Source organism: Danio rerio, chromosome 24 (assembly GCF_049306965.1).
Source record: "Danio rerio strain Tuebingen ecotype United States chromosome 24, GRCz12tu, whole genome shotgun sequence".
In the NCBI taxonomy this organism is placed as follows: Eukaryota; Metazoa; Chordata; class Actinopteri; order Cypriniformes; family Danionidae; genus Danio; species Danio rerio.
In genome coordinates, this window is record NC_133199.1 from 13,808,714 (window position 1) to 13,880,802 (window position 72,089).

Below are 72,089 nucleotides of genomic sequence, written 5' to 3' on the forward strand. Positions count from 1 at the left end.
AATGCTTTTTAGTGGCTGGATCTGGTTTTATCACATTCTGAATTGAACGTTGAAAATGAGCTTTTCAGAGCCAGCAGAGGTCAAAATAAGCAGTAATGCAGACTCAGTCATAGACATAGATTTTCACTTGCAACTTGCTTTAACATGTTTAACAGTGCATGAAATGTTGTCTAAAACAAAAAGAATGATGCATTTTTGTGGCTGGATCTGGTTTTATCACATTCCGAATTGAACGTTGAAAATGAGCTTTTCAGAGCCAGCAGAGGTCAAAATAAGCAGTAATGCAAACTCAGTCATAGACATAGATTTTCACTTGCAACTTGCTTTAACATGTTTAACAGTGCATGAAATGTTGTCTAAAACAAAAAGAATGATGCATTTTAGTAGCTTGATCTGGTTTTATCACATTCTGAATTGAACGTTGAAAATGAGCTGTTCAGAGCCAGCAGAGGTCAAAATAAGTGTAGTGGGATCACCTGGTGTTATCACAAGTGATTTTTCTATTAGACAATCGTATAACTCTTGGGTGTGTATATAAGAGAGGATTTGGGTGTGTGTTGTGTACTGAAGCACCGCTTGTGCGTCACTACCGGAGTCCCGCTGGTCCCGCCTCTGCCCCTTCCGTTCCTGCAGCATCTGCGGATCAGATTGGCTGTAGCCTGTATTGCTGTCACCCCAGCTGGATCGCTTTTGTAATTCCTGGGCTGTGTTTTAATCTACAACTGCGTCCGTGAGTGCGGGTTGCTAAGTGACTTGCATACTAGAGGAAGAATAACTGCGTGTGGGCACGCCGAGGGAGCAACATTAGTGATATTGCTGCTTTTTACGGACCGCTGTCTTTTTACGGACCGCTGTCTTTTTACGGACCGCTGCTTTTTACGGACCGCTGTCTTTTTACGGACCGCTGTCTTTTTACAGACCGCTGCTTTACAGACCACTGCTTTCTTTTTAACCACTATTGATCGCTGATTTGACACGTACGGCTGCATATTGCTGCTTTGAGTCCGTTTGCTGTGTGCTTCTCATTTTCTGATGCCGGATTAATGTGCGAGCCTCAACATAAAAGATGCCTACTATAGTGCTGTGAATAACAGACTCAAATTGCCTTCACGTGGAGTACTTGCACACGAGTAGTAGCCGATACATTTTTAGTGCGTGGATTCATTTTGTGCTTTTTGGGTTTCATTATTTTTCTTTTTGTACCTAATTCATTGTGTGATTTGTGCTTCCTGTGGGAAGTTTATTCTTTTTGAGTTAATTGATTTATTATTAATATTACCGTTTTTTTTAGTTTCTATTGCAAGGAGATTTTTATGAATCTCTCTTGGGGAATTTCTGTGTTCTTTTGTGTAAGATTGTGACTTTACAATTGTTAATTGTCATTTTTGTTTTGTAGGAGCTGAGGCTTCCAGGCAGGCCGTTAGTTGTCCATCGTGCGGTGGTGGGATACGACACTGAGTGCAGTGTGTGTGTTGTGTGCTCACGTATGCTTGTGTGCGTGTGTGTGGTGCACTTGCGGTAAGACCATTTGTAATTTTGTAGAGTGTGGTGCTACGTAACTAGCTTACCTGCCACTGGTAAGCCTCTACTCCTCCTCCTGTTGTTATTGTGTGTTATTTATGTGATTGTGCGGCTACTATCAGCTATCAAGCTTTTTTAAAAGTGATTTATATTGGATAATTAAGGAAAATAAAGTATTTTTGTATTCTTGGTATTCACGTCTCATGCCTTTTCTTCACACAAAGAACCTGTGTTAATTTCCCTGTGATCAGGGTGGCGTAGTCAGCTTTAATTTAGTATTTTTCTCCCAACTTACCGCTCCGCTACATTCTGGCGTAGTCGGCAGGGTGTGTGTGTATGATAATTGGTCTGAGACGTGGATCCATTTTAGATACATTGTGTGTTTTCCAGTGTAATTATCGTATTTGTGGATTAGTAGTGGTTTTTGTATTTGTCTGTATTTTAGTGCAGGTGACAAAGCAGCAGTATCACTTGAGCATTCCAGCACTGAGTTTTATTTAAATAGCTAAACAAAATGGAGGAGGAATTGCGCCAGTTGCGTGACCTCGTTTCACAACTGCAGTCAGAAAATGAGCAGTTGCGCCAAGAGCAAGGTAGTGTTCCACCGAGTCCAACAGCTGGTTCTTCCAGAGAAAATGTGGCACAGTTAAGTGATCAGTCTGCAAATGCTCCGGTAACTGAGCGATTTGTGTTTATTCCTAGGGATAGAAAGTGCCCAATTTTCGATGGTAGGCCAGGTGTTAACATAAACGAGTGGATCGATGAAGCAAAAGCTTGCATTCGAATTCGGCATTTGTCTGTTGCTGATCAGGCATTTTTCTTATTCGATCACTTGGCTGGGGAGGCGCGTGAGGAGATCCGCCATCGCTCTGTTTCAGAGCGGGGGGATCCAGAAAAAATTTATTCCATTTTGCGTGAGCTATATGGATGCTCTCAATCTTATGTTGCCCTACAGGAAGCGTTCTTCTCTAGGAGGCAGCAAGAAGGAGAGACCTTGTTGGAGTTCTCTTTGTCGCTGATGGGCCTCCTAGAGAAGGTAAAGGAAAAATCCCCCACTGTTATGCCCAACACTGATATTTTGTTGAGGGATCAATTTGTTGAATATGTTTGTGACTCTTCTCTTCGACGTGAATTAAAGCAGTTAGTACGCCGCCAGCCCAGTTCCACTTTTTTAGAAGTGCGGAGCGAGGCCATCCGGTGGGAACGGGAGGGCACACCAGGCGGGGCAAGGGGACGCAGTTTATCTCTCCCTCTGGCACGGGGGTTTCAATACAAGGTATCGGGGGGTGTTCTGTCGGGTAGTAATTGTCCACCCGAACAATCTGAAATGGGGCAGCTTAAAGAAATGTTGAAGTTACAACAGGAACAGTTAAACCAGCTTACACAGAGTGTTGCTATGTTACAGGGTGCAAGTTCACGATCCCGTCCCCCCTCTTTCCGTAATGGTCCGGTTATTTGTAGACGTTGCCGGAAATCAGGCCATTTTGCACGAGATTGTGAGGACGAACGAATTCCGTCACAGATACCTATGCGTTCTGGGGCTGAGTCAGGGGCCCGTGCAGGTAGGCAGTTGCCTTCTACACATGCTTCGGAAAACTAGCTCCCGTCGTGCTGAAGAGCCGCAGCTCGGCTGGGGAAAATGTTGGCTCCAACAGATTTCAGTCTAATTCAGTCTCAAATTTAATGTCGTCATGTCTACATTTGGATGTGTTAATTGGTGGAGTGTCTGTCCCGTGCTTAATTGACACTGGTTCGATGGTGTCAACCATTACAGAAAGTTGTTTTGCCCAACATTTTGAGCCATGGGGTCAGGATCGGTTGAGGTCGTGCTCATGGTTGCAGCTAAGGGCTGCAAATGGCCTTTCTATTCCCTACATTGGCTATGTTGAGCTGGATGTTGAGCTTTGTGGTAAACTGGTACCTCAATGTGGGGTTCTGGTGGTCAGAGACCCTCCTGGGGGCCTGCGCCTTCGAGCCCCAGGTGTTTTGGGCATGAATGTTCTCAGGCGCTGCTACCAGGAGCTCTTTGGCCAGCATGGCCCTGCAATGTTTGACTGTCCCCCTGTTTCTAGTGCTCCATCATCGGTTTTCCAAGCCTTGCAGTACTGCCATGAGGGTGGTGTGGAGTGTTCCTTGGAACATGAGGTAAGGGTGAAAGTGCGTGGTCCTCGGGCATGCCGGGTTCCAGGTGGAGCTCTAAAATTTGTTGCAGCAACTTGCGCTGAGCAGTTAGCTGGTACAACAGTGCTATTTGAACCGACAGAGTCAGGGCTGCCAGAAGGGTTATTGGTCTCCCCTTCCCTAGTACAAGTCATTGGCAGTTCAGTGTATGTGCCGGTGGTAAATGTAGGCTCATCTGATGTGTTGCTTTTCCCACGTAGAGTTCTAGGGGCACTGAGTGGAGTGCATGTAGTAAGCCTACCGGCAGGTGTGACCGAAGTTAGACCCCCGGTGGTAGATGCGTATTCCCAGGCTACCGAAGTGGCGAGTGCCACTGTCTCTGCACAAATTCAGGCCTTGGATTTGACTGCTTTGCCGGTATCAGAGCAAGCTGAGGTTCGGGCTTTGTTAACGAAGTACCAGGGAGTATTTTCTGAACACGAGGGTGACTTGGGATGTACTAACCTTATTTCTCATGATATCCCCTTGTTAGACGACGTTCCGGTGAGGCAGCGACATCGCCGGGTACCCCCTTCGGAGTATGAGGTGGTTAGAGCTCACATCAACCAGCTGTTAGAGTCTCAGGTAATTCGTGAAAGTTCTAGTCCCTATGCATCCCCAATAGTCTTGGTTAAAAAGAAGGACGGTAGTCTGCGTATGTGCGTAGACTACCGTCAGCTAAATGCCAAGACTAGGAGGGATTCATTCCCCTTGCCGAGAATTGAGGAGTCACTGGACGCTCTGACAGGGGCTTGCTGGTTTTCCACTATGGATCTGGCAAGCGGGTATAACCAAGTCCCTGTCAGCGAGGGAGATAGACCTAAGACCGCTTTCTGTACCCCGTTTGGGCTGTTCGAGTGGAATCGGATGCCCTTCGGGTTGTGCAATGCCCCCTCCACGTTCCAGCGGCTTATGGAGCGACTGTTTGGAGACCAGCAGTGTCTGTCGCTATTGTTATATCTAGACGACATTGTTGTGTTCTCCACTTCAGTTTCTCAGCATGTGGACAGGCTGGAGCTTGTCCTGGGCCGTTTGGAACGTGAAGGACTGAAGGCTAAATTGGAGAAATGTGCCTTTTTAAAACCAGAAGTAAAATACTTGGGGCATGTAATTTCGTCGCAGGGGGTAGCCACCGATCCCAGCAAAATTGAGGCGGTAGTCAATTGGCCATGTCCCTCTAGCGTCACCGAGCTGAGATCCTTCCTTGGGTTCGCCAGCTACTACAGAAGGTTCGTAGAGGGATTTGCCAAGCTGGCTGCTCCTCTGCATAAATTGGTTGGTGAATTTGCTGGGTTAAAGGGCAAGCAGATGGCGAAACGGTTTGCTAGTGCTTGGACAGAGGGCTGTAATGAGAGTTTTGCAAGGTTGAAGGAAAAATTAACCACCACTCCTGTGCTCGCCTATGCAGATTTTTCCAAGCCATTTATTTTGGAAGTGGACGCTAGCTATCAGGGGCTGGGGGCTGTTCTCTCTCAAGACTTTGAAGGAAAGGTGAGGCCGGTCGCGTACGCCAGCCGCAGTTTAAGGCCCACGGAGCGCAACATGTCTAATTACAGCTCAATGAAGTTGGAATTTGTTGCGCTTAAATGGGCCATGACGGAGAAATTCCGTGAGTATTTGTTGGGTAATAAGTGTCTGGTATTCACAGATAATAACCCTCTTAGCCACTTGACCACTGCAAAGCTTGGTGCTGCAGAGCAGCGCTGGGCTGCACAGTTGGCGGCATTTGATTTTGAGATCAAGTATCGTTCCGGTAAGGCTAACCGAAATGCTGATGCACTTTCACGAAGAGACCCTGTTGTGCCGGGTACTTTGGAAGGGGTGGCCCCAGGCACGATTATCCCGAAGTCATTGCGGCGGCTAACTGAATTGGGGTCTAGTGGGGTGGCCACTCAGTGTGTGATTTCGACACTACCTGGTTATTCTGCTGTTGAATTGAGCTTGTTGCAGGCAGCGGACCCCGTGATCCAGGAAGTCTTGCCGTTTTTGAAACGACGTACTCGTCCAAGCTATGAGGAACGTCAGCATCTAACAAAGTCAGCCCTGATTCTACTTCGACAGTGGGATCGGTTGATCGATAGAGAGGGAGTGCTTTATCGGCGGGTTTATTACCCTAATGGTAAGGAGGAAGCTTTTCAACTAGTTTTGCCTGAAACCCTGAGATCCGAGGTCTTAGAACAGCTACATCATCAACAAGGCCACCAGGGCATAGAGCGCACCACAGAACTGGTACGACAGAGGTGCTACTGGCCAGGACTAACGTCTGATGTGGCTCGTTGGTGTCAGGAGTGCGAGCGTTGCCAGGCCGCTAAGGATACACGGCCTCTAGCTAAAGGTTTCATGGGGCGGTTGTTGTCCTCCAGGCCAAATGACATCCTTGCGGTCGATTTTACTGTATTAGAACCAACTAGTACAGGTATTGAAAACGTCCTAGTAATGACGGATGTTTTTAGTAAGTACACTCTTGCTATCCCCACAAGAGATCAGCGTGCAGAGACTGTGGCTCGTGTACTGGTTAATGAGTGGTTTTACCGGTTTGGGGTCCCCGGGCGCATCCACTCTGACCAGGGGCGAAACTTCGAGTCACGCCTAATACGTCAGCTGTGTGATTTGTATGGTGTAGAAAAGTCTCGGACTACACCGACCCATCCAGCTGGCAATGGCCAATGTGAACGTTTTAACCGCACCTTACATAACCTGTTGCGCACTCTGCCTTTTTCTAGGAAGCGAGACTGGGTGGCTTGCCTTCCCCAGGTAGTGTTTAGCTATAACAGCGCCCCTCATCAGGCTACTGGGGAATCGCCTCACTTCTTAATGTTTGGCCAGGAGCCGAGGTTGCCTGTCGACTTTCTGTTAGGCCGGATACCAGAGCCACAGGAGGGCAGTGTGCATGAATGGGTTATAGAGCACCAGACCCGACTACAGGTAGCCTTTGCAGGAGCACGAGAACGGTTACGAGACATGGCTGATAAGCGGAAGGCCCAACACGATCGCACTGTTCGTGATGAGCCACTGAGGGAGGGTCAGCTAGTGTACCTCCGTGATTTAGGGATAAGAGGTCGCCACAAGATTCAGGACCTGTGGAGCCCAGTGGTTTATCAGATCACCAGGGCGCCACTAGAGGATGGTGTGGTGTACACCATTGCACCAGTAAATGACCTATCCAGGACTAAGAACGTCCATCGCTCCCTCTTAAAACGCAGAATAGCCCACTGTACTGGTGAGCTTGACCACCCTAATCCTCTGCTAGATCCAGTTAGAGATGTCCCGTCATTGGTTGAGGAGGAAGTAGATTTGGTGGTGGTAGTACCTGGTCAAGGCCCAGTTGTACCTAGGCCAGAACCTGCAGAACTGCCCTATACTCCACCTCGTGCACAGCAAGAAGAGGTAAGTCCCGGGGAACAGGGATCTATTGTGGGGCCTGAATCAGAGGTTCCTTTAGGTGGGTCAGATCAGGCTAGTGGGGAGGTTTTGCGTCGAACGGGGCGTGTTACTGCAGGCTGTCACCCGAATCCCCATCACCTTCCACGTTCAGTGGGGCAGACTCGTGGAGCCTCTCTTCAGCAAATTCATGTCAGTAGGCTGGACCTCTTTAGACCTTGGGATTAGCAAAATTGCCTTGGCGGCGAGCTCGTCGGGGCGACGATCCAAAAGTGGGGGGTGGATTGTAGTGGGATCACCTGGTGTTATCACAAGTGATTTTTCTATTAGCCAATCGTACAACTCTTGGGTGTGTATATAAGAGAGGATTTGGGTGTGTGTTGTGTACTGAAGCACCGCTTGTGCGTCACTACCGGAGTCCCGCTGGTCCCGCCTCTGCCCCTTCCGTTCCTGCAGCATCTGCGGATCAGATTGGCTGTAGCCTGTATTGCTGTCACCCCAGCTGGATCGCTTTTGTAATTCCTGGGCTGTGTTTTAATCTACAACTGCGTCCGTGAGTGCGGGTTGCTAAGTGACTTGCATACTAGAGGAAGAATAACTGCGTGTGGGCACGCCGAGGGAGCAACATTAGTGATATTGCTGCTTTTTACGGACCGCTGTCTTTTTACGGACCGCTGTCTTTTTACGGACCGCTGCTTTTTACGGACCGCTGTCTTTTTACGGACCGCTGTCTTTTTACAGACCGCTGCTTTACAGACCACTGCTTTCTTTTTAACCACTATTGATCGCTGATTTGACACGTACGGCTGCATATTGCTGCTTTGAGTCCGTTTGCTGTGTGCTTCTCATTTTCTGATGCCGGATTAATGTGTGAGCCTCAACATAAAAGATGCCTACTATAGTGCTGTGAATAACAGACTCAAATTGCCTTCACGTGGAGTACTTGCACACGAGTAGTAGCCGATACATTTTTAGTGCGTGGATTCATTTTGTGCTTTTTGGGTTTCATTATTTTTCTTTTTGTACCTAATTCATTGTGTGATTTGTGCTTCCTGTGGGAAGTTTATTCTTTTTGAGTTAATTGATTTATTATTAATATTACCGTTTTTTTTAGTTTCTATTGCAAGGAGATTTTTATGAATCTCTCTTGGGGAATTTCTGTGTTCTTTTGTGTAAGATTGTGACTTTACAATTGTTAATTGTCATTTTTGTTTTGTAGGAGCTGAGGCTTCCAGGCAGGCCGTTAGTTGTCCATCGTGCGGTGGTGGGATACGACACTGAGTGCAGTGTGTGTGTTGTGTGCTCACGTATGCTTGTGTGCGTGTGTGTGGTGCACTTGCGGTAAGACCATTTGTAATTTTGTAGAGTGTGGTGCTACGTAACTAGCTTACCTGCCACTGGTAAGCCTCTACTCCTCCTCCTGTTGTTATTGTGTGTTATTTATGTGATTGTGCGGCTACTATCAGCTATCAAGCTTTTTAAAAGTGATTTATATTGGATAATTAAGGAAAATAAAGTATTTTTGTATTCTTGGTATTCACGTCTCATGCCTTTTCTTCACACAAAGAACCTGTGTTAATTTCCCTGTGATCAGGGTGGCGTAGTCAGCTTTAATTTAGTATTTTTCTCCCAACTTACCGCTCCGCTACATAAGCAGTAATGCAAACTCAGTCATAAACATAGATTTTCATTTGCAACTTGCTTTAACATGTTTAACAGTGCATGAAATGTTGTCTAAAACAAAAAGAAAATGCTTTTTAGTGGCTGGATCTGGTTTTATCACATTCTGAATTGAACGTTGAAAATGAGCTTTTCAGAGCCAGCAGAGGTCAAAATAAGCAGTAATGCAAACTCAGTCATAGACATATATTTTCACTTGCAACTTTCTTAAACATATTTAACAGTGCATGAAATGTTGTCTAAAACAAAAAGAAAATGCTTTTTAGTGGCTGGATCTGGTTTTATCACATTCTGAATTGAACGTTGAAAATGAGCTTTTCAGAGCCAGCAGAGGTCAAAATAAGCAGTAATGCAAACTCAGTCATAGACATAGATTTTCACTTGCAACTTGCTTTAACATGTTTAACAGTGCATGAAATGTTGTCTAAAACAAAAAGAATGATGCATTTTAGTAGCTGGATCTGGTTTTATCACAATCTGATTTGAACGTTGAAAATGAGCTTTTCAGAGCCAGCAGAGGTCAAAATAAGCAGTAATGCAAACTCAGTCATAGACATAGATTTTCACTTGCAACTTGCTTTAACATGTTTAACAGTGCATGAAATGTTGTCTAAAACAAAAAGAAAATGCTTTTTAGTGGCTGGATCTGGTTTTATCACATTCTGAATTGAACGTTGAAAATGAGCTTTTCAGAGCCAGCAGAGGTCAAAATAAGCAGTAATGCAAACTCAGTCATAGGCATAGATTTTAACTTGCAACTTTCTTAAACATATTTAACAGTGCATGAAATGTTGTCTAAAACAAAAAGAAAATGCTTTTTAGTGGCTGGATCTGGTTTTATCACATTCTGAATTGAACGTTGAAAATGAGCTTTTCAGAGCCAGCAGAGGTCAAAATAAGCAGTAATGCAAACTCAGTCATAGACATAGATTTTCACTTGCAACTTGCTTTAACATGTTTAACAGTGCATGAAATGTTGTCTAAAACAAAAAGAATGATGCATTTTAGTAGCTGGATCTGGTTTTATCTCAATCTGATTTGAACGTTGAAAATGAGCTTTTCAGAGCCAGCAGAGGTCAAAATAAGCAGTGATGCAAACTCAGTCATAGACATAGATTTTCACTTGCAACTTGCTTTAACATGTTTAACAGTGCATGAAATGTTGTCTAAAACAAAAAGAAAATGCTTTTTAGTGGCTGGATCTGGTTTTATCACATTCTGAATTGAACGTTGAAAATGAGCTTTTCAGAGCCAGCAGAGGTCAAAATAAGCAGTAATGCAAACTCAGTCATAGACATAGATTTTCACTTGCAACTTGCTTTAACATGTTTAACAGTGCATGAAATGTTGTCTAAAACAAAAAGAATGATGCATTTTTGTGGCTGGATCTGGTTTTATCACATTCTGAATTGAACGTTGAAAATGAGCTTTTCAGAGCCAGCAGAGGTCAAAATAAGCAGTAATGCAAACTCAGTCATAGACATAGATTTTCACTTGCAACTTTCTTAAACATATTTAACAGTGCATGAAATGTTGTCTAAAACAAAAAGAAAATGCTTTTTAGTGGCTGGATCTGGTTTTATCACATTCTGAATTGAACGTTGAAAATGAACTTTTCAGAGCCAGCAGAGGTCAAAATAAGCAGTAATGCAAACTCAGTCATAGACATAGATTTTCACTTGCAACTTGCTTTAACATGTTTAACAGTGCATGAAATGTTGTCTAAAACAAAAAGAATGATGCATTTTAGTAGCTGGATCTGGTTTTATCACAATCTGAATTGAATGTTGAAAATGAGCTTTTCAGAGCCAGCAGAGGTCAGAATAATCAGTAATGCAAACTCAGTCATAGACATAGATTTTCACTTGCAACTTGCTTTAACATGTTTAACAGTGCATGAAATGTTGTCTAAAACAAAAAGAAAATGCTTTTTAGTAGCTGGATCTGGTTTTATCACAATCTGATTTGAACGTTGAAAATGAGCTTTTCAGAGCCAGCAGAGGTCAAAATAAGCAGTAATGCAAACTCAGTCATAGACATAGATTTTCACTTGCAACTTGCTTTAACATGTTTAACAGTGCATGAAATGTTGTCTAAAACAAAAAGAAAATGCTTTTTAGTGGCTGGATCTGGTTTTATCACATTCTGAATTGAACGTTGAAAATGAGCTTTTCAGAGCCAGCAGAGGTCAAAATAAGCAGTAATGCAAACTCAGTCATAGGCATAGATTTTAACTTGCAACTTTCTTAAACATATTTAACAGTGCATGAAATGTTGTCTAAAACAAAAAGAAAATGCTTTTTAGTGGCTGGATCTGGTTTTATCACATTCTGAATTGAACGTTGAAAATGAGCTTTTCAGAGCCAGCAGAGGTCAAAATAAGCAGTAATGCAAACTCAGTCATAGACATAGATTTTCACTTGCAACTTGCTTTAACATGTTTAACAGTGCATGAAATGTTGTCTAAAACAAAAAGAATGATGCTTTTTAGTAGCTGGATCTGGTTTTATCACATTCTGAATTGAACGTTGAAAATGAGCTTTTCAGAGCCAGCAGAGGTCAAAATAAGCAGTAATGCAAACTCAGTCATAGACATAGATTTTCACTTGCAACTTGCTTTAACATGTTTAACAGTGCATGAAATGTTGTCTAAAACAAAAAGAATGATGCATTTTAGTAGCTGGATCTGGTTTTATCACATTCTGAATTGAACGTTGAAAATGAGTTGTTCTCAGCCAGCAGAGGTCAAAATAAGCAGTAATGCAAACTCAGTCAGAGACATAGATTTTCACTTGCAACTTGCTTTAACATGTTTACCAGTGTATGAAATGTTGTCTAAAACAAAAAGAAAATGCTTTTTATTGGCTGGATCTGGTTTTATCACATTCTGAATTGAACGTTGAAAATGAGCTTTTCAGAGCCAGCAGAGGTCAAAATAAGCAGTAATGCAAACTCAGTCATAGACATAGATTTTCACTTGCAACTTGCTTTAACATGTTTAACAGTGCATGAAATGTTGTCTAAAACAAAAAGAATGATGCATTTTAGTAGCTGGATCTGGTTTTATCACAATCTGATTTGAACGTTGAAAATGAGCTTTTCAGAGCCAGCAGAGGTCAAAATAAGCAGTAATGCAAACTCAGTCATAGACATAGATTTTCACTTGCAACTTGCTTTAACATGTTTAACAGTGCATGAAATGTTGTCTAAAACAAAAAGAAAATGCTTTTTAGTGGCTGGATCTGGTTTTATCACATTCTGAATTGAACGTTGAAAATGAGCTTTTCAGAGCCAGCAGAGGTCAAAATAAGCAGTAATGCAGACTCAGTCATAGACATAGATTTTCACTTGCAACTTGCTTTAACATGTTTAACAGTGCATGAAATGTTGTCTAAAACAAAAAGAAATATGCATTTTTGTGGCTGGATCTGGTTTTATCACATTCCGAATTGAACGTTGAAAATGAGCTTTTCAGAGCCAGCAGAGGTCAAAATAAGCAGTAATGCAAACTCAGTCATAGACATAGATTTTCACTTGCAACGTGCTTTAACATGTTTAACAGTGCATGAAATGTTGTCTAAAACAAAAAGAATGATGCTTTTTAGTGGCTGGATCTGGTTTTATCACATTCTGAATTGAACGTTGAAAATGAGCTTTTCAGAGCCAGCAGAGGTCAAAATAAGCAATAATGCAAACTCAGTCAGAGACATAGATTTTCACTTGCAACTGGCTTTAACATGTTTAACAGTGCATGAAATGTTGTCTAAAACAAAAAGAATGATGCATTTTAGTAGCTGGATCTGGTTTTATCACAATCTGATTTGAACGTTGAAAATGAGCTTTTCAGAGCCAGCAGAGGTCAAAATAAGCAGTAATGCAAACTCAGTCATAGACATAGATTTTCACTTGCAACTTGCTTTAACATGTTTAACAGTGCATGAAATGTTGTCTAAAACAAAAAGAATGATGCATTTTAGTAGCTGGATCTGGTTTTATCACATTCTGAATTAAACGTTGAAAATGAGTTGTTCTCAGCCAGCAGAGGTCAAAATAAGCAGTAATGCAAACTCAGTCATAGACATAGATTTTCACTTGCAACTTGCTTTAACATGTTTAACAGTGCATGAAATGTTGTCTAAAACAAAAAGAATGATGCATTTTAGTAGCTGGATCTGGTTTTATCACATTCTGAATTGAACGTTGAAAATGAGCTTTTCAGAGCCAGCAGAGGTCAAAATAAGCAGTAATGCAAACTCAGTCATAGACATAGATTTTCAATTGCAACTTGCTTTAACATGTTTAACAGTGCATGAAATGTTGTCTAAAACAAAAAGAATGATGCATTTTAGTAGCTGGATCTGGTTTTATCACAATCTGATTTGAACGTTGAAAATGAGCTTTTCAGAGCCAGCAGAGGTCAAAATAAGCAGTAATGCAAACTCAGTCATAGACATAGATTTTCACTTGCAACTTGCTTTAACATGTTTAAAAGTGCATGAAATGTTGTCTAAAACAAAAAGAAAATGCTTTTTAGTGGCTGGATCTGGTTTTATCACATTCTGAATTGAACGTTGAAAATGAGCTTTTCAGAGCCAGCAGAGGTCAAAATAAGCAGTAATGCAAACTCAGTCATAGACATAGATTTTCACTTGCAACTTGCTTTAACATGTTTAACAGTGCATGAAATGTTGTCTAAAACAAAAAGAATGATGCATTTTAGTAGCTTGATCTGGTTTTATCACATTCTGAATTGAACGTTGAAAATGAGCTATTCAGAGCCAGCAGAGGTCAAAATAAGCAGTAATGCAAACTCAGTCATAAACATAGATTTTCACTTGCAACTTGCTTTAACATGTTTAACAGTGCATGAAATGTTGTCTAAAACAAAAAGAAAATGCTTTTTAGTGGCTGGATCTGGTTTTATCACATTCTGAATTGAACGTTGAAAATGAGCTTTTCAGAGCCAGCAGAGGTCAAAATAAGCAGTAATGCAAACTCAGTCATAGACATAGATTTTCACTTGCAACTTTCTTAAACATATTTAACAGTGCATGAAATGTTGTCTAAAACAAAAAGAAAATGCTTTTTAGTGGCTGGATCTGGTTTTATCACATTCTGAATTGAACGTTGAAAATGAGCTTTTCAGAGCCAGCAGAGGTCAAAATAAGCAGTAATGCAAACTCAGTCATAGACATAGATTTTCACTTGCAACTTGCTTTAACATGTTTAACAGTGCAAGAAATGTTGTCTAAAACAAAAAGAATGATGCATTTTAGTAGCTGGATCTGGTTTTATCACAATCTGATTTGAACGTTGAAAATGAGCTTTTCAGAGCCAGCAGAGGTCAAAATAAGCAGTAATGCAAACTCAGTCATAGACATAGATTTTCACTTGCAACTTGCTTTAACATGTTTAACAGTGCATGAAATGTTGTCTAAAACAAAAAGAAAATGCTTTTTAGTGGCTGGATCTGGTTTTATCACATTCTGAATTGAACGTTGAAAATGAGCTTTTCAGAGCCAGCAGAGGTCAAAATAAGCAGTAATGCAAACTCAGTCATAGACATAGATTTTCACTTGCAACTTGCTTTAACATGTTTAACAGTGCATGAAATGTTGTCTAAAACAAAAAGAATGATGCATTTTTGTGGCTGGATCTGGTTTTATCACATTCTGAATTGAACGTTGAAAATGAGCTTTTCAGTGCCAGCAGAGGTCAAAATAAGCAGTAATGCAAACTCAGTCATAGGCATAGATTTTAACTTGCAACTTTCTTAAACATATTTAACAGTGCATGAAATGTTGTCTAAAACAAAAAGAAAATGCTTTTTAGTGGCTGGATCTGGTTTTATCACATTCTGAATTGAACGTTGAAAATGAGCTTTTCAGAGCCAGCAGAGGTCAAAATAAGCAGTAATGCAAACTCAGTCATAGACATAGATTTTCACTTGCAACTTGCTTTAACATGTTTAACAGTGCATGAAATGTTGTCTAAAACAAAAAGAAAATGCTTTTTAGTGGCTGGATCTGGTTTTATCACATTCTGAATTGAACGTTGAAAATGAGCTTTTCAGAGCCAGCAGAGGTCAAAATAAGCAGTAATGCAAACTCAGTCATAGACATAGATTTTCACTTGCAACTTGCTTTAACATGTTTAACAGTGCATGAAATGTTGTCTAAAACAAAAAGAATGATGCATTTTTGTGGCTGGATCTGGTTTTATCACATTCTGAATTGAACGTTGAAAATGAGCTTTTCAGAGCCAGCAGAGGTCAAAATCAGCAGTAATGCAAACTCAGTCATAGACATAGATTTTAACTTGCAACTTTCTTAAACATATTTAACAGTGCATGAAATGTTGTCTAAAACAAAAAGAAAATGCTTTTTAGTGGCTGGATCTGGTTTTATCACATTCTGAATTGAACGTTGAAAATGAACTTTTCAGAGCCAGCAGAGGTCAAAATAAGCAGTAATGCAAACTCAGTCATAGACATAGATTTTCACTTGCAACTTGCTTTAACATGTTTAACAGTGCATGAAATGTTGTCTAAAACAAAAAGAATGATGCATTTTAGTAGCTGGATCTGGTTTTATCACAATCTGAATTGAACGTTGAAAATGAGCTTTTCAGAGCCAGCAGAGGTCAGAATAAGCAGTAATGCAAACTCAGTCATAGACATAGATTTTCACTTGCAACTTGCTTTAACATGTTTAACAGTGCATGAAATGTTGTCTAAAACAAAAAGAATGATGCATTTTAGTAGCTGGATCTGGTTTTATCACATTCTGAATTGAACGTTGAAAATGAGCTATTCAGAGCCAGCAGAGGTCAAAATAAGCAGTAATGCAAACTCAGTCATAGACATAGATTTTCACTTGCAACTTGCTTTAACATGTTTAACAGTGCATGAAATGTTGTCTAAAACAAAAAGAAAATGCTTTTTAGTGGCTGGATCTGGTTTTATCACATTCTGAATTGAACGTTGAAAATGAGTTGTTCTCAGCCAGCAGAGGTCAAAATAAGCAGTAATGCAAACTCAGTCAGAGACATAGATTTTCACTTGCAACTTGCTTTAACATGTTTAACAGTGCATGAAATGTTGTCTAAAACAAAAAGAAAATGCTTTTTAGTGGCTGGATCTGGTTTTATCACATTCTGAATTGAACGTTGAAAATGAGCTTTTCAGAGCCAGCAGAGGTCAAAATAAGCAGTAATGCAAACTCAGTCATAGACATAGATTTTCACTTGCAACTTTCTTAAACATATTTAACAGTGCATGAAATGTTGTCTAAAACAAAAAGAAAATGCTTTTTAGTGGCTGGATCTGGTTTTATCACATTCTGAATTGAACGTTGAAAATGAGCTTTTCAGAGCCAGCAGAGGTCAAAATAAGCAGTAATGCAAACTCAGTCATAGACATAGATTTTCACTTGCAACTTGCTTTAACATGTTTAACAGTGCATGAAATGTTGTCTAAAACAAAAAGAATGATGCATTTTAGTAGCTGGATCTGGTTTTATCACAATCTGATTTGAACGTTGAAAATGAGCTTTTCAGAGCCAGCAGAGGTCAAAATAAGCAGTAATGCAAACTCAGTCATAGACATAGATTATCACTTGCAACTTGCTTTAACATGTTTAACAGTGCATGAAATGTTGTCTAAAACAAAAAGAATGATGCATTTTAGTTGCTGGATCTGGTTTTATCACATTCTGAATTGAACGTTGAAAATGAGCTTTTCAGAGCCAGCAGAGGTCAAAATAAGCAGTAATGCAAACTCAGTCATAGACATAGATTTTCACTTGCAACTTTCTTAAACATATTTAACAGTGCATGAAATGTTGTCTAAAACAAAAAGAAAATGCTTTTTAGTGGCTGGATCTGGTTTTATCACATTCTGAATTGAACGTTGAAAATGAGCTTTTCAGAGCCAGCAGAGGTCAAAATAAGCAGTAATGCAAACTCAGTCATAGACATAGATTTTCACTTGCAACTTGCTTTAACATGTTTAACAGTGCATGAAATGTTGTCTAAAACAAAAAGAATGATGCATTTTAGTTGCTGGATCTGGTTTTATCACATTCTGAATTGAACGTTGAAAATGAGCTTTTCAGAGCCAGCAGAGGTCAAAATAAGCAGTAATGCAAACTCAGTCATAGACATAGATTTTCACTTGCAACTTTCTTAAACATATTTAACAGTGCATGAAATGTTGTCTAAAACAAAAAGAAAATGCTTTTTAGTAGCTGGATCTGGTTTTATCACATTCTGAATTGAACGTTGAAAATGAGCTTTTCAGAGCCAGCAGAGGTCAAAATAAGCAGTAATGCAAACTCAGTCATAGACATAGATTTCACTTGCAACTTGCTTTAACATGTTTAACAGTGCATGAAATGTTGTCTAAAACAAAAAGAATGATGCATTTTTGTAGCTGGATCTGGTTTTATCACAATCTGATTTGAACGTTGAAAATGAGCTTTTCAGAGCCAGCAGAGGTCAAAATAAGCAGTAATGCAAACTCAGTCATAGACATAGATTTTCACTTGCAACTTGCTTTAACATGTTTAACAATGCATGAAATGTTGTCTAAAACAAAAAGAAAATGCTTTTTAGTGGCTGGATCTGGTTTTATCACATTCTGAATTGAACGTTGAAAATGAGCTTTTCAGAGCCAGCAGAGGTCAAAATAAGCAGTAATGCAGACTCAGTCATAGACATAGATTTTCACTTGCAACTTGCTTTAACATGTTTAACAGTGCATGAAATGTTGTCTAAAACAAAAAGAATGATGCATTTTTGTGGCTGGATCTGGTTTTATCACATTCCGAATTGAACGTTGAAAATGAGCTTTTCAGAGCCAGCAGAGGTCAAAATAAGCAGTAATGCAAACTCAGTCATAGTCTTGGATTTTCACTTGCAACTTGCTTTAACATGTTTAACAGTGCATGAAAGGTTGTCTAAAACAAAAAGAATGATGCATTTTTGTGGCTGGATCTGGTTTTATCACATTCCGAATTGAACGTTGAAAATGAGCTTTTCAGAGCCAGCAGAGGTCAAAATAAGCAGTAATGCAAACTCAGTCATAGACATAGATTTTCACTTGCAACTTTCTTAAACATATTTAACAGTGCATAAAATGTTGTCTAAAACAAAAAGAAAATGCTTTTTAGTGGCTGGATCTGGTTTTATCACATTCTGAATTGAACGTTGAAAATGAGCTTTTCAGAGCCAGCAGAGGTCAAAATAAGCAGTAATGCAAACTCAGTCATAGACATAGATTTTCACTTGCAACTTGCTTTAACATGTTTAACAGTGCATGAAATGTTGTCTAAAACAAAAAGAATGATGCTTTTTAGTAGCTGGATCTGGTTTTATCACATTCTGAATTGAACGTTGAAAATGAGCTTTTCAGAGCCAGCAGAGGTCAAAATAAGCAGTAATGCAAACTCAGTCATAGACATAGATTTTCACTTGCAACTTGCTTTAACATGTTTAACAGTGCATGAAATGTTGTCTAAAACAAAAAGAATGATGCATTTTAGTAGCTGGATCTGGTTTTATCACATTCTGAATTGAACGTTGAAAATGAGTTGTTCTCAGCCAGCAGAGGTCAAAATAAGCAGTAATGCAAACTCAGTCAGAGACATAGATTTTCACTTGCAACTTGCTTTAACATGTTTACCAGTGTATGAAATGTTGTCTAAAACAAAAAGAAAATGCTTTTTATTGGCTGGATCTGGTTTTATCACATTCTGAATTGAACGTTGAAAATGAGCTTTTCAGAGCCAGCAGAGGTCAAAATAAGCAGTAATGCAAACTCAGTCATAGACATAGATTTTCACTTGCAACTTGCTTTAACATGTTTAACAGTGCATGAAATGTTGTCTAAAACAAAAAGAATGATGCATTTTAGTAGCTGGATCTGGTTTTATCACAATCTGATTTGAACGTTGAAAATGAGCTTTTCAGAGCCAGCAGAGGTCAAAATAAGCAGTAATGCAAACTCAGTCATAGACATAGATTTTCACTTGCAACTTGCTTTAACATGTTTAACAGTGCATGAAATGTTGTCTAAAACAAAAAGAAAATGCTTTTTAGTGGCTGGATCTGGTTTTATCACATTCTGAATTGAACGTTGAAAATGAGCTTTTCAGAGCCAGCAGAGGTCAAAATAAGCAGTAATGCAGACTCAGTCATAGACATAGATTTTCACTTGCAACTTGCTTTAACATGTTTAACAGTGCATGAAATGTTGTCTAAAACAAAAAGAAATATGCATTTTTGTGGCTGGATCTGGTTTTATCACATTCCGAATTGAACGTTGAAAATGAGCTTTTCAGAGCCAGCAGAGGTCAAAATAAGCAGTAATGCAAACTCAGTCATAGACATAGATTTTCACTTGCAACGTGCTTTAACATGTTTAACAGTGCATGAAATGTTGTCTAAAACAAAAAGAATGATGCTTTTTAGTGGCTGGATCTGGTTTTATCACATTCTGAATTGAACGTTGAAAATGAGCTTTTCAGAGCCAGCAGAGGTCAAAATAAGCAATAATGCAAACTCAGTCAGAGACATAGATTTTCACTTGCAACTGGCTTTAACATGTTTAACAGTGCATGAAATGTTGTCTAAAACAAAAAGAATGATGCATTTTAGTAGCTGGATCTGGTTTTATCACAATCTGATTTGAACGTTGAAAATGAGCTTTTCAGAGCCAGCAGAGGTCAAAATAAGCAGTAATGCAAACTCAGTCATAGACATAGATTTTCACTTGCAACTTGCTTTAACATGTTTAACAGTGCATGAAATGTTGTCTAAAACAAAAAGAATGATGCATTTTAGTAGCTGGATCTGGTTTTATCACATTCTGAATTAAACGTTGAAAATGAGTTGTTCTCAGCCAGCAGAGGTCAAAATAAGCAGTAATGCAAACTCAGTCATAGACATAGATTTTCACTTGCAACTTGCTTTAACATGTTTAACAGTGCATGAAATGTTGTCTAAAACAAAAAGAATGATGCATTTTAGTAGCTGGATCTGGTTTTATCACATTCTGAATTGAACGTTGAAAATGAGCTTTTCAGAGCCAGCAGAGGTCAAAATAAGCAGTAATGCAAACTCAGTCATAGACATAGATTTTCAATTGCAACTTGCTTTAACATGTTTAACAGTGCATGAAATGTTGTCTAAAACAAAAAGAATGATGCATTTTAGTAGCTGGATCTGGTTTTATCACAATCTGATTTGAACGTTGAAAATGAGCTTTTCAGAGCCAGCAGAGGTCAAAATAAGCAGTAATGCAAACTCAGTCATAGACATAGATTTTCACTTGCAACTTGCTTTAACATGTTTAAAAGTGCATGAAATGTTGTCTAAAACAAAAAGAAAATGCTTTTTAGTGGCTGGATCTGGTTTTATCACATTCTGAATTGAACGTTGAAAATGAGCTTTTCAGAGCCAGCAGAGGTCAAAATAAGCAGTAATGCAAACTCAGTCATAGACATAGATTTTCACTTGCAACTTGCTTTAACATGTTTAACAGTGCATGAAATGTTGTCTAAAACAAAAAGAATGATGCATTTTAGTAGCTTGATCTGGTTTTATCACATTCTGAATTGAACGTTGAAAATGAGCTATTCAGAGCCAGCAGAGGTCAAAATAAGCAGTAATGCAAACTCAGTCATAAACATAGATTTTCACTTGCAACTTGCTTTAACATGTTTAACAGTGCATGAAATGTTGTCTAAAACAAAAAGAAAATGCTTTTTAGTGGCTGGATCTGGTTTTATCACATTCTGAATTGAACGTTGAAAATGAGCTTTTCAGAGCCAGCAGAGGTCAAAATAAGCAGTAATGCAAACTCAGTCATAGACATAGATTTTCACTTGCAACTTTCTTAAACATATTTAACAGTGCATGAAATGTTGTCTAAAACAAAAAGAAAATGCTTTTTAGTGGCTGGATCTGGTTTTATCACATTCTGAATTGAACGTTGAAAATGAGCTTTTCAGAGCCAGCAGAGGTCAAAATAAGCAGTAATGCAAACTCAGTCATAGACATAGATTTTCACTTGCAACTTGCTTTAACATGTTTAACAGTGCAAGAAATGTTGTCTAAAACAAAAAGAATGATGCATTTTAGTAGCTGGATCTGGTTTTATCACAATCTGATTTGAACGTTGAAAATGAGCTTTTCAGAGCCAGCAGAGGTCAAAATAAGCAGTAATGCAAACTCAGTCATAGACATAGATTTTCACTTGCAACTTGCTTTAACATGTTTAACAGTGCATGAAATGTTGTCTAAAACAAAAAGAAAATGCTTTTTAGTGGCTGGATCTGGTTTTATCACATTCTGAATTGAACGTTGAAAATGAGCTTTTCAGAGCCAGCAGAGGTCAAAATAAGCAGTAATGCAAACTCAGTCATAGACATAGATTTTCACTTGCAACTTGCTTTAACATGTTTAACAGTGCATGAAATGTTGTCTAAAACAAAAAGAATGATGCATTTTTGTGGCTGGATCTGGTTTTATCACATTCTGAATTGAACGTTGAAAATGAGCTTTTCAGAGCCAGCAGAGGTCAAAATCAGCAGTAATGCAAACTCAGTCATAGACATAGATTTTAACTTGCAACTTTCTTAAACATATTTAACAGTGCATGAAATGTTGTCTAAAACAAAAAGAAAATGCTTTTTAGTGGCTGGATCTGGTTTTATCACATTCTGAATTGAACGTTGAAAATGAACTTTTCAGAGCCAGCAGAGGTCAAAATAAGCAGTAATGCAAACTCAGTCATAGACATAGATTTTCACTTGCAACTTGCTTTAACATGTTTAACAGTGCATGAAATGTTGTCTAAAACAAAAAGAATGATGCATTTTAGTAGCTGGATCTGGTTTTATCACAATCTGAATTGAACGTTGAAAATGAGCTTTTCAGAGCCAGCAGAGGTCAGAATAAGCAGTAATGCAAACTCAGTCATAGACATAGATTTTCACTTGCAACTTGCTTTAACATGTTTAACAGTGCATGAAATGTTGTCTAAAACAAAAAGAATGATGCATTTTAGTAGCTGGATCTGGTTTTATCACATTCTGAATTGAACGTTGAAAATGAGCTATTCAGAGCCAGCAGAGGTCAAAATAAGCAGTAATGCAAACTCAGTCATAGACATAGATTTTCACTTGCAACTTGCTTTAACATGTTTAACAGTGCATGAAATGTTGTCTAAAACAAAAAGAAAATGCTTTTTAGTGGCTGGATCTGGTTTTATCACATTCTGAATTGAACGTTGAAAATGAGTTGTTCTCAGCCAGCAGAGGTCAAAATAAGCAGTAATGCAAACTCAGTCAGAGACATAGATTTTCACTTGCAACTTGCTTTAACATGTTTAACAGTGCATGAAATGTTGTCTAAAACAAAAAGAAAATGCTTTTTAGTGGCTGGATCTGGTTTTATCACATTCTGAATTGAACGTTGAAAATGAGCTTTTCAGAGCCAGCAGAGGTCAAAATAAGCAGTAATGCAAACTCAGTCATAGACATAGATTTTCACTTGCAACTTGCTTTAACATGTTTAACAGTGCATGAAATGTTGTCTAAAACAAAAAGAATGATGCATTTTAGTAGCTGGATCTGGTTTTATCACATTCTGAATTGAACGTTGAAAATGAGCTTTTCAGAGCCAGCAGAGGTCAAAATAAGCAGTAATGCAAACTCAGTCATAGACATAGATTTTCACTTGCAACTTTCTTAAACATATTTAACAGTGCATGAAATGTTGTCTAAAACAAAAAGAAAATGCTTTTTAGTGGCTGGATCTGGTTTTATCACATTCTGAATTGAACGTTGAAAATGAGCTTTTCAGAGCCAGCAGAGGTCAAAATAAGCAGTAATGCAAACTCAGTCATAGACATAGATTTTCACTTGCAACTTGCTTTAACATGTTTAACAGTGCATGAAATGTTGTCTAAAACAAAAAGAATGATGCATTTTAGTAGCTGGATCTGGTTTTATCACAATCTGATTTGAACGTTGAAAATGAGCTTTTCAGAGCCAGCAGAGGTCAAAATAAGCAGTAATGCAAACTCAGTCATAGACATAGATTTTTACTTGCAACTTGCTTTAACATGTTTAACAGTGCATGAAATGTTGTCTAAAATAAAAAGAAAATGCTTTTTAGTGGCTGGATCTGGTTTTATCACATTCTGAATTGAACGTTGAAAATGAGCTTTTCAGAGCCAGCAGAGGTCAAAATAAGCAGTAATGCAGACTCAGTCATAGACATAGATTTTCACTTGCAACTTGCTTTAACATGTTTAACAGTGCATGAAATGTTGTCTAAAACAAAAAGAATGATGCATTTTTGTGGCTGGATCTGGTTTTATCACATTCCGAATTGAACGTTGAAAATGAGCTTTTCAGAGCCAGCAGAGGTCAAAATAAGCAGTAATGCAAACTCAGTCATAGACATAGATTTTCACTTGCAACTTGCTTTAACATGTTTAACAGTGCATGAAATGTTGTCTAAAACAAAAAGAATGATGCATTTTAGTAGCTTGATCTGGTTTTATCACATTCTGAATTGAACGTTGAAAATGAGCTGTTCAGAGCCAGCAGAGGTCAAAATAAGTGTAGTGGGATCACCTGGTGTTATCACAAGTGATTTTTCTATTAGACAATCGTATAACTCTTGGGTGTGTATATAAGAGAGGATTTGGGTGTGTGTTGTGTACTGAAGCACCGCTTGTGCGTCACTACCGGAGTCCCGCTGGTCCCGCCTCTGCCCCTTCCGTTCCTGCAGCATCTGCGGATCAGATTGGCTGTAGCCTGTATTGCTGTCACCCCAGCTGGATCGCTTTTGTAATTCCTGGGCTGTGTTTTAATCTACAACTGCGTCCGTGAGTGCGGGTTGCTAAGTGACTTGCATACTAGAGGAAGAATAACTGCGTGTGGGCACGCCGAGGGAGCAACATTAGTGATATTGCTGCTTTTTACGGACCGCTGTCTTTTTACGGACCGCTGTCTTTTTACGGACCGCTGCTTTTTACGGACCGCTGTCTTTTTACGGACCGCTGTCTTTTTACAGACCGCTGCTTTACAGACCACTGCTTTCTTTTTAACCACTATTGATCGCTGATTTGACACGTACGGCTGCATATTGCTGCTTTGAGTCCGTTTGCTGTGTGCTTCTCATTTTCTGATGCCGGATTAATGTGCGAGCCTCAACATAAAAGATGCCTACTATAGTGCTGTGAATAACAGACTCAAATTGCCTTCACGTGGAGTACTTGCACACGAGTAGTAGCCGATACATTTTTAGTGCGTGGATTCATTTTGTGCTTTTTGGGTTTCATTATTTTTCTTTTTGTACCTAATTCATTGTGTGATTTGTGCTTCCTGTGGGAAGTTTATTCTTTTTGAGTTAATTGATTTATTATTAATATTACCGTTTTTTTTAGTTTCTATTGCAAGGAGATTTTTATGAATCTCTCTTGGGGAATTTCTGTGTTCTTTTGTGTAAGATTGTGACTTTACAATTGTTAATTGTCATTTTTGTTTTGTAGGAGCTGAGGCTTCCAGGCAGGCCGTTAGTTGTCCATCGTGCGGTGGTGGGATACGACACTGAGTGCAGTGTGTGTGTTGTGTGCTCACGTATGCTTGTGTGCGTGTGTGTGGTGCACTTGCGGTAAGACCATTTGTAATTTTGTAGAGTGTGGTGCTACGTAACTAGCTTACCTGCCACTGGTAAGCCTCTACTCCTCCTCCTGTTGTTATTGTGTGTTATTTATGTGATTGTGCGGCTACTATCAGCTATCAAGCTTTTTTAAAAGTGATTTATATTGGATAATTAAGGAAAATAAAGTATTTTTGTATTCTTGGTATTCACGTCTCATGCCTTTTCTTCACACAAAGAACCTGTGTTAATTTCCCTGTGATCAGGGTGGCGTAGTCAGCTTTAATTTAGTATTTTTCTCCCAACTTACCGCTCCGCTACATTCTGGCGTAGTCGGCAGGGTGTGTGTGTATGATAATTGGTCTGAGACGTGGATCCATTTTAGATACATTGTGTGTTTTCCAGTGTAATTATCGTATTTGTGGATTAGTAGTGGTTTTTGTATTTGTCTGTATTTTAGTGCAGGTGACAAAGCAGCAGTATCACTTGAGCATTCCAGCACTGAGTTTTATTTAAATAGCTAAACAAAATGGAGGAGGAATTGCGCCAGTTGCGTGACCTCGTTTCACAACTGCAGTCAGAAAATGAGCAGTTGCGCCAAGAGCAAGGTAGTGTTCCACCGAGTCCAACAGCTGGTTCTTCCAGAGAAAATGTGGCACAGTTAAGTGATCAGTCTGCAAATGCTCCGGTAACTGAGCGATTTGTGTTTATTCCTAGGGATAGAAAGTGCCCAATTTTCGATGGTAGGCCAGGTGTTAACATAAACGAGTGGATCGATGAAGCAAAAGCTTGCATTCGAATTCGGCATTTGTCTGTTGCTGATCAGGCATTTTTCTTATTCGATCACTTGGCTGGGGAGGCGCGTGAGGAGATCCGCCATCGCTCTGTTTCAGAGCGGGGGGATCCAGAAAAAATTTATTCCATTTTGCGTGAGCTATATGGATGCTCTCAATCTTATGTTGCCCTACAGGAAGCGTTCTTCTCTAGGAGGCAGCAAGAAGGAGAGACCTTGTTGGAGTTCTCTTTGTCGCTGATGGGCCTCCTAGAGAAGGTAAAGGAAAAATCCCCCACTGTTATGCCCAACACTGATATTTTGTTGAGGGATCAATTTGTTGAATATGTTTGTGACTCTTCTCTTCGACGTGAATTAAAGCAGTTAGTACGCCGCCAGCCCAGTTCCACTTTTTTAGAAGTGCGGAGCGAGGCCATCCGGTGGGAACGGGAGGGCACACCAGGCGGGGCAAGGGGACGCAGTTTATCTCTCCCTCTGGCACGGGGGTTTCAATACAAGGTATCGGGGGGTGTTCTGTCGGGTAGTAATTGTCCACCCGAACAATCTGAAATGGGGCAGCTTAAAGAAATGTTGAAGTTACAACAGGAACAGTTAAACCAGCTTACACAGAGTGTTGCTATGTTACAGGGTGCAAGTTCACGATCCCGTCCCCCCTCTTTCCGTAATGGTCCGGTTATTTGTAGACGTTGCCGGAAATCAGGCCATTTTGCACGAGATTGTGAGGACGAACGAATTCCGTCACAGATACCTATGCGTTCTGGGGCTGAGTCAGGGGCCCGTGCAGGTAGGCAGTTGCCTTCTACACATGCTTCGGAAAACTAGCTCCCGTCGTGCTGAAGAGCCGCAGCTCGGCTGGGGAAAATGTTGGCTCCAACAGATTTCAGTCTAATTCAGTCTCAAATTTAATGTCGTCATGTCTACATTTGGATGTGTTAATTGGTGGAGTGTCTGTCCCGTGCTTAATTGACACTGGTTCGATGGTGTCAACCATTACAGAAAGTTGTTTTGCCCAACATTTTGAGCCATGGGGTCAGGATCGGTTGAGGTCGTGCTCATGGTTGCAGCTAAGGGCTGCAAATGGCCTTTCTATTCCCTACATTGGCTATGTTGAGCTGGATGTTGAGCTTTGTGGTAAACTGGTACCTCAATGTGGGGTTCTGGTGGTCAGAGACCCTCCTGGGGGCCTGCGCCTTCGAGCCCCAGGTGTTTTGGGCATGAATGTTCTCAGGCGCTGCTACCAGGAGCTCTTTGGCCAGCATGGCCCTGCAATGTTTGACTGTCCCCCTGTTTCTAGTGCTCCATCATCGGTTTTCCAAGCCTTGCAGTACTGCCATGAGGGTGGTGTGGAGTGTTCCTTGGAACATGAGGTAAGGGTGAAAGTGCGTGGTCCTCGGGCATGCCGGGTTCCAGGTGGAGCTCTAAAATTTGTTGCAGCAACTTGCGCTGAGCAGTTAGCTGGTACAACAGTGCTATTTGAACCGACAGAGTCAGGGCTGCCAGAAGGGTTATTGGTCTCCCCTTCCCTAGTACAAGTCATTGGCAGTTCAGTGTATGTGCCGGTGGTAAATGTAGGCTCATCTGATGTGTTGCTTTTCCCACGTAGAGTTCTAGGGGCACTGAGTGGAGTGCATGTAGTAAGCCTACCGGCAGGTGTGACCGAAGTTAGACCCCCGGTGGTAGATGCGTATTCCCAGGCTACCGAAGTGGCGAGTGCCACTGTCTCTGCACAAATTCAGGCCTTGGATTTGACTGCTTTGCCGGTATCAGAGCAAGCTGAGGTTCGGGCTTTGTTAACGAAGTACCAGGGAGTATTTTCTGAACACGAGGGTGACTTGGGATGTACTAACCTTATTTCTCATGATATCCCCTTGTTAGACGACGTTCCGGTGAGGCAGCGACATCGCCGGGTACCCCCTTCGGAGTATGAGGTGGTTAGAGCTCACATCAACCAGCTGTTAGAGTCTCAGGTAATTCGTGAAAGTTCTAGTCCCTATGCATCCCCAATAGTCTTGGTTAAAAAGAAGGACGGTAGTCTGCGTATGTGCGTAGACTACCGTCAGCTAAATGCCAAGACTAGGAGGGATTCATTCCCCTTGCCGAGAATTGAGGAGTCACTGGACGCTCTGACAGGGGCTTGCTGGTTTTCCACTATGGATCTGGCAAGCGGGTATAACCAAGTCCCTGTCAGCGAGGGAGATAGACCTAAGACCGCTTTCTGTACCCCGTTTGGGCTGTTCGAGTGGAATCGGATGCCCTTCGGGTTGTGCAATGCCCCCTCCACGTTCCAGCGGCTTATGGAGCGACTGTTTGGAGACCAGCAGTGTCTGTCGCTATTGTTATATCTAGACGACATTGTTGTGTTCTCCACTTCAGTTTCTCAGCATGTGGACAGGCTGGAGCTTGTCCTGGGCCGTTTGGAACGTGAAGGACTGAAGGCTAAATTGGAGAAATGTGCCTTTTTAAAACCAGAAGTAAAATACTTGGGGCATGTAATTTCGTCGCAGGGGGTAGCCACCGATCCCAGCAAAATTGAGGCGGTAGTCAATTGGCCATGTCCCTCTAGCGTCACCGAGCTGAGATCCTTCCTTGGGTTCGCCAGCTACTACAGAAGGTTCGTAGAGGGATTTGCCAAGCTGGCTGCTCCTCTGCATAAATTGGTTGGTGAATTTGCTGGGTTAAAGGGCAAGCAGATGGCGAAACGGTTTGCTAGTGCTTGGACAGAGGGCTGTAATGAGAGTTTTGCAAGGTTGAAGGAAAAATTAACCACCACTCCTGTGCTCGCCTATGCAGATTTTTCCAAGCCATTTATTTTGGAAGTGGACGCTAGCTATCAGGGGCTGGGGGCTGTTCTCTCTCAAGACTTTGAAGGAAAGGTGAGGCCGGTCGCGTACGCCAGCCGCAGTTTAAGGCCCACGGAGCGCAACATGTCTAATTACAGCTCAATGAAGTTGGAATTTGTTGCGCTTAAATGGGCCATGACGGAGAAATTCCGTGAGTATTTGTTGGGTAATAAGTGTCTGGTATTCACAGATAATAACCCTCTTAGCCACTTGACCACTGCAAAGCTTGGTGCTGCAGAGCAGCGCTGGGCTGCACAGTTGGCGGCATTTGATTTTGAGATCAAGTATCGTTCCGGTAAGGCTAACCGAAATGCTGATGCACTTTCACGAAGAGACCCTGTTGTGCCGGGTACTTTGGAAGGGGTGGCCCCAGGCACGATTATCCCGAAGTCATTGCGGCGGCTAACTGAATTGGGGTCTAGTGGGGTGGCCACTCAGTGTGTGATTTCGACACTACCTGGTTATTCTGCTGTTGAATTGAGCTTGTTGCAGGCAGCGGACCCCGTGATCCAGGAAGTCTTGCCGTTTTTGAAACGACGTACTCGTCCAAGCTATGAGGAACGTCAGCATCTAACAAAGTCAGCCCTGATTCTACTTCGACAGTGGGATCGGTTGATCGATAGAGAGGGAGTGCTTTATCGGCGGGTTTATTACCCTAATGGTAAGGAGGAAGCTTTTCAACTAGTTTTGCCTGAAACCCTGAGATCCGAGGTCTTAGAACAGCTACATCATCAACAAGGCCACCAGGGCATAGAGCGCACCACAGAACTGGTACGACAGAGGTGCTACTGGCCAGGACTAACGTCTGATGTGGCTCGTTGGTGTCAGGAGTGCGAGCGTTGCCAGGCCGCTAAGGATACACGGCCTCTAGCTAAAGGTTTCATGGGGCGGTTGTTGTCCTCCAGGCCAAATGACATCCTTGCGGTCGATTTTACTGTATTAGAACCAACTAGTACAGGTATTGAAAACGTCCTAGTAATGACGGATGTTTTTAGTAAGTACACTCTTGCTATCCCCACAAGAGATCAGCGTGCAGAGACTGTGGCTCGTGTACTGGTTAATGAGTGGTTTTACCGGTTTGGGGTCCCCGGGCGCATCCACTCTGACCAGGGGCGAAACTTCGAGTCACGCCTAATACGTCAGCTGTGTGATTTGTATGGTGTAGAAAAGTCTCGGACTACACCGACCCATCCAGCTGGCAATGGCCAATGTGAACGTTTTAACCGCACCTTACATAACCTGTTGCGCACTCTGCCTTTTTCTAGGAAGCGAGACTGGGTGGCTTGCCTTCCCCAGGTAGTGTTTAGCTATAACAGCGCCCCTCATCAGGCTACTGGGGAATCGCCTCACTTCTTAATGTTTGGCCAGGAGCCGAGGTTGCCTGTCGACTTTCTGTTAGGCCGGATACCAGAGCCACAGGAGGGCAGTGTGCATGAATGGGTTATAGAGCACCAGACCCGACTACAGGTAGCCTTTGCAGGAGCACGAGAACGGTTACGAGACATGGCTGATAAGCGGAAGGCCCAACACGATCGCACTGTTCGTGATGAGCCACTGAGGGAGGGTCAGCTAGTGTACCTCCGTGATTTAGGGATAAGAGGTCGCCACAAGATTCAGGACCTGTGGAGCCCAGTGGTTTATCAGATCACCAGGGCGCCACTAGAGGATGGTGTGGTGTACACCATTGCACCAGTAAATGACCTATCCAGGACTAAGAACGTCCATCGCTCCCTCTTAAAACGCAGAATAGCCCACTGTACTGGTGAGCTTGACCACCCTAATCCTCTGCTAGATCCAGTTAGAGATGTCCCGTCATTGGTTGAGGAGGAAGTAGATTTGGTGGTGGTAGTACCTGGTCAAGGCCCAGTTGTACCTAGGCCAGAACCTGCAGAACTGCCCTATACTCCACCTCGTGCACAGCAAGAAGAGGTAAGTCCCGGGGAACAGGGATCTATTGTGGGGCCTGAATCAGAGGTTCCTTTAGGTGGGTCAGATCAGGCTAGTGGGGAGGTTTTGCGTCGAACGGGGCGTGTTACTGCAGGCTGTCACCCGAATCCCCATCACCTTCCACGTTCAGTGGGGCAGACTCGTGGAGCCTCTCTTCAGCAAATTCATGTCAGTAGGCTGGACCTCTTTAGACCTTGGGATTAGCAAAATTGCCTTGGCGGCGAGCTCGTCGGGGCGACGATCCAAAAGTGGGGGGTGGATTGTAGTGGGATCACCTGGTGTTATCACAAGTGATTTTTCTATTAGCCAATCGTACAACTCTTGGGTGTGTATATAAGAGAGGATTTGGGTGTGTGTTGTGTACTGAAGCACCGCTTGTGCGTCACTACCGGAGTCCCGCTGGTCCCGCCTCTGCCCCTTCCGTTCCTGCAGCATCTGCGGATCAGATTGGCTGTAGCCTGTATTGCTGTCACCCCAGCTGGATCGCTTTTGTAATTCCTGGGCTGTGTTTTAATCTACAACTGCGTCCGTGAGTGCGGGTTGCTAAGTGACTTGCATACTAGAGGAAGAATAACTGCGTGTGGGCACGCCGAGGGAGCAACATTAGTGATATTGCTGCTTTTTACGGACCGCTGTCTTTTTACGGACCGCTGTCTTTTTACGGACCGCTGCTTTTTACGGACCGCTGTCTTTTTACGGACCGCTGTCTTTTTACAGACCGCTGCTTTACAGACCACTGCTTTCTTTTTAACCACTATTGATCGCTGATTTGACACGTACGGCTGCATATTGCTGCTTTGAGTCCGTTTGCTGTGTGCTTCTCATTTTCTGATGCCGGATTAATGTGTGAGCCTCAACATAAAAGATGCCTACTATAGTGCTGTGAATAACAGACTCAAATTGCCTTCACGTGGAGTACTTGCACACGAGTAGTAGCCGATACATTTTTAGTGCGTGGATTCATTTTGTGCTTTTTGGGTTTCATTATTTTTCTTTTTGTACCTAATTCATTGTGTGATTTGTGCTTCCTGTGGGAAGTTTATTCTTTTTGAGTTAATTGATTTATTATTAATATTACCGTTTTTTTTAGTTTCTATTGCAAGGAGATTTTTATGAATCTCTCTTGGGGAATTTCTGTGTTCTTTTGTGTAAGATTGTGACTTTACAATTGTTAATTGTCATTTTTGTTTTGTAGGAGCTGAGGCTTCCAGGCAGGCCGTTAGTTGTCCATCGTGCGGTGGTGGGATACGACACTGAGTGCAGTGTGTGTGTTGTGTGCTCACGTATGCTTGTGTGCGTGTGTGTGGTGCACTTGCGGTAAGACCATTTGTAATTTTGTAGAGTGTGGTGCTACGTAACTAGCTTACCTGCCACTGGTAAGCCTCTACTCCTCCTCCTGTTGTTATTGTGTGTTATTTATGTGATTGTGCGGCTACTATCAGCTATCAAGCTTTTTAAAAGTGATTTATATTGGATAATTAAGGAAAATAAAGTATTTTTGTATTCTTGGTATTCACGTCTCATGCCTTTTCTTCACACAAAGAACCTGTGTTAATTTCCCTGTGATCAGGGTGGCGTAGTCAGCTTTAATTTAGTATTTTTCTCCCAACTTACCGCTCCGCTACATAAGCAGTAATGCAAACTCAGTCATAAACATAGATTTTCATTTGCAACTTGCTTTAACATGTTTAACAGTGCATGAAATGTTGTCTAAAACAAAAAGAAAATGCTTTTTAGTGGCTGGATCTGGTTTTATCACATTCTGAATTGAACGTTGAAAATGAGCTTTTCAGAGCCAGCAGAGGTCAAAATAAGCAGTAATGCAAACTCAGTCATAGACATATATTTTCACTTGCAACTTTCTTAAACATATTTAACAGTGCATGAAATGTTGTCTAAAACAAAAAGAAAATGCTTTTTAGTGGCTGGATCTGGTTTTATCACATTCTGAATTGAACGTTGAAAATGAGCTTTTCAGAGCCAGCAGAGGTCAAAATAAGCAGTAATGCAAACTCAGTCATAGACATAGATTTTCACTTGCAACTTGCTTTAACATGTTTAACAGTGCATGAAATGTTGTCTAAAACAAAAAGAATGATGCATTTTAGTAGCTGGATCTGGTTTTATCACAATCTGATTTGAACGTTGAAAATGAGCTTTTCAGAGCCAGCAGAGGTCAAAATAAGCAGTAATGCAAACTCAGTCATAGACATAGATTTTCACTTGCAACTTGCTTTAACATGTTTAACAGTGCATGAAATGTTGTCTAAAACAAAAAGAAAATGCTTTTTAGTGGCTGGATCTGGTTTTATCACATTCTGAATTGAACGTTGAAAATGAGCTTTTCAGAGCCAGCAGAGGTCAAAATAAGCAGTAATGCAAACTCAGTCATAGGCATAGATTTTAACTTGCAACTTTCTTAAACATATTTAACAGTGCATGAAATGTTGTCTAAAACAAAAAGAAAATGCTTTTTAGTGGCTGGATCTGGTTTTATCACATTCTGAATTGAACGTTGAAAATGAGCTTTTCAGAGCCAGCAGAGGTCAAAATAAGCAGTAATGCAAACTCAGTCATAGACATAGATTTTCACTTGCAACTTGCTTTAACATGTTTAACAGTGCATGAAATGTTGTCTAAAACAAAAAGAATGATGCATTTTAGTAGCTGGATCTGGTTTTATCTCAATCTGATTTGAACGTTGAAAATGAGCTTTTCAGAGCCAGCAGAGGTCAAAATAAGCAGTGATGCAAACTCAGTCATAGACATAGATTTTCACTTGCAACTTGCTTTAACATGTTTAACAGTGCATGAAATGTTGTCTAAAACAAAAAGAAAATGCTTTTTAGTGGCTGGATCTGGTTTTATCACATTCTGAATTGAACGTTGAAAATGAGCTTTTCAGAGCCAGCAGAGGTCAAAATAAGCAGTAATGCAAACTCAGTCATAGACATAGATTTTCACTTGCAACTTGCTTTAACATGTTTAACAGTGCATGAAATGTTGTCTAAAACAAAAAGAATGATGCATTTTTGTGGCTGGATCTGGTTTTATCACATTCTGAATTGAACGTTGAAAATGAGCTTTTCAGAGCCAGCAGAGGTCAAAATAAGCAGTAATGCAAACTCAGTCATAGACATAGATTTTCACTTGCAACTTTCTTAAACATATTTAACAGTGCATGAAATGTTGTCTAAAACAAAAAGAAAATGCTTTTTAGTGGCTGGATCTGGTTTTATCACATTCTGAATTGAACGTTGAAAATGAACTTTTCAGAGCCAGCAGAGGTCAAAATAAGCAGTAATGCAAACTCAGTCATAGACATAGATTTTCACTTGCAACTTGCTTTAACATGTTTAACAGTGCATGAAATGTTGTCTAAAACAAAAAGAATGATGCATTTTAGTAGCTGGATCTGGTTTTATCACAATCTGAATTGAATGTTGAAAATGAGCTTTTCAGAGCCAGCAGAGGTCAGAATAATCAGTAATGCAAACTCAGTCATAGACATAGATTTTCACTTGCAACTTGCTTTAACATGTTTAACAGTGCATGAAATGTTGTCTAAAACAAAAAGAAAATGCTTTTTAGTAGCTGGATCTGGTTTTATCACAATCTGATTTGAACGTTGAAAATGAGCTTTTCAGAGCCAGCAGAGGTCAAAATAAGCAGTAATGCAAACTCAGTCATAGACATAGATTTTCACTTGCAACTTGCTTTAACATGTTTAACAGTGCATGAAATGTTGTCTAAAACAAAAAGAAAATGCTTTTTAGTGGCTGGATCTGGTTTTATCACATTCTGAATTGAACGTTGAAAATGAGCTTTTCAGAGCCAGCAGAGGTCAAAATAAGCAGTAATGCAAACTCAGTCATAGGCATAGATTTTAACTTGCAACTTTCTTAAACATATTTAACAGTGCATGAAATGTTGTCTAAAACAAAAAGAAAATGCTTTTTAGTGGCTGGATCTGGTTTTATCACATTCTGAATTGAACGTTGAAAATGAGCTTTTCAGAGCCAGCAGAGGTCAAAATAAGCAGTAATGCAAACTCAGTCATAGACATAGATTTTCACTTGCAACTTGCTTTAACATGTTTAACAGTGCATGAAATGTTGTCTAAAACAAAAAGAATGATGCATTTTAGTAGCTGGATCTGGTTTTATCTCAATCTGATTTGAACGTTGAAAATGAGCTTTTCAGAGCCAGCAGAGGTCAAAATAAGCAGTGATGCAAACTCAGTCATAGACATAGATTTTCACTTGCAACTTGCTTTAACATGTTTAACAGTGCATGAAATGTTGTCTAAAACAAAAAGAAAATGCTTTTTAGTGGCTGGATCTGGTTTTATCACATTCTGAATTGAACGTTGAAAATGAGCTTTTCAGAGCCAGCAGAGGTCAAAATAAGCAGTAATGCAAACTCAGTCATAGACATAGATTTTCACTTGCAACTTGCTTTAACATGTTTAACAGTGCATGAAATGTTGTCTAAAACAAAAAGAATGATGCATTTTTGTGGCTGGATCTGGTTTTATCACATTCTGAATTGAACGTTGAAAATGAGCTTTTCAGAGCCAGCAGAGGTCAAAATAAGCAGTAATGCAAACTCAGTCATAGACATAGATTTTCACTTGCAACTTTCTTAAACATATTTAACAGTGCATGAAATGTTGTCTAAAACAAAAAGAAAATGCTTTTTAGTGGCTGGATCTGGTTTTATCACATTCTGAATTGAACGTTGAAAATGAACTTTTCAGAGCCAGCAGAGGTCAAAATAAGCAGTAATGCAAACTCAGTCATAGACATAGATTTTCACTTGCAACTTGCTTTAACATGTTTAACAGTGCATGAAATGTTGTCTAAAACAAAAAGAATGATGCATTTTAGTAGCTGGATCTGGTTTTATCACAATCTGAATTGAATGTTGAAAATGAGCTTTTCAGAGCCAGCAGAGGTCAGAATAATCAGTAATGCAAACTCAGTCATAGACATAGATTTTCACTTGCAACTTGCTTTAACATGTTTAACAGTGCATGAAATGTTGTCTAAAACAAAAAGAAAATGCTTTTTAGTGGCTGGATCTGGTTTTATCACATTCTGAATTGAACGTTGAAAATGAGCTTTTCAGAGCCAGCAGAGGTCAAAATAAGCAGTAATGCAAACTCAGTCATAGACATAGATTTTTACTTGCAACTTTCTTAAACATATTTAACAGTGCATGAAATTTTGTCTAAAACAAAAAGAATGATGCATTTTAGTAGCTGGATCTGGTTTTATCACATTCTGAATTGAACGTTGAAAATGAGTTGTTCTCAGCCAGCAGAGGTCAAAATAAGCAGTAATGCAAACTCAGTCAGAGACATAGATTTTCACTTGCAACTTGCTTTAACATGTTTAACAGTGCATGAAATGTTGTCTAAAACAAAAAGAAAATGCTTTTTAGTGGCTGGATCTGGTTTTATCACATTCTGAATTGAACGTTGAAAATGAGCTTTTCAGAGCCAGCAGAGGTCAAAATAAGCAGTAATGCAAACTCAGTCATAGACATAGATTTTCACTTGCAACTTGCTTTAACATGTTTAACAGTGCATGAAATGTTGTCTAAAACAAAAAGAATGATGCATTTTAGTAGCTGGATCTGGTTTTATCACATTCTGAATTGAACGTTGAAAATGAGCTTTTCAGAGCCAGCAGAGGTCAAAATAAGCAGTAATGCAAACTCAGTCGTAGACATAGATTTTCACTTGCAACTTTCTTTAACATGTTTAACAGTGCATGAAATGTTGTCTAAAACAAAAAGAATGATGCATTTTAGTAGCTGGATCTGGTTTTATCACAATCTGATTTGAACGTTGAAAATGAGCTTTTCAGAGCCAGCAGAGGTCAAAATAAGCAGTAATGCAAACTCAGTCATAGACATAGATTTTCACTTGCAACGTGCTTTAACATGTTTAAAAGTGCATGAAATGTTGTCTAAAACAAAAAGAAAATGCTTTTTAGTGGCTGGATCTGGTTTTATCACATTCTGAATTGAACGTTGAAAATGAGCTTTTCAGAGCCAGCAGAGGTCAAAATAAGCAGTAATGCAAACTCAGTCATAGACATAGATTTTCACTTGCAACTTTCTTAAACATATTTAACAGTGCATGAAATGTTGTCTAAAACAAAAAGAAAATGCTTTTTAGTGGCTGGATCTGGTTTTATCACATTCTGAATTGAACGTTGAAAATGAGCTTTTCAGAGCCAGCAGAGGTCAAAATAAGCAGTAATGCAAACTCAGTCATAGACATAGATTTTCACTTGCAACTTGCTTTAACATGTTTAACAGTGCATGAAATGTTGTCTAAAACAAAAAGAATGATGCATTTTAGTAGCTGGATCTGGTTTTATCACATTCTGAATTGAACGTTGAAAATGAGCTTTTCAGAGCCAGCAGAGGTCAAAATAAGCAGTAATGCAAACTCAGTCATAGACATAGATTTTCACTTGCAACTTGCTTTAACATGTTTAACAGTGCATGAAATGTTGTCTAAAACAAAAAGAATGATGCATTTTAGTAGCTGGATCTGGTTTTATCACATTCTGAATTGAACGTTGAAAATGAGCTTTTCAGAGCCAGCAGAGGTCAAAATAAGCAGTAATGCAAACTCAGTCATAGACATAGATTTTCACTTGCAACTTTCTTAAACATATTTAACAGTGCATGAAATGTTGTCTAAAACAAAAAGAAAATGCTTTTTAGTGGCTGGATCTGGTTTTATCACATTCTGAATTGAACGTTGAAAATGAGCTTTTCAGAGCCAGCAGAGGTCAAAATAAGCAGTAATGCAAACTTAGTCATAGATTTTCACTTGCAACTTGCTTTAACATGTTTAACAGTGCATGAAATGTTGTCTAAAACAAAAAGAATGATGCATTTTAGTAGCTGGATCTGGTTTTATCACAATCTGATTTGAACGTTGAAAATGAGCTTTTCAGAGCCAGCAGAGGTCAAAATAAGCAGTAATGCAAACTCAGTCATAGACATAGATTATCACTTGCAACTTGCTTTAACATGTTTAACAGTGCATGAAATGTTGTCTAAAACAAAAAGAAAATGCTTTTTAGTGGCTGGATCTGGTTTTATCACATTCTGAATTGAACGTTGAAAATGAGCTTTTCAGAGCCAGCAGAGGTCAAAATAAGCAGTAATGCAAACTCAGTCATAGACATAGATTTTCACTTGCAACTTGCTTTAACATGTTTAACAGTGCATGAAATGTTGTCTAAAACAAAAAGAATGATGCATTTTAGTAGCTGGATCTGGTTTTATCACATTCTGAATTGAACGTTGAAATAGAGCTTTTCAGAGCCAGCGGAGGTCAAAATAAGCAGTAATGCAAACTCAGTCATAGACATAGATTTTCACTTGCAACTTGCTTTAACATGTTTAACAGTGCATGAAATGTTGTCTAAAACAAAAAGAATGATGCATTTTAGTAGCTGGATCTGGTTTTATCACAATCTGAATTGAACGTTGAAAATGAGTTGTTCTCAGCCAGCAGAGGTCAAAATAAGCAGTAATGCAAACTCAGTCAGAGACAGATTTTCACTTGCAACTTTCTTAAACATATTTAACAGTGCATGAAATGTTGTCTAAAACAAAAAGAAAATGCTTTTTAGTGGCTGGATCTGGTTTTATCACATTCTGAATTGAACGTTGAAAATGAGCTTTTCAGAGCCAGCAGAGGTCAAAATAAGCAGTAATGCAAACTCAGTCATAGACATAGATTTTCACTTGCAACTTGCTTTAACATGTTTAACAGTGCATGAAATGTTGTCTAAAACAAAAAGAATGAAGTTTTTTTGTAGCTGGATCTGGTTTTATCACAATCTGATTTGAACGTTGAAAATGAGCTTTTCAGAGCCAGCAGAGGTCAAAATAAGCAGTAATGCAAACTCAGTCATAGACATAGATTTTCACTTGCAACTTGCTTTAACATGTTTAACAGTGCATGAAATGTTGTCTAAAACAAAAAGAAAATGCTTTTTAGTGGCTGGATCTGGTTTTATCACATTCTGAATTGAACGTTGAAAATGAGCTTTTCAGAGCCAGCAGAGGTCAAAATAAGCAGTAATGCAAACTCAGTCATAGACATAGATTTTCACTTGCAACTTGCTTTAACATGTTTAACAGTGCATGAAATGTTGTCTAAAACAAAAAGAATGAAGCATTTTTGTAGCTGGATCTGGTTTTATCACAATCTGATTTGAACGTTGAAAATGAGCTTTTCAGAGCCAGCAGAGGTCAAAATAAGCAGTAATGCAAACTCAGTCATAGACATAGATTTTCACTTGCAACTTGCTTTAACATGTTTAACAGTGCATGAAATGTTGTCTAAAACAAAAAGAAAATGCTTTTTAGTGGCTGGATCTGGTTTTATCACATTCTGAATTGAACGTTGAAAATGAGCTTTTCAGAGCCAGCAGAGGTCAAAATAAGCAGTAATGCAAACTCAGTCATAGACATAGATTTTCACTTGCAACTTGCTTTAACATGTTTAACAGTGCATGAAATGTTGTCTAAAACAAAAAGAAAATGCTTTTTAGTGGCTGGATCTGGTTTTATCAAATTCTGAATTGAACGTTGAAATAGAGCTTTTCAGAGCCAGCAGAGGTCAAAATAAGCAGTAATGCAAACTCAGTCATAAACATAGATTTTCACTTGCAACTTTCTTAAACATATTTAACAGTGCATGAAATGTTGTCTAAAACAAAAAGAAAATGCTTTTTAGTGGCTGGATCTGGTTTTATCACATTCTGAATTGAACGTTGAAAATGAGCTTTTCAGAGCCAGCAGAGGTCAAAATAAGCAGTAATGCAAACTCAGTCATAGACATAGATTTTCACTTGCAACTTGCTTTAACATGTTTAACAGTGCATGAAATGTTGTCTAAAACAAAAAGAATGATGCATTTTAGTAGCTGGATCTGGTTTTATCACAATCTGATTTGAACGTTGCAAATGAGCTTTTCAGAGCCAGCAGAGGTCAAAATAAGCAGTAATGCAAACTCAGTCATAGACATAGATTATCACTTGCAACTTGCTTTAACATGTTTAACAGTGCATGAAATGTTGTCTAAAACAAAAAGAAAATGCTTTTTAGTGGCTGGATCTGGTTTTATCACATTCTGAATTGAACGTTGAAAATGAGCTTTTCAGAGCCAGCAGAGGTCAAAATAAGCAGTAATGCAAACTCAGTCATAGACATAGATTTTCACTTGCAACTTTCTTAAACATATTTAACAGTGCATGAAATGTTGTCTAAAACAAAAAGAAAATGCTTTTTAGTGGCTGGATCTGGTTTTATCACATTCTGAATTGAACGTTGAAAATGAGCTTTTCAGAGCCAGCAGAGGTCAAAATAAGCAGTAATGCAAACTCAGTCATAGACATAGATTTTCACTTGCAACTTGCTTTAACATGTTTAACAGTGCATGAAATGTTGTCTAAAACAAAAAGAAAATGCTTTTTAGTGGCTGGATCTGGTTTTATCACATTCTGAATTGAACGTTGAAAATGAGCTTTTCAGAGCCAGCAGAGGTCAAAATAAGCAGTAATGCAAACTCAGTCATAGACATAGATTTTCACTTGCAACTTGCTTTAACATGTTTAACAGTGCATGAAATGTTGTCTAAAACAAAAAGAATGATGCATTTTAGTAGCTGGATCTGGTTTTATCACAATCTGATTTGAACGTTGAAAATGAGCTTTTCAGAGCCAGCAGAGGTCAAAATAAGCAGTAATGCAAACTCAGTCATAGACATAGATTTTCACTTGCAACTTGCTTTAACATGTTTAACAGTGCATGAAATGTTGTCTAAAACAAAAAGAAAATGCTTTTTAGTGGCTGGATCTGGTTTTATCACATTCTGAATTGAACGTTGAAAATGAGCTTTTCAGAGCCAGCAGAGGTCAAAATAAGCAGTAATGCAAACTCAGTCATAGGCATAGATTTTAACTTGCAACTTTCTTAAACATATTTAACAGTGCATGAAATGTTGTCTAAAACAAAAAGAAAATGCTTTTTAGTGGCTGGATCTGGTTTTATCACATTCTGAATTGAACGTTGAAAATGAGCTTTTCAGAGCCAGCAGAGGTCAAAATAAGCAGTAATGCAAACTCAGTCATAGACATAGATTTTCACTTGCAACTTGCTTTAACATGTTTAACAGTGCATGAAATGTTGTCTAAAACAAAAAGAATGATGCATTTTAGTAGCTGGATCTGGTTTTATCTCAATCTGATTTGAACGTTGAAAATGAGCTTTTCAGAGCCAGCAGAGGTCAAAATAAGCAGTGATGCAAACTCAGTCATAGACATAGATTTTCACTTGCAACTTGCTTTAACATGTTTAACAGTGCATGAAATGTTGTCTAAAACAAAAAGAAAATGCTTTTTAGTGGCTGGATCTGGTTTTATCACATTCTGAATTGAACGTTGAAAATGAGCTTTTCAGAGCCAGCAGAGGTCAAAATAAGCAGTAATGCAAACTCAGTCATAGACATAGATTTTCACTTGCAACTTGCTTTAACATGTTTAACAGTGCATGAAATGTTGTCTAAAACAAAAAGAATGATGCATTTTTGTGGCTGGATCTGGTTTTATCACATTCTGAATTGAACGTTGAAAATGAGCTTTTCAGAGCCAGCAGAGGTCAAAATAAGCAGTAATGCAAACTCAGTCATAGACATAGATTTTCACTTGCAACTTTCTTAAACATATTTAACAGTGCATGAAATGTTGTCTAAAACAAAAAGAAAATGCTTTTTAGTGGCTGGATCTGGTTTTATCACATTCTGAATTGAACGTTGAAAATGAACTTTTCAGAGCCAGCAGAGGTCAAAATAAGCAGTAATGCAAACTCAGTCATAGACATAGATTTTCACTTGCAACTTGCTTTAACATGTTTAACAGTGCATGAAATGTTGTCTAAAACAAAAAGAATGATGCATTTTAGTAGCTGGATCTGGTTTTATCACAATCTGAATTGAATGTTGAAAATGAGCTTTTCAGAGCCAGCAGAGGTCAGAATAATCAGTAATGCAAACTCAGTCATAGACATAGATTTTCACTTGCAACTTGCTTTAACATGTTTAACAGTGCATGAAATGTTGTCTAAAACAAAAAGAAAATGCTTTTTAGTAGCTGGATCTGGTTTTATCACAATCTGATTTGAACGTTGAAAATGAGCTTTTCAGAGCCAGCAGAGGTCAAAATAAGCAGTAATGCAAACTCAGTCATAGACATAGATTTTCACTTGCAACTTGCTTTAACATGTTTAACAGTGCATGAAATGTTGTCTAAAACAAAAAGAAAATGCTTTTTAGTGGCTGGATCTGGTTTTATCACATTCTGAATTGAACGTTGAAAATGAGCTTTTCAGAGCCAGCAGAGGTCAAAATAAGCAGTAATGCAAACTCAGTCATAGGCATAGATTTTAACTTGCAACTTTCTTAAACATATTTAACAGTGCATGAAATGTTGTCTAAAACAAAAAGAAAATGCTTTTTAGTGGCTGGATCTGGTTTTATCACATTCTGAATTGAACGTTGAAAATGAGCTTTTCAGAGCCAGCAGAGGTCAAAATAAGCAGTAATGCAAACTCAGTCATAGACATAGATTTTCACTTGCAACTTGCTTTAACATGTTTAACAGTGCATGAAATGTTGTCTAAAACAAAAAGAATGATGCATTTTAGTAGCTGGATCTGGTTTTATCTCAATCTGATTTGAACGTTGAAAATGAGCTTTTCAGAGCCAGCAGAGGTCAAAATAAGCAGTGATGCAAACTCAGTCATAGACATAGATTTTCACTTGCAACTTGCTTTAACATGTTTAACAGTGCATGAAATGTTGTCTAAAACAAAAAGAAAATGCTTTTTAGTGGCTGGATCTGGTTTTATCACATTCTGAATTGAACGTTGAAAATGAGCTTTTCAGAGCCAGCAGAGGTCAAAATAAGCAGTAATGCAAACTCAGTCATAGACATAGATTTTCACTTGCAACTTGCTTTAACATGTTTAACAGTGCATGAAATGTTGTCTAAAACAAAAAGAATGATGCATTTTTGTGGCTGGATCTGGTTTTATCACATTCTGAATTGAACGTTGAAAATGAGCTTTTCAGAGCCAGCAGAGGTCAAAATAAGCAGTAATGCAAACTCAGTCATAGACATAGATTTTCACTTGCAACTTTCTTAAACATATTTAACAGTGCATGAAATGTTGTCTAAAACAAAAAGAAAATGCTTTTTAGTGGCTGGATCTGGTTTTATCACATTCTGAATTGAACGTTGAAAATGAACTTTTCAGAGCCAGCAGAGGTCAAAATAAGCAGTAATGCAAACTCAGTCATAGACATAGATTTTCACTTGCAACTTGCTTTAACATGTTTAACAGTGCATGAAATGTTGTCTAAAACAAAAAGAATGATGCATTTTAGTAGCTGGATCTGGTTTTATCACAATCTGAATTGAATGTTGAAAATGAGCTTTTCAGAGCCAGCAGAGGTCAGAATAATCAGTAATGCAAACTCAGTCATAGACATAGATTTTCACTTGCAACTTGCTTTAACATGTTTAACAGTGCATGAAATGTTGTCTAAAACAAAAAGAAAATGCTTTTTAGTGGCTGGATCTGGTTTTATCACATTCTGAATTGAACGTTGAAAATGAGCTTTTCAGAGCCAGCAGAGGTCAAAATAAGCAGTAATGCAAACTCAGTCATAGACATAGATTTTTACTTGCAACTTTCTTAAACATATTTAACAGTGCATGAAATGTTGTCTAAAACAAAAAGAATGATGCATTTTAGTAGCTGGATCTGGTTTTATCACATTCTGAATTGAACGTTGAAAATGAGTTGTTCTCAGCCAGCAGAGGTCAAAATAAGCAGTAATGCAAACTCAGTCAGAGACATAGATTTTCACTTGCAACTTGCTTTAACATGTTTAACAGTGCATGAAATGTTGTCTAAAACAAAAAGAAAATGCTTTTTAGTGGCTGGATCTGGTTTTATCACATTCTGAATTGAACGTTGAAAATGAGCTTTTCAGAGCCAGCAGAGGTCAAAATAAGCAGTAATGCAAACTCAGTCATAGACATAGATTTTCACTTGCAACTTGCTTTAACATGTTTAACAGTGCATGAAATGTTGTCTAAAACAAAAAGAATGATGCATTTTAGTAGCTGGATCTGGTTTTATCACATTCTGAATTGAACGTTGAAAATGAGCTTTTCAGAGCCAGCAGAGGTCAAAATAAGCAGTAATGCAAACTCAGTCGTAGACATAGATTTTCACTTGCAACTTTCTTTAACATGTTTAACAGTGCATGAAATGTTGTCTAAAACAAAAAGAATGATGCATTTTAGTAGCTGGATCTGGTTTTATCACAATCTGATTTGAACGTTGAAAATGAGCTTTTCAGAGCCAGCAGAGGTCAAAATAAGCAGTAATGCAAACTCAGTCATAGACATAGATTTTCACTTGCAACGTGCTTTAACATGTTTAAAAGTGCATGAAATGTTGTCTAAAACAAAAAGAAAATGCTTTTTAGTGGCTGGATCTGGTTTTATCACATTCTGAATTGAACGTTGAAAATGAGCTTTTCAGAGCCAGCAGAGGTCAAAATAAGCAGTAATGCAAACTCAGTCATAGACATAGATTTTCACTTGCAACTTTCTTAAACATATTTAACAGTGCATGAAATGTTGTCTAAAACAAAAAGAAAATGCTTTTTAGTGGCTGGATCTGGTTTTATCACATTCTGAATTGAACGTTGAAAATGAGCTTTTCAGAGCCAGCAGAGGTCAAAATAAGCAGTAATGCAAACTCAGTCATAGACATAGATTTTCACTTGCAACTTGCTTTAACATGTTTAACAGTGCATGAAATGTTGTCTAAAACAAAAAGAATGATGCATTTTAGTAGCTGGATCTGGTTTTATCACATTCTGAATTGAACGTTGAAAATGAGCTTTTCAAAGACAGCAGAGGTCAAAATAAGCAGTAATGCAAACTCAGTCATAGACATAGATTTTCACTTGCAACTTGCTTTAACATGTTTAACAGTGCATGAAATGTTGTCTAAAACAAAAAGAATGATGCATTTTAGTAGCTGGATCTGGTTTTATCACATTCTGAATTGAACGTTGAAAATGAGCTTTTCAGAGCCAGCAGAGGTCAAAATAAGCAGTAATGCAAACTCAGTCATAGACATAGATTTTCACTTGCAACTTGCTTTAACATGTTTAACAGTGCATGAAATGTTGTCTAAAACAAAAAGAATGATGCATTTTAGTAGCTTGATCTGGTTTTATCACATTCTGAATTGAACGTTGAAAATGAGCTGTTCAGAGCCAGCAGAGGTCAAAATAAGCAGTAATGCAAACTCAGTCATAAACATAGATTTTCACTTGCAACTTGCTTTAACATGTTTAACAGTGCATGAAATGTTGTCTAAAACAAAAAGAAAATGCTTTTTAGTGGCTGGATCTGGTTTTATCACATTCTGAATTGAACGTTGAAAATGAGCTTTTCAGAGCCAGCAGAGGTCAAAATAAGCAGTAATGCAAACTCAGTCATAGACATAGATTTTCACTTGCAACTTTCTTAAACATATTTAACAGTGCATGAAATGTTGTCTAAAACAAAAAGAAAATGCTTTTTAGTGGCTGGATCTGGTTTTATCACATTCTGAATTGAACGTTGAAAATGAGCTTTTCAGAGCCAGCAGAGGTCAAAATAAGCAGTAATGCAAACTCAGTCATAGACATAGATTTTCACTTGCAACTTTCTTAAACATATTTAACAGTGCATGAAATGTTGTCTAAAACAAAAAGAAAATGCTTTTTAGTGGCTGGATCTGGTTTTATCACATTCTGAATTGAACGTTGAAAATGAGCTTTTCAGAGCCAGCAGAGGTCAAAATAAGCAGTAATGCAAACTTAGTCATAGATTTTCACTTGCAACTTGCTTTAACATGTTTAACAGTGCATGAAATGTTGTCTAAAACAAAAAGAATGATGCATTTTAGTAGCTGGATCTGGTTTTATCACAATCTGATTTGAACGTTGAAAATGAGCTTTTCAGAGCCAGCAGAGGTCAAAATAAGCAGTAATGCAAACTCAGTCATAGACATAGATTATCACTTGCAACTTGCTTTAACATGTTTAACAGTGCATGAAATGTTGTCTAAAACAAAAAGAAAATGCTTTTTAGTGGCTGGATCTGGTTTTATCACATTCTGAATTGAACGTTGAAAATGAGCTTTTCAGAGCCAGCAGAGGTCAAAATAAGCAGTAATGCAAACTCAGTCATAGACATAGATTTTCACTTGCAACTTGCTTTAACATGTTTAACAGTGCATGAAATGTTGTCTAAAACAAAAAGAATGATGCATTTTAGTAGCTGGATCTGGTTTTATCACATTCTGAATTGAACGTTGAAATAGAGCTTTTCAGAGCCAGCGGAGGTCAAAATAAGCAGTAATGCAAACTCAGTCATAGACATAGATTTTCACTTGCAACTTGCTTTAACATGTTTAACAGTGCATGAAATGTTGTCTAAAACAAAAAGAATGATGCATTTTAGTAGCTGGATCTGGTTTTATCACAATCTGAATTGAACGTTGAAAATGAGTTGTTCTCAGCCAGCAGAGGTCAAAATAAGCAGTAATGCAAACTCAGTCAGAGACAGATTTTCACTTGCAACTTTCTTAAACATATTTAACAGTGCATGAAATGTTGTCTAAAACAAAAAGAAAATGCTTTTTAGTGGCTGGATCTGGTTTTATCACATTCTGAATTGAACGTTGAAAATGAGCTTTTCAGAGCCAGCAGAGGTCAAAATAAGCAGTAATGCAAACTCAGTCATAGACATAGATTTTCACTTGCAACTTGCTTTAACATGTTTAACAGTGCATGAAATGTTGTCTAAAACAAAAAGAATGAAGTTTTTTTGTAGCTGGATCTGGTTTTATCACAATCTGATTTGAACGTTGAAAATGAGCTTTTCAGAGCCAGCAGAGGTCAAAATAAGCAGTAATGCAAACTCAGTCATAGACATAGATTTTCACTTGCAACTTGCTTTAACATGTTTAACAGTGCATGAAATGTTGTCTAAAACAAAAAGAAAATGCTTTTTAGTGGCTGGATCTGGTTTTATCACATTCTGAATTGAACGTTGAAAATGAGCTTTTCAGAGCCAGCAGAGGTCAAAATAAGCAGTAATGCAAACTCAGTCATAGACATAGATTTTCACTTGCAACTTGCTTTAACATGTTTAACAGTGCATGAAATGTTGTCTAAAACAAAAAGAATGAAGCATTTTTGTAGCTGGATCTGGTTTTATCACAATCTGATTTGAACGTTGAAAATGAGCTTTTCAGAGCCAGCAGAGGTCAAAATAAGCAGTAATGCAAACTCAGTCATAGACATAGATTTTCACTTGCAACTTGCTTTAACATGTTTAACAGTGCATGAAATGTTGTCTAAAACAAAAAGAAAATGCTTTTTAGTGGCTGGATCTGGTTTTATCACATTCTGAATTGAACGTTGAAAATGAGCTTTTCAGAGCCAGCAGAGGTCAAAATAAGCAGTAATGCAAACTCAGTCATAGACATAGATTTTCACTTGCAACTTGCTTTAACATGTTTAACAGTGCATGAAATGTTGTCTAAAACAAAAAGAAAATGCTTTTTAGTGGCTGGATCTGGTTTTATCAAATTCTGAATTGAACGTTGAAATAGAGCTTTTCAGAGCCAGCAGAGGTCAAAATAAGCAGTAATGCAAACTCAGTCATAAACATAGATTTTCACTTGCAACTTTCTTAAACATATTTAACAGTGCATGAAATGTTGTCTAAAACAAAAAGAAAATGCTTTTTAGTGGCTGGATCTGGTTTTATCACATTCTGAATTGAACGTTGAAAATGAGCTTTTCAGAGCCAGCAGAGGTCAAAATAAGCAGTAATGCAAACTCAGTCATAGACATAGATTTTCACTTGCAACTTGCTTTAACATGTTTAACAGTGCATGAAATGTTGTCTAAAACAAAAAGAATGATGCATTTTAGTAGCTGGATCTGGTTTTATCACAATCTGATTTGAACGTTGCAAATGAGCTTTTCAGAGCCAGCAGAGGTCAAAATAAGCAGTAATGCAAACTCAGTCATAGACATAGATTATCACTTGCAACTTGCTTTAACATGTTTAACAGTGCATGAAATGTTGTCTAAAACAAAAAGAAAATGCTTTTTAGTGGCTGGATCTGGTTTTATCACATTCTGAATTGAACGTTGAAAATGAGCTTTTCAGAGCCAGCAGAGGTCAAAATAAGCAGTAATGCAAACTCAGTCATAGACATAGATTTTCACTTGCAACTTTCTTAAACATATTTAACAGTGCATGAAATGTTGTCTAAAACAAAAAGAAAATGCTTTTTAGTGGCTGGATCTGGTTTTATCACATTCTGAATTGAACGTTGAAAATGAGCTTTTCAGAGCCAGCAGAGGTCAAAATAAGCAGTAATGCAAACTCAGTCATAGACATAGATTTTCACTTGCAACTTGCTTTAACATGTTTAACAGTGCATGAAATGTTGTCTAAAACAAAAAGAATGATGCATTTTAGTAGCTGGATCTGGTTTTATCACAATCTGATTTGAACGTTGAAAATGAGCTTTTCAGAGCCAGCAGAGGTCAAAATAAGCAGTAATGCAAACTCAGTCATAGACATAGATTTTCACTTGCAACTTGCTTTAACATGTTTAACAGTGCCTGAAATGTTGTCTAAAACAAAAAGAAAATGCTTTTTAGTGGCTGGATCTGGTTTTATCACATTCTGAATTGAACGTTGAAAATGAGCTTTTCAGAGCCAGCAGAGGTCAAAATAAGCAGTAATGCAAACTCAGTCATAGACATAGATTTTCACTTGCAACTTGCTTTAACATGTTTAACAGTGCATGAAATGTTGTCTAAAACAAAAAGAATGATGCATTTTTGTGGCTGGATCTGGTTTTATCACATTCTGAATTGAACGTTGAAAATGAGCTTTTCAGAGCCAGCAGAGGTCAAAATAAGCAGTAATGCAAACTCAGTCATAGGCATAGATTTTAACTTGCAACTTTCTTAAACATATTTAACAGTGCATGAAATGTTGTCTAAAACAAAAAGAAAATGCTTTTTAGTGGCTGGATCTGGTTTTATCACATTCTGAATTGAACGTTGAAAATGAGCTTTTCAGAGCCAGCAGAGGTCAAAATAAGCAGTAATGCAAACTTAGTCATAGATTTTCACTTGCAACTTGCTTTAACATGTTTAACAGTGCATGAAATGTTGTCTAAAACAAAAAGAATGATGCATTTTAGTAGCTGGATCTGGTTTTATCACAATCTGATTTGAACGTTGAAAATGAGCTTTTCAGAGCCAGCAGAGGTCAAAATAAGCAGTAATGCAAACTCAGTCATAGACATAGATTATCACTTGCAACTTGCTTTAACATGTTTAACAGTGCATGAAATGTTGTCTAAAACAAAAAGAAAATGCTTTTTAGTGGCTGGATCTGGTTTTATCACATTCTGAATTGAACGTTGAAAATGAGCTTTTCAGAGCCAGCAGAGGTCAAAATAAGCAGTAATGCAAACTCAGTCATAGACATAGATTTTCACTTGCAACTTGCTTTAACATGTTTAACAGTGCATGAAATGTTGTCTAAAACAAAAAGAATGAAGCATTTTTGTAGCTGGATCTGGTTTTATCACAATCTGATTTGAACGTTGAAAATGAGCTTTTCAGAGCCAGCAGAGGTCAAAATAAGCAGTAATGCAAACTCAGTCATAGACATAGATTTTCACTTGCAACTTGCTTTAACATGTTTAACAGTGCATGAAATGTTGTCTAAAACAAAAAGAAAATGCTTTTTAGTGGCTGGATCTGGTTTTATCACATTCTGAATTGAACGTTGAAAATGAGCTTTTCAGAGCCAGCAGAGGTCAAAATAAGCAGTAATGCAAACTCAGTCATAGACATAGATTTTCACTTGCAACTTGCTTTAACATGTTTAACAGTGCATGAAATGTTGTCTAAAACAAAAAGAAAATGCTTTTTAGTGGCTGGATCTGGTTTTATCACATTCTGAATTGAACGTTGAAATAGAGCTTTTCAGAGCCAGCAGAGGTCAAAATAAGCAGTAATGCAAACTCAGTCATAGACATAGATTTTCACTTGCAACTTTCTTAAACATATTTAACAGTGCATGAAATGTTGTCTAAAACAAAAAGAAAATGCTTTTTAGTGGCTGGATCTGGTTTTATCACATTCTGAATTGAACGTTGAAAATGAGCTTTTCAGAGCCAGCAGAGGTCAAAATAAGCAGTAATGCAAACTCAGTCATAGACATAGATTTTCACTTGCAACTTGCTTTAACATGTTTAACAGTGCATGAAATGTTGTCTAAAACAAAAAGAATGATGCATTTTAGTAGCTGGATCTGGTTTTATCACAATCTGATTTGAACGTTGCAAATGAGCTTTTCAGAGCCAGCAGAGGTCAAAATAAGCAGTAATGCAAACTCAGTCATAGACATAGATTATCACTTGCAACTTGCTTTAACATGTTTAACAGTGCATGAAATGTTGTCTAAAACAAAAAGAAAATGCTTTTTAGTGGCTGGATCTGGTTTTATCACATTCTGAATTGAACGTTGAAAATGAGCTTTTCAGAGCCAGCAGAGGTCAAAATAAGCAGTAATGCAAACTCAGTCATAGACATAGATTTTCACTTGCAACTTTCTTAAACATATTTAACAGTGCATGAAATGTTGTCTAAAACAAAAAGAAAATGCTTTTTAGTGGCTGGATCTGGTTTTATCACATTCTGAATTGAACGTTGAAAATGAGCTTTTCAGAGCCAGCAGAGGTCAAAATAAGCAGTAATGCAAACTCAGTCATAGACATAGATTTTCACTTGCAACTTGCTTTAACATGTTTAACAGTGCATGAAATGTTGTCTAAAACAAAAAGAATGATGCATTTTAGTAGCTGGATCTGGTTTTATCACAATCTGATTTGAACGTTGAAAATGAGCTTTTCAGAGCCAGCAGAGGTCAAAATAAGCAGTAATGCAAACTCAGTCATAGACATAGATTTTCACTTGCAACTTGCTTTAACATGTTTAACAGTGCCTGAAATGTTGTCTAAAACAAAAAGAAAATGCTTTTTAGTGGCTGGATCTGGTTTTATCACATTCTGAATTGAACGTTGAAAATGAGCTTTTCAGAGCCAGCAGAGGTCAAAATAAGCAGTAATGCAAACTCAGTCATAGACATAGATTTTCACTTGCAACTTGCTTTAACATGTTTAACAGTGCATGAAATGTTGTCTAAAACAAAAAGAATGATGCATTTTTGTGGCTGGATCTGGTTTTATCACATTCTGAATTGAACGTTGAAAATGAGCTTTTCAGAGCCAGCAGAGGTCAAAATAAGCAGTAATGCAAACTTAGTCATAGATTTTCACTTGCAACTTGCTTTAACATGTTTAACAGTGCATGAAATGTTGTCTAAAACAAAAAGAATGATGCATTTTAGTAGCTGGATCTGGTTTTATCACAATCTGATTTGAACGTTGAAAATGAGCTTTTCAGAGCCAGCAGAGGTCAAAATAAGCAGTAATGCAAACTCAGTCATAGACATAGATTATCACTTGCAACTTGCTTTAACATGTTTAACAGTGCATGAAATGTTGTCTAAAACAAAAAGAAAATGCTTTTTAGTGGCTGGATCTGGTTTTATCACATTCTGAATTGAACGTTGAAAATGAGCTTTTCAGAGCCAGCAGAGGTCAAAATAAGCAGTAATGCAAACTCAGTCATAGACATAGATTTTCACTTGCAACTTGCTTTAACATGTTTAACAGTGCATGAAATGTTGTCTAAAACAAAAAGAATGATGCATTTTAGTAGCTGGATCTGGTTTTATCACAATCTGAATTGAACGTTGAAAATGAGTTGTTCTCAGCCAGCAGAGGTCAAAATAAGCAGTAATGCAAACTCAGTCAGAGACAGATTTTCACTTGCAACTTTCTTAAACATATTTAACAGTGCATGAAATGTTGTCTAAAACAAAAAGAAAATGCTTTTTAGTGGCTGGATCTGGTTTTATCACATTCTGAATTGAACGTTGAAAATGAGCTTTTCAGAGCCAGCAGAGGTCAAAATAAGCAGTAATGCAAACTCAGTCATAGACATAGATTTTCACTTGCAACTTGCTTTAACATGTTTAACAGTGCATGAAATGTTGTCTAAAACAAAAAGAATGAAGCATTTTTGTAGCTGGATCTGGTTTTATCACAATCTGATTTGAACGTTGAAAATGAGCTTTTCAGAGCCAGCAGAGGTCAAAATAAGCAGTAATGCAAACTCAGTCATAGACATAGATTTTCACTTGCAACTTGCTTTAACATGTTTAACAGTGCATGAAATGTTGTCTAAAACAAAAAGAAAATGCTTTTTAGTGGCTGGATCTGGTTTTATCACATTCTGAATTGAACGTTGAAAATGAGCTTTTCAGAGCCAGCAGAGGTCAAAATAAGCAGTAATGCAAACTCAGTCATAGACATAGATTTTCACTTGCAACTTGCTTTAACATGTTTAACAGTGCATGAAATGTTGTCTAAAACAAAAAGAATGAAGCATTTTTGTAGCTGGATCTGGTTTTATCACAATCTGATTTGAACGTTGAAAATGAGCTTTTCAGAGCCAGCAGAGGTCAAAATAAGCAGTAATGCAAACTCAGTCATAGACATAGATTTTCACTTGCAACTTGCTTTAACATGTTTAACAGTGCATGAAATGTTGTCTAAAACAAAAAGAAAATGCTTTTTAGTGGCTGGATCTGGTTTTATCACATTCTGAATTGAACGTTGAAAATGAGCTTTTCAGAGCCAGCAGAGGTCAAAATAAGCAGTAATGCAAACTCAGTCATAGACATAGATTTTCACTTGCAACTTGCTTTAACATGTTTAACAGTGCCTGAAATGTTGTCTAAAACAAAAAGAAAATGCTTTTTAGTGGCTGGATCTGGTTTTATCACATTCTGAATTGAACGTTGAAAATGAGCTTTTCAGAGCCAGCAGAGGTCAAAATAAGCAGTAATGCAAACTCAGTCATAGACATAGATTTTCACTTGCAACTTGCTTTAACATGTTTAACAGTGCATGAAATGTTGTCTAAAACAAAAAGAATGATGCATTTTTGTGGCTGGATCTGGTTTTATCACATTCTGAATTGAACGTTGAAAATGAGCTTTTCAGAGCCAGCAGAGGTCAAAATAAGCAGTAATGCAAACTTAGTCATAGATTTTCACTTGCAACTTGCTTTAACATGTTTAACAGTGCATGAAATGTTGTCTAAAACAAAAAGAATGATGCATTTTAGTAGCTGGATCTGGTTTTATCACAATCTGATTTGAACGTTGAAAATGAGCTTTTCAGAGCCAGCAGAGGTCAAAATAAGCAGTAATGCAAACTCAGTCATAGACATAGATTATCACTTGCAACTTGCTTTAACATGTTTAACAGTGCATGAAATGTTGTCTAAAACAAAAAGAAAATGCTTTTTAGTGGCTGGATCTGGTTTTATCACATTCTGAATTGAACGTTGAAAATGAGCTTTTCAGAGCCAGCAGAGGTCAAAATAAGCAGTAATGCAAACTCAGTCATAGACATAGATTTTCACTTGCAACTTGCTTTAACATGTTTAACAGTGCATGAAATGTTGTCTAAAACAAAAAGAATGATGCATTTTAGTAGCTGGATCTGGTTTTATCACATTCTGAATTGAACGTTGAAATAGAGCTTTTCAGAGCCAGCGGAGGTCAAAATAAGCAGTAATGCAAACTCAGTCATAGACATAGATTTTCACTTGCAACTTGCTTTAACATGTTTAACAGTGCATGAAATGTTGTCTAAAACAAAAAGAATGATGCATTTTAGTAGCTGGATCTGGTTTTATCACAATCTGAATTGAACGTTGAAAATGAGTTGTTCTCAGCCAGCAGAGGTCAAAATAAGCAGTAATGCAAACTCAGTCAGAGACAGATTTTCACTTGCAACTTTCTTAAACATATTTAACAGTGCATGAAATGTTGTCTAAAACAAAAAGAAAATGCTTTTTAGTGGCTGGATCTGGTTTTATCACATTCTGAATTGAACGTTGAAAATGAGCTTTTCAGAGCCAGCAGAGGTCAAAATAAGCAGTAATGCAAACTCAGTCATAGACATAGATTTTCACTTGCAACTTGCTTTAACATGTTTAACAGTGCATGAAATGTTGTCTAAAACAAAAAGAATGAAGCATTTTTGTAGCTGGATCTGGTTTTATCACAATCTGATTTGAACGTTGAAAATGAGCTTTTCAGAGCCAGCAGAGGTCAAAATAAGCAGTAATGCAAACTCAGTCATAGACATAGATTTTCACTTGCAACTTGCTTTAACATGTTTAACAGTGCATGAAATGTTGTCTAAAACAAAAAGAAAATGCTTTTTAGTGGCTGGATCTGGTTTTATCACATTCTGAATTGAACGTTGAAAATGAGCTTTTCAGAGCCAGCAGAGGTCAAAATAAGCAGTAATGCAAACTCAGTCATAGACATAGATTTTCACTTGCAACTTGCTTTAACATGTTTAACAGTGCATGAAATGTTGTCTAAAACAAAAAGAATGAAGCATTTTTGTAGCTGGATCTGGTTTTATCACAATCTGATTTGAACGTTGAAAATGAGCTTTTCAGAGCCAGCAGAGGTCAAAATAAGCAGTAATGCAAACTCAGTCATAGACATAGATTTTCACTTGCAACTTGCTTTAACATGTTTAACAGTGCATGAAATGTTGTCTAAAACAAAAAGAAAATGCTTTTTAGTGGCTGGATCTGGTTTTATCACATTCTGAATTGAACGTTGAAAATGAGCTTTTCAGAGCCAGCAGAGGTCAAAATAAGCAGTAATGCAAACTCAGTCATAGACATAGATTTTCACTTGCAACTTGCTTTAACATGTTTAACAGTGCATGAAATGTTGTCTAAAACAAAAAGAAAATGCTTTTTAGTGGCTGGATCTGGTTTTATCACATTCTGAATTGAACGTTGAAATAGAGCTTTTCAGAGCCAGCAGAGGTCAAAATAAGCAGTAATGCAAACTCAGTCATAGACATAGATTTTCACTTGCAAATTTCTTAAACATATTTAACAGTGCATGAAATGTTGTCTAAAACAAAAAGAAAACGCTTTTTAGTGGCTGGATCTGGTTTTATCACATTCTGAATTGAACGTTGAAAATGAGCTTTTCAGAGCCAGCAGAGGTCAAAATAAGCAGTAATGCAAACTCAGTCATAGACATAGATTTTCACTTGCAACTTGCTTTAACATGTTTAACAGTGCATGAAATGTTGTCTAAAACAAAAAGAATGATGCATTTTAGTAGCTGGATCTCGTTTTATCACAATCTGATTTGAACGTTGCAAATGAGCTTTTCAGAGCCAGCAGAGGTCAAAATAAGCAGTAATGCAAACTCAGTCATAGACATAGATTATCACTTGCAACTTGCTTTAACATGTTTAACAGTGCATGAAATGTTGTCTAAAACAAAAAGAATGATGCATTGTAGTTGCTGGATCTGGTTTTATCACATTCTGAATTGAACGTTGAAAATGAGCTTTTCAGAGCCAGCAGAGGTCAAAATAAGCAGTAATGCAAACTCAGTCATAGACATAGATTTTCACTTGCAACTTTCTTAAACATATTTAACAGTGCATGAAATGTTGTCTAAAACAAAAAGAAAATGCTTTTTAGTGGCTGGATCTGGTTTTATCACATTCTGAATTGAACGTTGAAAATGAGCTTTTCAGAGCCAGCAGAGGTCAAAATAAGCAGTAATGCAAACTCAGTCATAGACATAGATTTTCACTTGCAACTTGCTTTAACATGTTTAACAGTGCATGAAATGTTGTCTAAAACAAAAAGAATGATGCATTTTAGTTGCTGGATCTGGTTTTATCACATTCTGAATTGAACGTTGAAAATGAGCTTTTCAGAGCCAGCAGAGGTCAAAATAAGCAGTAATGCAAACTCAGTCATAGACATAGATTTTCACTTGCAACTTTCTTAAACATATTTAACAGTGCATGAAATGTTGTCTAAAACAAAAAGAAAATGCTTTTTAGTGGCTGGATCTGGTTTTATCACATTCTGAATTGAACGTTGAAAATGAGCATTTTAGAGCCAGCAGAGGTCAAAATAAGCAGTAATGCAAACTCAGTCATAGACATAGATTTCACTTGCAACTTGCTTTAACATGTTTAACAGTGCATGAAAGGTTATCTAAAACAAAAAAAATGATGTTTTTTGTGGCTGGATCTGGTTTTATCACATTCTGAATTGAACGTTGAAAATGAGTTGTTCTCAGCCAGCAGAGGTCAAAATAAGCAGTAATGCAAACTCAGTCAGAGACATAGATTTTCACTTGCAACTTGCTTTAACATGTTTAAGAGTGCATGAAATGTTGTCTAAAACAAAATGAAAATGCTTTTTAGTGGCTGGATCTGGTTTTATCACATTCTGAATTGAACGTTGAAAATGAGCTTTTCAGAGCCAGCAGAGGTCAAAATAAGCAGTAATGCAAACTCAGTCATAGACATAGATTTTCACTTGCAACTTGCTTTAACATGTTTAACAGTGCATGAAATGTTGTCTAAAACAAAAAGAATGATGCATTTTAGTTGCTGGATCTGGTTTTATCACATTCTGAATTGAACGTTGAAAATGAGCTTTTCAGAGCCAGCAGAGGTCAAAATAAGCAGTAATGCAAACTCAGTCATAGACATAGATTTTCACTTGCAACTTTCTTAAACATGTTTAACAGTGCATGAAATGTTGTCTAAAACAAAAAGAATGAAGCATTTTAGTAGCTGGATCTGGTTTTATCACAATCTGATTTGAACGTTGAAAATGAGCTTTTCAGAGCCAGCAGAGGTCAAAATAAGCAGTAATGCAAACTCAGTCATACACATAGATTTTCACTTGCAACTTGCTTTAACATGTTTAACAGTGCATGAAATGTTGTCTAAAACAAAAAGAAAATGCTTTTTAGTGGCTGGATCTGGTTTCATCACATTCTGAATTGAACGTTGAAAATGAGCTTTTCAGAGCCAGCAGAGGTCAAAATTAGCAGTAATGCAAACTCAGTCATAGACATAGATTTTCACTTGCAACTTGCTTCAACATGTTTAACAGTGCATGAAATGTTGTCTAAAACAAAAAGAATGATGCATTTTTGTGGCTGGATCTGGTTTTATCACATTCTGAATTGAACGTTGAAAATGAGCTTTTCAGAGCCAGCAGAGGTCAAAATAAGCAGTAATGCAAACTCAGTCATAGACATAGATTTTCACTTGCAACTTGCTTTAACATGTTTAACAGTGCATGAAATGTTGTCTAAAACAAAAAGAATGATGCATTTTAGTAGCTGGATCTGGTTTTATCACAATCTGAATTGAACGTTGAAAATGAGCTTTTCAGAGCCAGCAGAGGTCAGAATAAGCAGTAATGCAAACTCAGTCATAGACATAGATTTTCACTTGCAACGTGCTTTAACATGTTTAACAGTGCATGAAATGTTGTCTAAAACAAAAAGAATGATGCTTTTTTGTGGCTGGATCTGGTTTTATCACATTCTGAATTGAACGTTGAAAATGAGTTGTTCTCAGCTAGCAGAGTTCAAAATAAGCAGTAATGCAAACTCAGTCAGAGACATAGATTTTCACTTGCAACTTGCTTTAACATGTTTAACAGTGCATGAAATGTTGTCTAAAACAAAAAGAAAATGCTTTTTAGTGGCTGGATCTGGTTTTATCACATTCTGAATTGAACGTTGAAAATGAGCTTTTCAGAGCCAGCAGAGGTCAAAATAAGCAGTAATGCAAACTCAGTCATAGACATAGATTTTCACTTGCAACTTTCTTAAACATATTTAACAGTGCATGAAATGTTGTCTAAAACAAAAAGAATGATGCATTTTTGTGGCTGGATCTGGTTTTATCACATTCCGAATTGAACGTTGAAAATGAGCTTTTCAGAGCCAGCAGAGGTCAAAATAAGCAGTAATGCAAACTCAGTCATAGACATAGATTTTCACTTGCAACTTTCTTAAACATATTTAACAGTGCATGAAATGTTGTCTAAAACAAAAAGAAAATGCTTTTTAGTGGCTGGATCTGGTTTTATCACATTCTGAATTGAACGTTGAAAATGAGCTTTTCAGAGCCAGCAGAGGTCAAAATAAGCAGTAATGCAAACTCAGTCATAGACATAGATTTTCACTTGCAACTTGCTTTAACATGTTTAACAGTGCATGAAATGTTGTCTAAAACAAAAAGAATGATGCATTTTAGTTGCTGGATCTGGTTTTATCACATTCTGAATTGAACGTTGAAAATGAGCTTTTCAGAGCCAGCAGAGGTCAAAATAAGCAGTAATGCAAACTCAGTCATAGACATAGATTTTCACTTGCAACTTTCTTAAACATATTTAACAGTGCATGAAATGTTGTCTAAAACAAAAAGAAAATGCTTTTTAGTGGCTGGATCTGGTTTTATCACATTCTGAATTGAACGTTGAAAATGAGCTTTTCAGAGCCAGCAGAGGTCAAAATAAGCAGTAATGCAAACTCAGTCATAGACATAGATTTTGACTTGCAACTTGCTTTAACATGTTTAACAGTGCATGAAATGTTGTCTAAAACAAAAAGAATGAAGCATTTTTGTAGCTGGATCTGGTTTTATCACAATCTGATTTGAACGTTGAAAATGAGCTTTTCAGAGCCAGCAGAGGTCAAAATAAGCAGTAATGCAAACTCAGTCATAGACATAGATTTTCACTTGCAACTTGCTTTAACATGTTTAACAGTGCATGAAATGTTGTCTAAAACAAAAAGAAAATGCTTTTTAGTGGCTGGATCTGGTTTTATCACATTCTGAATTGAACGTTGAAAATGAGCTTTTCAGAGCCAGCAGAGGTCAAAATAAGCAGTAATGCAAACTCAGTCATTGACATAGATTTTCACTTGCAACTTGCTTTAACATGTTTAACAGTGCATGAAATGTTGTCTAAAACAAAAAGAAAATGCTTTTTAGTGGCTGGATCTGGTTTTATCACATTCTGAATTGAACGTTGAAATAGAGCTTTTCAGAGCCAGCAGAGGTCAAAATAAGCAGTAATGCAAACTCAGTCATAGACATAGATTTTCACTTGCAACTTTCTTAAACATATTTAACAGTGCATGAAATGTTGTCTAAAACAAAAAGAAAATGCTTTTTAGTGGCTGGATCTGGTTTTATCACATTCTGAATTGAACGTTGAAAATGAGCTTTTCAGAGCCAGCAGAGGTCAAAATAAGCAGTAATGCAAACTCAGTCATAGACATAGATTTTCACTTGCAACTTGCTTTAACATGTTTAACAGTGCATGAAATGTTGTCTAAAACAAAAAGAATGATGCATTTTAGTAGCTGGATCTGGTTTTATCACAATCTGATTTGAACGTTGAAAATGAGCTTTTCAGAGCCAGCAGAGGTCAAAATAAGCAGTAATGCAAACTCAGTCATAGACATAGATTATCACTTGCAACTTGCTTTAACATGTTTAACAGTGCATGAAATGTTGTCTAAAACAAAAAGAATGATGCATTTTAGTTGCTGGATCTGGTTTTATCACATTCTGAATTGAACGTTGAAAATGAGCTTTTCAGAGCCAGCAGAGGTCAAAATAAGCAGTAATGCAAACTCAGTCATAGACATAGATTTTCACTTGCAACTTTCTTAAACATATTTAACAGTGCATGAAATGTTGTCTAAAACAAAAAGAAAATGCTTTTTAGTGGCTGGATCTGGTTTTATCACATTCTGAATTGAACGTTGAAAATGAGCTTTTCAGAGCCAGCAGAGGTCAAAATAAGCAGTAATGCAAACTCAGTCATAGACATAGATTTTCACTTGCAACTTGCTTTAACATGTTTAACAGTGCATGAAATGTTGTCTAAAACAAAAAGAATGAAGCATTTTTGTAGCTGGATCTGGTTTTATCACAATCTGATTTGAACGTTGAAAATGAGCTTTTCAGAGCCAGCAGAGGTCAAAATAAGCAGTAATGCAAACTCAGTCATAGACATAGATTTTGACTTGCAACTTGCTTTAACATGTTTAACAGTGCATGAAATGTTGTCTAAAACAAAAAGAAAATGCTTTTTAGTGGCTGGATCTGGTTTTTTCACATTCTGAATTGAACGTTGAAAATGAGCTTTTCAGAGCCAGCAGAGGTCAAAATAAGCAGTAATGCAAACTCAGTCATAGACATAGATTTTCACTTGCAACTTGCTTTAACATGTTTAACAGTGCATGAAATGTTGTCTAAAACAAAAAGAATGAAGCATTTTTGTAGCTGGATCTGGTTTTATCACAATCTGATTTGAACGTTGAAAATGAGCTTTTCAGGGCCAGCAGAGGTCAAAATAAGCAGTAATGCAAACTCAGTCATAGACATAGATTTTCACTTGCAACTTGCTTTAACATGTTTAACAGTGCATGAAATGTTGTCTAAAACAAAAAGAAAATGCTTTTTAGTGGCTGGATCTGGTTTTATCACATTCTGAATTGAACGTTGAAAATGAGCTTTTCAGAGCCAGCAGAGGTCAAAATAAGCAGTAATGCGAACTCAGTCATAGACATAGATTTTCACTTGCAACTTGCTTTAACATGTTTAACAGTGCATGAAATGTTGTCTAAAACAAAAAGAAAATGCTTTTTAGTGGCTGGATCTGGTTTTATCACATTCTGAATTGAACGTTGAAATAGAGCTTTTCAGAGCCAGCAGAGGTCAAAATAAGCAGTAATGCAAACTCAGTCATAGACATAGATTTTCACTTGCAACTTTCTTAAAAATATTTAACAGTGCATGAAAGGTTGTCTAAAACAAAAAGAAAATGCTTTTTAGTGGCTGGATCTGGTTTTATCACATTCTGAATTGAACGTTGAAAATGAGCTTTTCAGAGCCAGCAGAGGTCAAAATAAGCAGTAATGCAAACTCAGTCATAGACATAGATTTTCACTTGCAACTTGCTTTAACATGTTTAACAGTGCATGAAATGTTGTCTAAAACAAAAAGAATGATGCATTTTAGTAGCTGGATCTGGTTTTATCACAATCTGATTTGAACGTTGAAAATGAGCTTTTCAGAGCCAGCAGAGGTCAAAATAAGCAGTAATGCAAACTCAGTCATAGACATAGATTATCACTTGCAACTTGCTTTAACATGTTTAACAGTGCATGAAATGTTGTCTAAAACAAAAAGAATGATGCATTTTAGTAGCTGGATCTGGTTTTATCACATTCTGAATTGAACGTTGAAATAGAGCTTTTCAGAGCCAGTGGAGGTCAAAATAAGCAGTAATGCAAACTCAGTCATAGACATAGATTTTCACTTGCAACTTGCTTTAACATGTTTAACAGTGCATGAAATGTTGTCTAAAACAAAAAGAATGATGCATTTTAGTAGCTGGATCTGGTTTTATCACAATCTGAATTGAACGTTGAAAATGAGCTTTTCAGAGCCAGCAGAGGTCAAAATAAGCAGTAATGCAAACTCAGTCATAGACATAGATTTTCACTTGCAACTTTCTTAAACATATTTAACAGTGCATGAAATGTTGTCTAAAACAAAAAGAATGATGCATTTTTGTGGCTGGATCTGGTTTTATCACATTCCGAATTGAACGTTGAAAATGAGCTTTTCAGAGCCAGCAGAGGTCAAAATAAGCAGTAATGCAAACTCAGTCATAGACATAGATTTTCACTTGCAACTTTCTTAAACATATTTAACAGTGCATGAAATGTTGTCTAAAACAAAAAGAAAATGCTTTTTAGTGGCTGGATCTGGTTTTATCACATTCTGAATTGAACGTTGAAAATGAGCTTTTCAGAGCCAGCAGAGGTCAAAATAAGCAGTAATGCAAACTCAGTCATAGACATAGATTTTCACTTGCAACTTGCTTTAACATGTTTAACAGTGCATGAAATGTTGTCTAAAACAAAAAGAATGATGCATTTTAGTTGCTGGATCTGGTTTTATCACATTCTGAATTGAACGTTGAAAATGAGCTTTTCAGAGCCAGCAGAGGTCAAAATAAGCAGTAATGCAAACTCAGTCATAGACAGATTTTCACTTGCAACTTTCTTAAACATATTTAACAGTGCATGAAATGTTGTCTAAAACAAAAAGAAAATGCTTTTTAGTGGCTGGATCTGGTTTTATCACATTCTGAATTGAACGTTGAAAATGAGCTTTTCAGAGCCAGCAGAGGTCAAAATAAGCAGTAATGCAAACTCAGTCATAGACATAGATTTTCACTTGCAACTTGCTTTAACATGTTTAACAGTGCATGAAATGTTGTCTAAAACAAAAAGAATGAAGCATTTTTGTAGCTGGATCTGGTTTTATCACAATCTGATTTGAACGTTGAAAATGAGCTTTTCAGAGCCAGCGGAGGTCAAAATAAGCAGTAATGCAAACTCAGTCATAGACATAGATTTTCACTTGTAACTTGCTTTAACATGTTTAACAGTGCATGAAATGTTGTCTAAAACAAAAAGAATGATGCATTTTAGTAGCTGGATCTGGTTTTATCACAATCTGAATTGAACGTTGAAAATGAGTTGTTCTCAGCCAGCAGAGGTCAAAATAAGCAGTAATGCAAACTCAGTCAGAGACATAGATTTTCACTTGCAACTTGCTTTAACATGTTTAACAGTGCATGAAATGTTGTCTAAAACAAAAAGAAAATGCTTTTTAGTGGCTGGATCTGGTTTTATCACATTCTGAATTGAACGTTGAAAATGAGCTTTTCAGAGCCAGCAGAGGTCAAAATAAGCAGTAATGCAAACTTAGTCATAGACATAGATTTTCACTTGCAACTTGCTTTAACATGTTTAACAGTGCATGAAATGTTGTCTAAAACAAAAAGAAAATGCTTTTTAGTGGCTGGATCTGGTTTTATCACATTCTGAATTGAATGTTGAAAATGAGCTTTTCAGAGCCAGCAGAGGTCAAAATAAGCAGTAATGCAAACTCAGTCATAGACATAGATTTTCACTTGCAACTTTCTTAAACATATTTAACAGTGCATGAAATGTTGTCTAAAACAAAAAGAATGATGCATTTTTGTGGCTGGATCTGGTTTTATCACATTCCGAATTGAACGTTGAAAATGAGCTTTTCAGAGCCAGCAGAGGTCAAAATAAGCAGTAATGCAAACTCAGTCATAGACATAGATTTTCACTTGCAACTTTCTTAAACATATTTAACAGTGCATGAAATGCTGTCTAAAACAAAAAGAAAATGCTTTTTAGTGGCTGGATCTGGTTTTATCACATTCTGAATTGAACGTTGAAAATGAGCTTTTCAGAGCCAGCAGAGGTCAAAATAAGCAGTAATGCAAACTCAGTCATAGACATAGATTTTCACTTGCAACTTGCTTTAACATGTTTAACAGTGCATGAAATGTTGTCTAAAACAAAAAGAATGAAGCATTTTTGTAGCTGGATCTGGTTTTATCACAATCTGATTTGAACGTTGAAAATGAGCTTTTCAGAGCCAGCAGAGGTCAAAATAAGCAGTAATGCAAACTCAGTCATAGACATAGATTTTCACTTGCAACTTGCTTTAACATGTTTAACAGTGCATGAAATGTTGTCTAAAACAAAAAGAAAATGCTTTTTAGTGGCTGGATCTGGTTTTATCACATTCTGAATTGAACGTTGAAAATGAGCTTTTCAGAGCCAGCAGAGGTCAAAATAAGCAGTAATGCAAACTCAGTCATAGACATAGATTTTCACTTGCAACTTGCTTTAACATGTTTAACAGTGCATGAAATGTTGTCTAAAACAAAAAGAATGTTGCATTTTAGTAGCTGGATCTGGTTTTATCACAATCTGAATTGAACGTTGAAAATGAGCTTTTCAGAGCCAGCAGAGGTCAAAATAAGCAGTAATGCAAACTCAGTCATAGACATAGATTTTCACTTGCAACTTGCTTTAACATGTTTAACAGTGCATGAAATGTTGTCTAAAACAAAAAGAATGATGCATTTTAGTAGCTGGATCTGGTTTTATCACAATCTGAATTGAACGTTGAAAATGAGCTTTTCAGAGCCAGCAGAGGTCAGAATAAGCAGTAATGCAAACTCAGTCATAGACATAGATTTTCACTTGCAACGTGCTTTAACATGTTTAACAGTGCATGAAATGTTGTCTAAAACAAAAAGAATGATGCATTTTAGTAGCTGGATCTGGTTTTATCACATTCTGAATTGAACGTTGATAATGAGTTGTTCTCAGCCAGCAGAGGTCAAAATAAGCAGTAATGCAAACTCAGTCAGAGACATAGATTTTCACTTGCAACTTGCTTTAACATGTTTAACAGTGCATGAAATGTTGTCTAAAACAAAAAGAAAATGCTTTTTAGTGGCTGGATCTGGTTTTATCACATTCTGAATTGAACGTTGAAAATGAGCTTTTCAGAGCCAGCAGAGGTCAAAATAAGCAGTAATGCAAACTTAGTCATGGACATAGATTTTCACTTGCAACTTGCTTTAACATGTTTAACAGTGCATGAAATGTTGTCTAAAACAAAAAGAAAATGCTTTTTAGTGGCTGGATCTGGTTTTATCACATTCTGAATTGAACGTTGAAAATGAGCTTTTCAGAGCCAGCAGAGGTCAAAATAAGCAGTAATGCAAACTCAGTCATAGACATAGATTTTCACTTGCAACTTTCTTAAACATATTTAACAGTGCATGAAATGTTGTCTAAAACAAAAAGAATGATGCATTTTTGTGGCTGGATCTGGTTTTATCACATTCCGAATTGAACGTTGAAAATGAGCTTTTCAGAGCCAGCAGAGGTCAAAATAAGCAGTAATGCAAACTCAGTCATAGACATAGATTTTCACTTGCAACTTTCTTAAACATATTTAACAGTGCATGAAATGTTGTCTAAAACAAAAAGAAAATGCTTTTTAGTGGCTGGATCTGGTTTTATCACATTCTGAATTGAACGTTGAAAATGAGCTTTTCAGAGCCAGCAGAGGTCAAAATAAGCAGTAATGCAAACTCAGTCATAGACATAGATTTTCACTTGCAACTTGCTTTAACATGTTTAACAGTGCATGAAATGTTGTCTAAAACAAAAAGAATGATGCATTTTAGTTGCTGGATCTGGTTTTATCACATTCTGAATTGAACGTTGAAAATGAGCTTTTCAGAGCCAGCAGAGGTCAAAATAAGCAGTAATGCAAACTCAGTCATAGACAGATTTTCACTTGCAACTTTCTTAAACATATTTAACAGTGCATGAAATGTTGTCTAAAACAAAAAGAAAATGCTTTTTAGTGGCTGGATCTGGTTTTATCACATTCTGAATTGAACGTTGAAAATGAGCTTTTCAGAGCCAGCAGAGGTCAAAATAAGCAGTAATGCAAACTCAGTCATAGACATAGATTTTCACTTGCAACTTTCTTAAACATATTTAACAGTGCATGAAATGTTGTCTAAAACAAAAAGAAAATGCTTTTTAGTGGCTGGATCTGGTTTTATCACATTCTGAATTGAACGTTGAAAATGAGCTTTTCAGAGCCAGCAGAGGTCAAAATAAGCAGTAATGCAAACTCAGTCATAGACATAGATTTTCACTTGCAACTTGCTTTAACATGTTTAACAGTGCATGAAATGTTGTCTAAAACAAAAAGAATGAAGCATTTTTGTAGCTGGATCTGGTTTTATCACAATCTGATTTGAACGTTGAAAATGAGCTTTTCAGAGCCAGCAGAGGTCAAAATAAGCAGTAATGCAAACTCAGTCATAGACATAGATTTTCACTTGCAACTTGCTTTAACATGTTTAACAGTGCATGAAATGTTGTCTAAAACAAAAAGAAAATGCTTTTTAGTGGCTGGATCTGGTTTTATCACATTCTGAATTGAACGTTGAAAATGAGCTTTTCAGAGCCAGCAGAGGTCAAAATAAGCAGTAATGCAAACTCAGTCATAGACATAGATTTTCACTTGCAACTTGCTTTAACATGTTTAACAGTGCATGAAATGTTGTCTAAAACAAAAAGAATGATGCATTTTAGTAGCTGGATCTGGTTTTATCACAATCTGATTTGAACGTTGAAAATGAGCTTTTCAGAGCCAGCAGAGGTCAAAATAAGCAGTAATGCAAACTCAGTCATAGACATAGATTATCACTTGCAACTTGCTTTAACATGTTTAACAGTGCATGAAATGTTGTCTAAAACAAAAAGAAAATGCTTTTTAGTGGCTGGATCTGGTTTTATCACATTCTGAATTGAACGTTGAAAATGAGCTTTTCAGAGCCAGCAGAGGTCAAAATAAGCAGTAATGCAAACTCAGTCATAGACATAGATTTTCACTTGCAACTTGCTTTAACATGTTTAACAGTGCATGAAATGTTGTCTAAAACAAAAAGAATGATGCATTTTAGTAGCTGGATCTGGTTTTATCACATTCTGAATTGAACGTTGAAATAGAGCTTTTTAGAGCCAGTGGAGGTCAAAATAAGCAGTAATGCAAACTCAGTCATAGACATAGATTTTCACTTGCAACTTGCTTTAACATGTTTAACAGTGCATGAAATGTTGTCTAAAACAAAAAGAATGATGCATTTTAGTAGCTGGATCTGGTTTTATCACAATCTGAATTGAACGTTGAAAATGAGTTGTTCTCAGCCAGCAGAGGTCAAAATAAGCAGTAATGCAAACTCAGTCAGAGACATAGATTTTCACTTGCAACTTGCTTTAACATGTTTAACAGTGCATGAAATGTTGTCTAAAACAAAAAGAAAATGCTTTTTAGTGGCTGGATCTGGTTTTATCACATTCTGAATTAAACGTTGAAAATGAGCTTTTCAGAGCCAGCAGAGGTCAAAATAAGCAGTAATGCAAACTTAGTCATAGACATAGATTTTCACTTGCAACTTGCTTTAACATGTTTAACAGTGCATGAAATGTTGTCTAAAACAAAAAGAAAATGCTTTTTAGTGGCTGGATCTGGTTTTATCACATTCTGAATTGAATGTTGAAAATGAGCTTTTCAGAGCCAGCAGAGGTCAAAATAAGCAGTAATGCAAACTCAGTCATAGACATAGATTTTCACTTGCAACTTTCTTAAACATATTTAACAGTGCATGAAATGTTGTCTAAAACAAAAAGAATGATGCATTTTTGTGGCTGGATCTGGTTTTATCACATTCCGAATTGAACGTTGAAAATGAGCTTTTCAGAGCCAGCAGAGGTCAAAATAAGCAGTAATGCAAACTCAGTCATAGACATAGATTTTCACTTGCAACTTTCTTAAACATATTTAACAGTGCATGAAATGTTGTCTAAAACAAAAAGAAAATGCTTTTTAGTGGCTGGATCTGGTTTTATCACATTCTGAATTGAACGTTGAAAATGAGCTTTTCAGAGCCAGCAGAGGTCAAAATAAGCAGTAATGCAAACTCAGTCATAGACATAGATTTTCACTTGCAACTTGCTTTAACATGTTTAACAGTGCATGAAATGTTGTCTAAAACAAAAAGAATGATGCATTTTAGTTGCTGGATCTGGTTTTATCACATTCTGAATTGAACGTTGAAAATGAGCTTTTCAGAGCCAGCAGAGGTCAAAATAAGCAGTAATGCAAACTCAGTCATAGACAGATTTTCACTTGCAACTTTCTTAAACATATTTAACAGTGCATGAAATGTTGTCTAAAACAAAAAGAAAATGCTTTTTAGTGGCTGGATCTGGTTTTATCACATTCTGAATTGAACGTTGAAAATGAGCTTTTCAGAGCCAGCAGAGGTCAAAATAAGCAGTAATGCAAACTCAGTCATAGACATAGATTTTCACTTGCAACTTGCTTTAACATGTTTAACAGTGCATGAAATGTTGTCTAAAACAAAAAGAATGAAGCATTTTTGTAGCTGGATCTGGTTTTATCACAATCTGATTTGAACGTTGAAAATGAGCTTTTCAGAGCCAGCGGAGGTCAAAATAAGCAGTAATGCAAACTCAGTCATAGACATAGATTTTCACTTGCAACTTGCTTTAACATGTTTAACAGTGCATGAAATGTTGTCTAAAACAAAAAGAATGATGCATTTTAGTAGCTGGATCTGGTTTTATCACAATCTGAATTGAACGTTGAAAATGAGTTGTTCTCAGCCAGCAGAGGTCAAAATAAGCAGTAATGCAAACTCAGTCAGAGACATAGATTTTCACTTGCAACTTGCTTTAACATGTTTAACAGTGCATGAAATGTTGTCTAAAACAAAAAGAAAATGCTTTTTAGTGGCTGGATCTGGTTTTATCACATTCTGAATTGAACGTTGAAAATGAGCTTTTCAGAGCCAGCAGAGGTCAAAATAAGCAGTAATGCAAACTTAGTCATAGACATAGATTTTCACTTGCAACTTGCTTTAACATGTTTAACAGTGCATGAAATGTTGTCTAAAACAAAAAGAAAATGCTTTTTAGTGGCTGGATCTGGTTTTATCACATTCTGAATTGAATGTTGAAAATGAGCTTTTCAGAGCCAGCAGAGGTCAAAATAAGCAGTAATGCAAACTCAGTCATAGACATAGATTTTCACTTGCAACTTTCTTAAACATATTTAACAGTGCATGAAATGTTGTCTAAAACAAAAAGAAAATGCTTTTTAGTGGCTGGATCTGGTTTTATCACATTCTGAATTGAACGTTGAAAATGAGCTTTTCAGAGCCAGCAGAGGTCAAAATAAGCAGTAATGCAAACTCAGTCATAGACATAGATTTTCACTTGCAACTTGCTTTAACATGTTTAACAGTGCATGAAATGTTGTCTAAAACAAAAAGAATGATGCATTTTAGTTGCTGGATCTGGTTTTATCACATTCTGAATTGAACGTTGAAAATGAGCTTTTCAGAGCCAGCAGAGGTCAAAATAAGCAGTAATGCAAACTCAGTCATAGACAGATTTTCACTTGCAACTTTCTTAAACATATTTAACAGTGCATGAAATGTTGTCTAAAACAAAAAGAAAATGCTTTTTAGTGGCTGGATCTGGTTTTATCACATTCTGAATTGAACGTTGAAAATGAGCTTTTCAGAGCCAGCAGAGGTCAAAATAAGCAGTAATGAAAACTCAGTCATAGACATAGATTTTCACTTGCAACTTGCTTTAACATGTTTAACAGTGCATGAAATGTTGTCTAAAACAAAAAGAATGAAGCATTTTTGTAGCTGGATCTGGTTTTATCACAATCTGATTTGAACGTTGAAAATGAGCTTTTCAGAGCCAGCAGAGGTCAAAATAAGCAGTAATGCAAACTCAGTCATAGACAGATTTTCACTTGCAACTTTCTTAAACATATTTAACAGTGCATGAAATGTTGTCTAAAACAAAAAGAAAATGCTTTTTAGTGGCTGGATCTGGTTTTATCACATTCTGAATTGAACGTTGAAAATGAGCTTTTCAGAGCCAGCAGAGGTCAAAATAAGCAGTAATGAAAACTCAGTCATAGACATAGATTTTCACTTGCAACTTGCTTTAACATGTTTAACAGTGCATGAAATGTTGTCTAAAACAAAAAGAAAATGCTTTTTAGTGGCTGGATCTGGTTTTATCACATTCTGAATTGAACGTTGAAAATGAGCTTTTCAGAGCCAGCAGAGGTCAAAATAAGCAGTAATGCAAACTCAGTCATAGATTTTCACTTGCAACTTGCTTTAACATGTTTAACAGTGCATGAAATGTTGTCTAAAACAAAAAGAATGTTGCATTTTAGTAGCTGGATCTGGTTTTATCACAATCTGCATTGAACGTTGAAAATGAGCTTTTCAGAGCCAGCAGAGGTCAAAATAAGCAGTAATGCAAACTCAGTCATAGACATAGATTTTCACTTGCAACTTGCTTTAACATGTTTAACAGTGCATGAAATGTTGTCTAAAACAAAAAGAATGATGCATTTTAGTAGCTGGATCTGGTTTTATCACAATCTGAATTGAACGTTGAAAATGAGCTTTTCAGAGCCAGCAGAGGTCAGAATAAGCAGTAATGCAAACTCAGTCATAGACATAGATTTTCACTTGCAACGTGCTTTAACATGTTTAACAGTGCATGAAATGTTGTCTAAAACAAAAAGAATGATGCATTTTAGTAGCTGGATCTGGTTTTATCACATTCTGAATTGAACGTTGAAAATGAGTTGTTCTCAGCCAGCAGAGGTCAAAATAAGCAGTAATGCAAACTCAGTCAGAGACATAGATTTTCACTTGCAACTTGCTTTAACATGTTTAACAGTGCATGAAATGTTGTCTAAAACAAAAAGAAAATGCTTTTTAGTGGCTGGATCTGGTTTTATCACATTCTGAATTGAACGTTGAAAATGAGCTTTTCAGAGCCAGCAGAGGTCAAAATAAGCAGTAATGCAAACTTAGTCATGGACATAGATTTTCACTTGCAACTTGCTTTAACATGTTTAACAGTGCATGAAATGTTGTCTAAAACAAAAAGAAAATGCTTTTTAGTGGCTGGATCTGGTTTTATCACATTCTGAATTGAACGTTGAAAATGAGCTTTTCAGAGCCAGCAGAGGTCAAAATAAGCAGTAATGCAAACTCAGTCATAGACATAGATTTTCACTTGCAACTTTCTTAAACATATTTAACAGTGCATGAAATGTTGTCTAAAACAAAAAGAATGATGCATTTTTGTGGCTGGATCTGGTTTTATCACATTCCGAATTGAACGTTGAAAATGAGCTTTTCAGAGCCAGCAGAGGTCAAAATAAGCAGTAATGCAAACTCAGTCATAGACATAGATTTTCAGTTGCAACTTTCTTAAACATATTTAACAGTGCATGAAATGTTGTCTAAAACAAAAAGAAAATGCTTTTTAGTGGCTGGATCTGGTTTTATCACATTCTGAATTGAACGTTGAAAATGAGCTTTTCAGAGCCAGCAGAGGTCAAAATAAGCAGTAATGCAAACTCAGTCATAGACATAGATTTTCACTTGCAACTTGCTTTAACATGTTTAACAGTGCATGAAATGTTGTCTAAAACAAAAAGAATGATGCATTTTAGTTGCTGGATCTGGTTTTATCACATTCTGAATTGAACGTTGAAAATGAGCTTTTCAGAGCCAGCAGAGGTCAAAATAAGCAGTAATGCAAACTCAGTCATAGACAGATTTTCACTTGCAACTTTCTTAAACATATTTAACAGTGCATGAAATGTTGTCTAAAACAAAAAGAAAATGCTTTTTAGTGGCTGGATCTGGTTTTATCACATTCTGAATTGAACGTTGAAAATGAGCTTTTCAGAGCCAGCAGAGGTCAAAATAAGCAGTAATGCAAACTCAGTCATAGACATAGATTTTCACTTGCAACTTTCTTAAACATATTTAACAGTGCATGAAATGTTGTCTAAAACAAAAAGAAAATGCTTTTTAGTGGCTGGATCTGGTTTTATCACATTCTGAATTGAACGTTGAAAATGAGCTTTTCAGAGCCAGCAGAGGTCAAAATAAGCAGTAATGCAAACTCAGTCATAGACATAGATTTTCACTTGCAACTTGCTTTAACATGTTTAACAGTGCATGAAATGTTGTCTAAAACAAAAAGAATGAAGCATTTTTGTAGCTGGATCTGGTTTTATCACAATCTGATTTGAACGTTGAAAATGAGCTTTTCAGAGCCAGCAGAGGTCAAAATAAGCAGTAATGCAAACTCAGTCATAGACATAGATTTTCACTTGCAACTTGCTTTAACATGTTTAACAGTGCATGAAATGTTGTCTAAAACAAAAAGAAAATGCTTTTTAGTGGCTGGATCTGGTTTTATCACATTCTGAATTGAACGTTGAAAATGAGCTTTTCAGAGCCAGCAGAGGTCAAAATAAGCAGTAATGCAAACTCAGTCATAGACATAGATTTTCACTTGCAACTTTCTTAAACATATTTAACAGTGCATGAAATGTTGTCTAAAACAAAAAGAATGATGCATTTTTGTGGCTGGATCTGGTTTTATCACATTCCGAATTGAACGTTGAAAATGAGCTTTTCAGAGCCAGCAGAGGTCAAAATAAGCAGTAATGCAAACTCAGTCATAGACATAGATTTTCACTTGCAACTTTCTTAAACATGTTTAACAGTGCATGAAATGTTGTCTAAAACAAAAAGAAAATGCTTTTTAGTGGCTGGATCTGGTTTTATCACATTCTGAATTGAACGTTGAAAATGAGCTTTTCAGAGCCAGCAGAGGTCAAAATAAGCAGTAATGCAAACTCAGTCATAGACATAGATTTTCACTTGCAACTTGCTTTAACATGTTTAACAGTTCATGAAATGTTGTCTAAAACAAAAAGAATGATGCATTTTAGTTGCTGGATCTGGTTTTATCACATTCTGAATTGAACGTTGAAAATGAGCTTTTCAGAGCCAGCAGAGGTCAAAATAAGCAGTAATGCAAACTCAGTCATAGACAGATTTTCACTTGCAACTTTCTTAAACATATTTAACAGTGCATGAAATGTTGTCTAAAACAAAAAGAAAATGCTTTTTAGTGGCTGGATCTGGTTTTATCACATTCTGAATTGAACGTTGAAAATGAGCTTTTCAGAGCCAGCAGAGGTCAAAATAAGCAGTAATGCAAACTCAGTCATAGACATAGATTTTCACTTGCAACTTGCTTTAACATGTTTAACAGTGCATGAAATGTTGTCTAAAACAAAAAGAATGAAGCATTTTTGTAGCTGGATCTGGTTTTATCACAATTTGATTTGAACGTTGAAAATGAGCTTTTCAGAGCCAGCAGAGGTCAAAATAAGCAGTAATGCAAACTCAGTCATAGACATAGATTTTCACTTGCAACTTGCTTTAACATGTTTAACAGTGCATGAAATGTTGTCTAAAACAA

At 37.4% G+C, this 72,089-nt stretch overlaps 1 protein-coding gene across 1 annotated transcript; it reads left to right on the forward strand.

Annotated features, from left to right (window-relative positions):
• The first annotated feature begins 3,204 nt into the window (after positions 1–3,204).
• Positions 3,205–30,201, forward strand: LOC141380788 (uncharacterized). The gene is made up of 7 exons (XM_073941275.1): positions 3,205–7,254; positions 8,282–8,348; positions 24,308–24,330; positions 25,388–25,468; positions 25,571–25,708; positions 25,838–25,928; positions 26,003–30,201. Exons 1-7 carry the CDS (start codon positions 3,205–3,207, stop codon positions 30,199–30,201), a joined length of 8,649 nt encoding a protein of 2,882 aa, XP_073797376.1.
• The last annotated feature ends 41,888 nt before the right edge of the window (positions 30,202–72,089 follow it).

Coding starts and splice junctions, on each gene's coding strand:
- LOC141380788 (XM_073941275.1), top strand. CDS start 3,205: ATGTCGTCATGTCTACATTTGGATGTGTTAATTGGTGGAGTGTCTGTC. Junction 25,469..25,570: donor TGATGGGCCTCCTAGAGAAG/GTAAAGGAAAAA, acceptor CGTGAATTAAAG/CAGTTAGTACGCCGCCAGCC. Junction 25,929..26,002: donor AGGCCATTTTGCACGAGATT/GTGAGGACGAAC, acceptor GCAGGTAGGCAG/TTGCCTTCTACACATGCTTC.